Raw genomic sequence first — 70,427 nt, 5'->3', positions numbered from 1 at the left:
GAGGCGCCGGCTCTTATTAAACCACCGATGAGCTTCGACAATGGCGATAACGATTAGGAGGACACTTTTATGCTTCTCTTATACCCTCGTATGCTCCCACAGAAATCACCGCTTTCGAGGGTGAACAGTGGGTATAATATATCTTGCAGACTCGTCAAGATTTCACGATGGAAGCCTTTGACCGCACTTCGAGAAGGAATTCGTACTCGTTCTATAGTCTTCCTCCGTGTATAGCACCTTGCTGGAGCTTCGATCATCAGTTTCCCGATTTTCGTCAAGGAAAAAATGAACGCACAGGGAGGATATTCGACGAATCACCTTTCGCGAACTTTTACGCGAGCACCATTCTCTTGCACTGTTTCGCGAACTGATTGGAAGAAACGTTTGTCCGTTTCGGATAACGCGAAAGCTTTCTCGACATTTGGAGGGTTGTTCTCTGATAAGGAAAAAGACAGTAAGATAGGGAGCAAGACGAGAGAAAGAGAGAGAGAGAGAGAAAGAGAGAGCCGGCCAGCGGTGCTTCCTCGTAACCGCGTCGTTGCAATGGACACGCTTTGCAGGCGTCGCTAACCCGACGACGATGAGCGCCGATCGATTTTCGTAAAGTCAGTCTGATCTCGCTTCGTGTTTCGACGCTCTCGATTCCCGCACGATATATAACCCTGTGTGTAGCCTGTTCCGCGCAACGCACACACGCGACAGCCTGCGAATAGCAACGAACCTTCACGACGAGTCGCAACCCCTTCTTTCTACGTAGAAAACGATACGAGAGCTACGTTCAGGGATGTTCATCGAGTTCGGCTAACAGTTGGACCATCACGTGATCGGAAAGACTCTTTGATCCTCACGACGATCTTCAGAAAACCAAGGGTCTTTTTTGATTGTTGATTTAGCGTTTTTGTGTGTGAACCGAAACAATATGGTTGTTAAGGATATGTTGAATGATCGATATATTTTTGATACTTTTCGATGAGATACGTGAGAGTTTATAGACATTTTGATAATTTTCGTTTAGAAACATTTCGATGTATTGGATAGATTTAAGTAGATATAGTTCTGTTTAGTCAGACGATGAAGTAGATCGATAAATTTAAAAATAAAGTATTTTACCTTCTTTGGATATCCACCTATCTTCGTACTCTTTACCCGAAATCTACTATGTTCTGAAATATAAAAGATTTCGCCCCGTGTTCGAGGAACTCCACGGGTGGTGGGAAGTGAGAAACTCTCTCCTGTTAATAATGACATTATATTTGAAATAGTAATGTTTACAACATACAATTGCGACGTTACTACAGTATTTTTTTGTCATTTTCTTTTTCTTCCTTTAAGATAATTGATAATGTTCTCGCAAAAAGAAAAAAAAAAAGAACGGTCACACGCATTTCGTCTCACGATTCATTCACGGTCGTAACGTGTTTTACAATTGCGTCTATTCTTTCCCTTTCGCTCCCTCTCTCGCACTCGTTCGCCCTTTCTCTCTCTCTCTCTCTCTCTCTCTCGCATCCTTCAACTCTTTCGTCGGGGAATGCACGGATTTTGCGAGCCGGGATCCACGTCTAATCGCATGTACTAACGTGTCGAAAAATAAACGGCGAAATTGTACAGTAAATGGATGTTCGGTGTTTCCTTTTTTCTTTCATTTTTTTTTTTTCGTTTTTCCAAGTTTCCTTCGAAGGGGTAGGAGGTGGAGGCAATGGACAATAGTAACCGAGCAACAGGACCGGAAATTAATTTCATTAGTATATTGTCATATTGGTGTCTGCTTTATGTTCTAAAACGTTCTCCAGAAGATGGGCGAAACCGGCCCATCGGAAATCTTGGGTCACACGGACTACATAACTCTCCTTCTTTTTTTCTCTCTCGCGTGTTTTTAGCTGATTGCTAGCTGCCACTTCACGCTCGTTCACCTTAACAATAAGCAATAAGAACAGGACTTAGCCAGTCGTCAAACGCCACGTGTTCGATCTGCCTTTCCCTTTCCCTCTTTCTTTTATATTCACTCTATATGCGTGTATTTTTTTCGATTTTTCCCTTTTTTATTACGCTTTTTCTTTCCTCTTGCCCCTAGCAACGACTACGAGTAGTCTCTCTCTCTCGCTATATTAAACGTACTGTGACCTATGGACTATGGCACTTGGTGCAACTAGTTCGGATTTCTTGGATACTGCTTATACGTGTAAGGTACTTAATTATTATCATTATTGTTAGTTATTTATATATATTTGTATTTATATATATATAATTTTTATATTTATATATATATATATATTTATATGACACAGGAGAATTCGTGCGTTTCATTATGATACAGGCGTGCGCAAGGCGATACAGTCAATTTACTTTGCGATTTTCTTTTTTTAATCAGACACTTTTACTACAAAGTATTTTTAAATCTTTATAAATCTTATCTTTAACACTTATTATTTCAAACTATCGTTTAAGTTTCCATTTCTTCCGTTTCTTTCAATGAGAAATTGAAAACGATGATTGGAAGAAAGAATAGATCAAGAATAGATCCTGTTCGAGGATGATTTAGCGTTACAATGCACAGACTTTTTTGATTTGGTAAAAATACCTTGGCTGCATCGCCTTGGACAAGAGAGTCGATCGAATTCAATTATCGAATTAATATCTTTTATATCTGCTTACGGGCTAAGGGATCTATTATACAGTTGAATAATACAGTTGTCGTCGCCGCGCGAACATTATAGAACGCAGGAAAAGATCGAGTGCGGGTGCGAGTTTTTATATTTGAAAAGGAAATGATCGTGCGTACGCTGTCTTCCTCTCTCCTCACTTCTAGAATTCGAGTCGACATTTCGATCACTAAATTTATTACGTCTACATGCTATACAGTCCGTCGGTTTCGCCTAGAAGAAAAAGAAAGAACGATTCTCTTCTATATCTATAGGCCATTGCTTGCTTTTCTGTGTTCTTTTTGTTCAAATTAATAATTAAATAATATCATTGTATACCTTCTTTATGTATCCAAAAACAAAATTCATTCTTTCAATTCCTGTGCAGACGTTTCTCTTATGAATTTCCGCATTCCTGTGCATGTATAGTACCTTGAACGTACAAATACATCGTTTAGCACCGGTCCTTACTTTCTTTCTTTAATCTTTTACCGTGTGAAGCGGAAAATAGTCAAGACAAATCCACACACGTTTAATACTTTTACAATACGCATAACGTCGTATTGCTTCCTCCGCTCCAATGCATTGGCACTACGCGCGGAATCGTGTCGCTTTAATTTAATTTCGATTAATATCTTCAGCATAGAGTCGTTTCTAGATACATCGACTTAAATTACCTCTTCTTTCCTCCTTTTGCTATATCCTTTGATCATTTTGTGTGTCGCGGCAACGTATTACATTTGACGATCTTACAACTAGTAAACGCGAATTATGTGAAAAAAATTAGTTTGGTTTATTTGTTCATACAAAAAAGTCTCATTGAATACTCATTTAACATCTTATCCCTTCTACCAGTATTGTTGCCGCATTTACTTTTTCTTCGCGGTATTTCTCTTATGCAACGTTAAAGCGTGGAAATCGAGCTTACTTAGCTAAGAAACAACGAATCGTTTGAACGCGCGTCTCTTCCTCTCTCTTGTCTATTTAGAAAAGTATCTTTAAGGAGCAAAGTTCCTCGTCTTATGGCTCGTATATCGATATAATAATAATAATATCGACAATAATAATAATGATAATAATAATAATAATAATAATGATAATAATAATAATAATAATTGTTATTTGCCGCTTTTTTCGAACGATATTATATATACTTAAGTAAGATAATTACGCGTGACGTATTTACAAATTGAACTTATTGTACATTTTCACGATCGACGTCTCGTGAAAAATAGATGTCCTCTTCTTCTTCGCTTATAAAATCCTTTCTTCTCCCTATCCTGATATCTCGTCTTTCTTCCCTAACTTGCACGCGTGCAACTCTGGGCGTTTGTCATTTCTCTTCTTTCTCGCGCATTACTTTCTGTTGCCTAGATTTAGCCTCATCATCGTTTCAATACGAATCGTGCAAGTCGTAAGACGCTCTCGTCTATAAGACACTATTATTATAATACCAGCCCTACCATGTATCGATATACAGCGAACGTGATCATCGAATCAAGGAATATACAGTTCGTTCGGTTCGGAAGCACTGAACGCTCTATGCATCGAGAACGCGGCGATCCATTTCGACCGCGATCGATAACAAGTAGACCCGAGAATACAAAAACGATTAACTTATCAATTATCATTTCCACGTATCGGCGTGTTGTACTATATGAAAATACAATATAAGGCTGCGCTTATGCGTTTCACCCGCGAAATCGCAACTTAATCTCCTGCTTGCCGCTTCTTAAACCTTCATCGATTTCAATGTACCGAATAACAGCGATAATGATATTAACAATATCGTTTAAATTATCATACACTTCTATTGTATTTCTTATTTTGTTCTTTTTACAGAGATCAAATTTCAAAAATATTCTTATTCCATTATATATTCTTTTTTTTTTTTTACAGAGGATCGCAGCGTTTGATCGAAATAAGATATAACTGATACAGGGAAACGAAAAAAGAAGAGATACATTGGATCCGATGGAGGTTTAATGCAATAAACGATACACATCTGTTAATAAAACTGCGTGTTTTCACCGAAACTTCTCTGAATGATATTTGAGCTGCATGAAAAATTCACCCCGGCACAACTTTCCGTTGTAAGATATCGGTATCGATTATACGTAATATTTGCTAAGGGCATATATCTGTTAGATACCGCTGTATGTATACTATAAGAGCTTTTTTAGGTGTACGTTTCTTTAAGGCCATGGCATCTGTAAATCTTCCTTTGTATTACGTAAAAGTGGGAACTATTTTCAAAAAAGTTCGGGATTATTTTAGTCTCGCAAAATTGTCTGTCTCTGTCACTTATGTACTTACAATTCTAATGTATAGTCTTAATCATAACCGTTTCCATCCGTGAACAAGCATAGCATTACGCAATCGTATACCTACGAACAATACACAGTTTAACAATTTCCTTCCCTCTTTTCATAGTCCGTGAACGAAATTGCACAAAAAGTTAACGGATATAATTTATATTATACGTGACAATGTAATTCTTATATGATTCATTCGAAATTTTAAGGAAAAAAAAATAAAATACGAAAACGTGTTCTTTTTTCCGGTTAGGATATCATTGGACCTGTTCGATCTCGTAAGTTTGAGGCTATTGAAAATTTGCATTCTCCTCGAAAGGTTTCATTTGCGCTTTTACATGATATTGCTGCAAGTGCAACAAAACAAAAAAAGCCAACAATAATTATCAGCATCGATCATAATAAGGATACGAAAAAAAATAAAATAAAAATTACAATTGGTAATAATATATATTTTATAATAGTATAATCAATGGTGTTTATATATTTATATATATATATATATATAATTATATTTATATATATAATGGGCAAATTAATATTTACAGAATACGTTGTGGCATTAGCTTTTGCGGGTTCATGTTCCACTCTGGTTCTCTTTTCTTTTTATTCTTTCATCCCTTCTGCTTTGCACAGTTTCATTTATTTATATCTATATATCTCTACATATAGCTTTTCTCCCTGCCGCAAAAACGAAACCGAGAGAACTATGGCAACTAACGTAATTAATGGCAAGTTTTTTGCTGTTCGAAAGATCAGAGTAAAACGTTTCGGTGGATAGTGTACACATGGAATGAAACGACGAGAAAAGAAATAGAGATATTACGACATAATGCAAAATGAACAAAAAAGGCAAAATAAAAAAAACAAGGAAAACAAGAATTGATAAATAAAATGCGCATTAACGTAAGACGACTTAATAATAAAGAAAAAAAAAACGAGTTAAAAACACTTTACATTCACAATAATTCGACAAACAAACATATCGCATAATATACAATAATAAACGAAACTAAAAAGTAATACAATATAGAACTATCGCAGATTCTCTTTTCATGAATATTCACAGGAAGAATTTTGTATACGCGCCAATTTCTTTTTAAGCTCTAAATGCTTTATCGAATGCATATATGTGTACACATTCAACGTTAAATTTCGTTACTCTTTTCTCCTTTCCCCTCTTTTATCCCTTTTTTAATACCAAAGTTTTACAGTACTTCAATGATGTTCTCAGACAACAGAATAAATAAATTCTTCTTTGGAATTTTTCTCTCTTTCTTTTTATATCCAGTGAAGATCGCCTGTTCTTATATCAAGGAAGTTACAAAAAATTCAAACATAACAGAGATTTCTATTGCTGATCTCAAATCTTAAATTCTAAACATCCAACAACAAGAAACAGAAGAAACATTTGAATCGTGCTGCAGCCGAGTAGTGAATCATTCGATGATTCTTTTTCGCTCTTTTTGTATTTTCCCCCTTTGTTTTGGAAGTTTCACGTTTGTGCAAAGACATTGTGTAATATTCGTTTCTTCCTCTCTTTTCTTTTTTCATTTTTCTTTATAGATTTAATCTCTCGTGTAACTCTGGACGTGCCTGTGAGATTTCAAAAATAGCCGGTATGGAAGCCACAGAATCGTTCCATGAGATTAGCATTTAGGAAAGTAAAATAGTTCGTTGCACGTTCAAAAACGCGTTCCAAACGGCTGCTGCGCAAATCAATGTTCAGAATAAGAATATTATAATTCAACATACTTTGAAACTGTGAGAGGATAGAAAAATCACAGAAAAACGCTCGTTCCCCCCTTGAATAATCGAACAATAATAATATCCATGAGAGTCGATGTTATGAAACGCACAAAAAGGGCACATACATAAAGAGGTCGCCAGTTCTACTTTTATAATCCAATATTCATTTCTTGTAAATACATAAACACATATTTAACATTTTGTAAATAATACTCGAGATAGTACTAAGAAACAATCGACAGATAAATTTTGATAAATATATTACAACATAGAGAGCGTACAAGAAAATTTCGGTTTCCATTTGATGATGTTCAAGTGTTATAGATTTTTTACTTTTTTTCTTTTCTATTCTTTGTCTTTGTTTTGTAAGGAAATTTTCTTTTTTCTGTAGTTCCTCTCCAAGTTTCAAATATCATTACAAAAAGAATTCATATCTTCCAGATAAATGTTTTTTTTAAACAAAACAACTGAGCATAAAGACTATCACTCAAAAAGAAAAAAAGAAAAAAAACCGTAAAAAGTTTGCGTTTTAATGTGCACATATGAAAAATGCCTTTGACATACGTCCTTAATATTTTCAGTGAACATATCATGTTAGACATTATATATAGTTATACTATGTATAGTATGACACTGAGGTGTATAATACTACAGACCTTAGGTCAGTAAGTTCAAAGGCAATTCTCATGTACCATTATCCATTTTCTACCAAATGATATACAAAAGTACTACATAGGACTGACTTGTAAAATTTTGTTTCCGCAACAAAATTTTACCACAATGGTTTTGAATATTTTGCCTACTTATTTTAATATAGTATCATTTGAATAAATGGATGTGGTGGCATCTAAAATTATCGCTAATAGGCGCTTTTTGTTCATTTTCTTCGTACAAGAGCCAGTAGCCCTTGAAATACAATTATAATAATATGATTAGATTTTACCGCTAACATAATATTAAAAAAATCGGATTACTTTAAAAATTCGAGATTACTTTTTTTTTTAAAACTGTTCCTTGGACAGTATATCGCTCTTTTTTTTACTTTTTTCATAAACTTTTCCTTTCCTTTCTTTTCACTGGTATACATCAATGCACATTACGTAAATTTCTTTTAAATTTACTTTTTAAATATAGTATCGTCTTATTATGCACTTTCCCCATCGGGCAACTTAGAGCCATCACTATTCACAATATGGATAGTAGAATTGAAGAATTGTATATGTGTATTATGAGGTACACTTACATTGCAAAAAAGATTCTTAGAATTGTACAGGTCTTTCAGTTCCATTTTGATTATTCCAGTTGTGAATTTTACATATCACATTTTTTAGACATCCGTTTCAGTATGTCATCATTGATCTTCATTTTGCTTGCGCTCGCCTGCCATGCTTCAAAATTTGTACCACAGATTTATCAAAGCCGCACTTGTCCTATCATTTAATTATTGTAACTGCTTCTAATTGTTCTTCCAATTTTTATCTTCAAGCTAGCTGACTTCATTCAGCATGACCAACAATTCCATTGTTATGAATACACAATATGCACTTCTTCATGTGTTTCTCTGTTTTAATGCACTAGTGTGTTAAGTTTCATTCGATCGTAAGTGAGAAATCTTGTAGTGGGCCTTCCTCACAACTTATATGAGGTTAAAGTGTTTTTGTTCAAGTAGCAAGTCATTTATTTAATGCTACTGTCTATTCGCGTTTATTAACGATACGATTATACACAATTTACATCCGCGACACTGTGTTTTATCGTAAGCTTAGAGAATTATTCCCTTTTATCAATGCTGTTGCATTGCACAAACTTTTTCATTGTTTAAACAGTTTTCTTTAAATATCGTCACGATTGTCACGTGTCTTTTTCCTAACGGCGTATACACATACGTTTTTTCTTAATTCCATCTTTTTACACAAATCCACTGCACTTTCTTTGCTTTATATACTCAGTTAAGAATTAAAGAAACTTAATGGAAAGAGTCACATCAAAAGTTTATAGCATGTCTTCGGTTGATTAACGTTTAACCACAGTACTTTTTTTTGTTACACGTTTAAATAAATTTGATGTTATCTAATTAATAGATTTGCTTACATAAGAAATTCATTGTCACTTATTTTTCTTGATCATCGACGTCTTTTTTCTTTTTCGTTGCGGAGTTCTTTATTACGTAATCACAAGAAATATTATTTTTATCTTGTGAAATTGCTTTCAGCAAAGAACAATGAAAAAAAACAAAAGAGAAGAAATCAGTTTCCTAACAATTTTCCTTCTTCCAAATAAAACTTGTGTTGCATCAGATAAAGTGGTTCCTCTATATCTGACCAAACATAAATATCAATTAACGTATATCTGTTTATATTAAGATATACATCAGAATGGAGAGTACTAATTTTTTCATAAAAAATATACTATCTCTCCATAATAATGACGATGACGATAATGATAACAGTATGGTTCAATGAACTTTCACTTATATACTCACGAATATAATATTACAAAATAATGAAAATGAATGTGGTAATTTCAATCACCGCGATGATGGCGAAAATGAAGCGAATAACGATAATGACGATGACAATAATAATAATAATAATGATGATAATGAAATTATCATTAATTGGAATACGTTAACAATAACGATAGCTTTACAAAATAACAATCACAATGAGGGATGCGAAGGAACAAGTGTCATAATAAAGAACTCTGCAACAAATTACTCCTTGTTTGCAATGCATGGGACTTACAGACTCAGTGTTGATTGTTTTATTTAGTTTATGTTAGTTCCTAGTTGACCATAAGTGTATGTGATTCCATTGGTGCCGCACTATCGTATAACGTGTCTGTATCTTGTGTAGGTTCACCCTGAAGTTGACATTGATTACTCAATGTTCCAGCACCACAGTCACAGAAGAATCTGAAAACATAAGTCAATTACCAATCTGTTACATGCAAAAACTTTATGGTACTGCAACATATTTAACATTATAAATTTCTTTTGGTGGATATTAATATTATCAATAATATTTACCGGTCATGTCTAATGAATTCTACATCGTGTCCAGCATGACAGGTTTTTATGCAGTTTACACAAATTGCATTACGATCTGTTGTATTGCATGTTTGGCAACGATAGAAGTCATGCATAGGGAAAGAGGTATATGACGAAATTTTGTATAAACATTGGCCATTCCCGACCGCCTTTTCAACTGCATCTTGATTATTAAATATTTTATTACCTGCAAAAATAAAAATCAATGACCATCTGTTCTTTCCATATGATTTAATACTATACATGTAAAGAGAAATATGTTAACCTCTAGTTGTTGGTTGTACTCCACTTGCTAAACATAGACCGCCGAATCTGTTATTGAAAATTTGATTGAATTCCAACGTAGCAGTTGCATTGTTCGTTATTTCGACACCGGCTGCCAATCCATCAAAAATTCGGTTTCTCCTTAAGACAGGATGGGATTGTGTGGAAATAAGCACTCCTGCTTGAGCGTTACGAAATATATCATTTTCTTCTAGGACACCTACGTCGCAAAATGAAATACATGATTATTTTAATTAGAGAAATTTACTAAAATTAAAAATAAATATAAAATTTACCTTTGCCACCATTAAATATACAAATTCCACCATCTCGCCCATCGAATATTTTGTTTCTTTTTAACGTAGGATTACTATCTGTTTTAATCCAAACTCCAGCCATTGCATTATCAAAAATTTCATTTTGTTCGAGTAAGCCTAATCCGCTATTGTACACAAGAACACCACCATTTTGACCACCCCATATTTTATTCCCGCGTATTACTGGATTACTTCCAGTCCTAACATTACAAGACAATTAATATAGAGAAATAAGAAAACATAATATTTGTTTTGTGATACAATATCTTACCTTATTTGTACTCCTGAATACAAATGATTGAAAATATCATTGTCTTCTAGTTTACCATGTCCGTTATCATAAAAATAAACTCCAACTTGTTTTCCGCTATGAATACGATTTCTTCTTAATACCGGCGTCGATCCTGTAGTTATCCAAACACCTGCTAATGTATTTGCATATACTTCATTCTCTTCGATTAAACCTTGTCCCTTTTCATGCACGTATATACCACCATGTTGACCATGATGTATTTTATTATGTCTAACAATAGGATCCGAATTTGTTCTGATTTGTATACCAGCTAGTGCATTACCATAAATATTATTGTGTTCGATCAAGCCTCTTCCTTCTCCAAATATATATACTCCCCCTTGATGACCATTATAAATTTCATTTCTACGAATAGTGGGATTCGAATTGGAGGTAATCCAAACACCAGCGAAATTATTCGAATGAATTTTGTTATCGATAAATTGCCCTAATCCATTCTCATGAACATAAATTCCACCTGTCTGACCATGGTGTATTTCACAATGTACAACCGTTGGGTTAGCACCAGCTTTTACTTCAAAACCTGCTATTCGATTATTATGGATATCGTTAGCCTCGAAATACCCGAGACCATTATCAAACGTAAAGATTCCGACATCCCTTCCGTGATGAATATGATTTCTTCGCATGATTGGATTTGCATAATTCTTCACCCAGATTCCTGCTAATGCATTTCTAGAAATTTCATTGTCCTCGTAAGTTCCTTGTGCATAATCAGTGACATAGAGTCCAACATTTTCACAATCCGATATGTCACAATTCTTCACTACAGGATTCGCTCCTACCCCTGACACACAAACAGCCGCTCCAACTAAAAAGTCGGAGAACCAATAGTAAATTTAAAAATAAATAAATCTAGAATTCAATAAACAAATTATTTTACAATCTAGACGTGTTGCTTACCAACACTCGAACTCCTAATAATACAATGATCAACCGTGGGACTGCAATTTTCACCAACTTCTAAACAATAATGTTTATGATGCGGCACTGTGCTAGTAACATCTGGGGTAAACTTTAATGTGAGGTGGCCGGCATAAGCTCGTTTTGCTCCTTCTACAAACATAACTGTAGATTCACTTTCTCGTTCTAATATAACAGATTCTGCCACATTTCCAGGTGCTGCTCCGATTAATGCAACGTCGCTGTCGATTACAAGAAATTCGCCTCTATATATTCCAGCATGTAAGAAAACTAGATGTTGAGGTGCTTCTTCTGTTACCTGGGAATTGTTTCCACAACAATTCCCTTGACCACTTGTAGTTGTGCTATTATTTGACGAGGGGCCACTATTGCTTCTATATTCATCTACATAATCTAATGCTCCCTGAACTGTATTAAAGTATGGCAAATTCCGACCTTTAAACTTCAAATCCTGAAATCCTGGCCTAACATGTACTCCTCTATATAGTTGTCTAAAGCTTTCTTTCCATGGGTTTGGATAGTCTGATTCATCCGGTGAAACAAATTCAAATTTACAAGGTGCAGGATTAAATAGTGGTAAATCATATTCATAGACTTGCTGGTAGAGGGACTTCCATAGTTCAGTGTCATTTGCAATTGTTTGAAAACGTTTGCAAACCTGGGAAACTCTACATAGATCTTGTTCCATTAGATAATTAAATATAGTAAGCAGCACTTCATCCGGTAACTCATACTGAAGATAATGCGCTGCAGTATTTGTATTTGTACCTGTAAAATAATGAAAGATTTACAAGATTCTTTCATTAAAGTAACATCTAAGATGACATTTAATTACTAGAAAACATACCATCTGTGGATAATGAACAAGTCCGCCTAGGTCGTTTTCTTGCTGGTAGAGAGGAAGAACCAAGAGTAGCTCCTATACTACTGCCACCTGAAGGAGGTAGGGCAGAACTGGTACCAGGAGCAGGATCCGGATGAGGTGGACTTTTACGTCTCAGATCATATGGGGATGAGTGAGAGTGTGATGGAGAAGGTGATGGTGCTGCAACACCAGAGACGCTGGGTGACGATCCTCTTCCACCACTTCCACCCCCACCTCCACCTCCTCCTCCTCCCCCTCCACCACCAACTCCACCCCCAGGAGGTATCTGATTTGATGCTGAACATGGCAAGTCGCATGGCTCGGCTGGAAACCAACAATGTTACAACTACTAATATTGTTATATTTAATATTTTAATACATATATTACATACCAAGTATTTATCAAATTTATAATTAATTTAAAATAAATGAAAGAATAATTGCATATTTTATATTACATGGATAATAATCACAGTCATATTAATTTGTTCCGCTTTATGGATGCATATTTATTTTGAGTCTTTTAATCATAATTGATTTAAACATGTTTTGACATCCATACACATTGGCAAATTTATATTAAAATCATAATCAATTATTAGAAACATAGAGTGACACTAATATATGAATTACTATTTAATTGACAAGATTGATTACAAAGGATAAATTTAAAGAATGATATGTAGGAGATGAAGTCAGAAATAAAAAACACGGACAATTTATGAAAGATATTGTAAATCTTGGAACATATATCATTTTCTATGTTCAATGTATACATGTAACTAATTTTATTTATTATTTACTATATATAGTCCTTGCCTATTGGCACTATATATAACTAATTAATCAACCATATTTTGGGACAGAAGTATTATTATTATTATTATATTCAGAAAACAATAGCAACATCGGCAATTATGTATTAGGAGTACACAATGTGGTTTGGGAAAGTAGAACATTATACTAATTTAACAGAAAATCTATGGTTAGTATAATATCAGATTGAAAGATGCCTGACCTTATGCCTTGATATTACAGAGAGATTATCGAAATCGAAAGAAGTATCGGTTGTAAGTTTTGTACAGCTGAACGATTAATAAATGAGAATTATAAAAAAAAGGGGAGTGGGGTGAGAGGAATAGACTTTGAGCCGACATTCCAGAGTAAAAATTGACGATCGTGAAGTACGCGATATCATGATCGATGTTAGTAAAAAGAAGGGTGGTGATAAAACTGGCGAGCGTATGTTGATTTTGGGTAAACGTCAATGAGGCATCGGTTCTACGTTTTTCGGCCATCCCGAGTCCGAGAAAATCGTGTGAGAAGACGTGTGGGCAGTGGGTTTGACGGAGTTGTCGTTCGTCCTAATCTCTAAAGTGGGAATAGAATTGATGAGAAGGATTGAAGTTTGAATTCGTAGCATGCAGAATCGTTTGGATGATTAACCAGGGAATATCGAAGTAGGTGAAGGCAAAGAAGTCTTTCGTCGAGACAGGTGAGCAGTGAACCGAGCTCCGGATGCAGAGTTCTCTTACCCGAGGTGGTTCTCGAAGGCAGAGGAATTCTGTTTGCACCTTTTCTTCGGGATCTTCGCACGTAATTGCGCGACGATGTGAACGACGCACTTGGCATTTTTATCGTGCTTCCCGGAAAATTATGCGAGAAACGGTAAAACAACTAAACACTAAACAATGGCGACACTTCCACCGAGCCCAGCGGCCATCTTCTCATTGACGGTAGGACTGCCGACTGGTGCCAGACCGCCAATCGGATGAATTTCTGTTCTCCCCTCTTTCCTCGCCGACCTCCCTCCTACCAAAGCGATCCTTCTCTCTTGCCTTCTACCCCTTACCGATTCCCTCTTCTGCAATGGATCGCGACACAAGCAACCAACATCAGTATGGAGTTATGGAGACCATGGGCCGAAATACCGATTTATCCTGCATAACCGCAATTCTATCATGTTTCGTTTTATCGGTGATGTATGTCGCGAGTCTCTATGTATGGAATTCTCCGTACAGTAGGTATGTATGCCGATTAACAACTGGATAAACGTTAATCTTTAAATGTCCATTTTGTTGAACCGTGTATGCTCTCTCTATCGGTCCTTTAACAGTGAACCACAGGAAACCACGAACAAAGTGTAACTGTATTCACGTCGGCCGAGAACATGAATATGTCTACTCTTTGGTTCTCCCATTCACGCAGTCGCTTTTCTGGACAAGAATCGAATCTACAGCGCCTCTATTGGCGAACTTTTTCTTTCGATTTCTTCTATAATTGGCGCGTCATTTCAAATCGACTGTGTCAAATCACTATATCGATAACTATTTACTGCCAATAATATTGATTTCAAACGTTTAACTATATATTTTTTAAATATTGGAAATTTTATTATAGTTCCGCTTGACATTAAAATCCTACTTCTTTTCGGAGAATTTACTGTTAATCGAAAGTTTTAATTAAAAAGTAATACTTTAAGAAAAAGCGCAAAATCAATAAAACACTAGTGAAACTTTTTTTATTGCAGGGAACATCCTACTGTAATAAAAAAAAGATTTTTTAGCGTTTTTATTATGTCCCTTATATCTCCTGCTTTGTTGTATTTTGGAATAAATGAGAAAGTATTTCAAAAGGTAATTATATATAATGATATAATTAATTATATAGTAAAGTCCATATTGTAATTTACAACTTTTAGGCAACAATTTGGGAGTTATTGGGTCTGCGATGGCCTGGTTTAATTCAAGCAATTGTGATACCATTATTATTAACAATGATACTATTTCTAGGGCCAATATGTGTACAAGGTTTCAATGGACTTTGGAGACTATATACTGGTTAGTATCTTGGAATGATTATAGAAGGGCTCAAATATTTAAATCAAATAACTTGATAATTATGAGACTACTTTATAAATATATATTTAATGATTTTAGAGCCTATGTATTGGCTTGGGAGTGTACGAACAATAATATGGTGGAGAAATCTAGTAGTTGCTCCTTTAGCTGAAGAATGGACATTTAGAGCATGTATGTTACCATTGCTTTTGCAATGTTTTACACCAACTACTGCCATATTTGTATGTCCTTTATTTTTTGGTGTTGCTCATTTTCATCATGTAGTAGACAGGGTGAAAGCAGGCATGAATCTGAAACATGCCCTTTTTATATCTTGTAAGTACTTTCGTTTAATTTCAATTTAACTCAAGTATACTATTAAATTTGTCATAATATATTTTTGATGTAGGTTTCCAATTTGCGTTTACGACACTGTTTGGTGCATATGCTGCCTTTCTTTTTGCTAAAACAGGTGTAGTATTTTTACCAACTATTTTTTATTTAATTTTATATGTCTTTTTATTTAAAGACAATTTATAACTTTTTATAGGACATTTAGCAGCGCCGTTTACGGCACATTCTTTTTGTAATCATATGGGATGTCCTGATCTTTCTGAAGTTGTTGCAGTTAAAGATCCTTTAAAAAGAGCTGGATTGTTTTCTTTGTTTGTAATTGGATTAGTAGCCTGGTGTTTTTTATTGACACCAATGACAAATCCAAGATTATTTTATAATAATTTATTTTGGCATAAAAATTTTATATGAGTGTGATTTATTTGCAACAATGTCACTAATATTATGTAAATTTTTTATAAAAAAACTAGTCTAACTTGAACTGATATCGTTTTAAGAATTTATATTGCATGATATTTTTTAAGAAGTATTTGTTACTTAACAAAATGTATCTCATACAAGTTGACGAGACTGTTTTGCAAATTATATAATAGATATAATTACATATAAGTGCAATTTTATCAAACACAGACGTACTTTTATAAGTTAGAAGCTAATCAAATTTGTGTAATACAAGATTTTTTAGTTCTAATTTTTGTGAACATGTTTTGTATAATGTAATTATTATGCAAAAAGGTTACCATAGGCAACTTAATCATGCAATATAGAACTAATATAAAATCACCGTAGTGCCTCAAATTTAATTCAATTTACATAGTTATAATCATGAATGCCAATAGAACTTTAGGCAAAGTTCTTAAAATAAAGATGTTAATAAAATATTGTAAAGTTAAAAAGATATGACATTGTTACAATAAACAGTGTGTTATTTTGAACTGATAAAAAAATTGTTATTTCCATAAAAATATATCTTTTTGGAAATGTTTTCTGATATAATGTACAAGTATGAAAAAGTTTTTATTTTAAATTTACTTAACTGTTTTCTACTTACATATACAGAAACATATTTACATTAATATAAGAACTAGCAATACATACATTTACTGTTTATTTAAATCACAGAAATAACAGATAACAGTATTACAATATTTGCCATAAATGTGTATAAGTATTTATATAGTAAAGAAATACACGGAAATATATAAAAGATTATATACTGAGATAACATTCTTTTATTCGGAAAAACCATTTTAGAACTCATGTGTATGTCATAAATGTGATCAAAAACAGATATGTATTTGATCTTGTACATTTTGATGCATACACTTTAGTCATAATTTATTGTTGATAAAATTTGATATTTGATATACTTTAAATATATTTAAAGAACTGAATTTATAACATGAATGAATTCATTCTTTTTATAACATAGTAACATAGAATATACAATCGTAAAACCCTTAAATTACTTTAGAACGAAATTATAAATTGTATCTTGTATAATATTAGATCATTTATTGAAGAACAATATGTAATGTAAAATTTCAAGTGATGCAAAGAAAATGCATATTATTGTTCCTTATTTTAAATAATATATTTATTTATAACTATTAAAATTGTTATATTAGGAACTGTAACTGTAAATATTCTTTTGCTAATGATTCGAAATAAAGAAGATCATTTCTAAATATAAAAAATCAGTTCTTAAAATTTCTATAAAATACATTTTTCTGTATTACCTTCATACTTGACTAGGTCCGGGTGTTGCTTCAGTACTTTGTGATTGATTAAGAAATAGTACATTGCTAGTTTTTATACTTGGGCCTGTAGATATAAGTGATGGACATGGACTAATACATGGCGTTGAGGAATGGCTGTTACTTAAATCACATTGATCTAATAATTTCCAAAGTTCTTCTGGCGTGGGACCACCAGAGACATCTACAATCAACATGTTTGGTATTATAATTGATATTATTATATTCATTAAAAAAGAAAAAAATAAGGATATTACTTTGAGTAGAAGAGAAAGATGGTTCTAAAGCTGTTGTAAGGTCCCACATTTGAATGGTACCATTGGAATGACCAGTGAATATAAAACGTCTGGGTCTTGAACCCATACGGCTGGATCCTTCACATTCGTGCACATAAAAGGAGCTTATAATACTACCATCCACTGATTTGATTACACAGACTCTCTTTCCATTTGACGCTAAGCGTACAAACAATTGATCTGTCTCAGGTACAACTTTTTGAACAAAGACTTGTTCATCATCTTGTTCACCAAATGGTCCTAAGTTTTGAGGTGAAGTAATTAACTTTTGCTTGTTAATAACATCATAATAATTTTTCATATAATAACATACCAAAGTCATTTCCAGCATTATAACTAATGCAAGATTCAATTGCTTCTAAAGATACAATTTTAAAACTAGCTTCTGGTGTTGAACCAGGTTGAGTAGAAATCATTCCTCGGAACCTCGTTACTGCCCAACTTCTAACATGGTTATATTCTGAACAAACGGATACTAAATATTTTTCTGACAATGTTACCTACAATATAATTTATTACATACGTAGACAATTTACAAATTCACTTTAATAGAAGTAAATATGATACATACTTTTGTTACACTACTTTGATGTACAGTAAATGTTTGAAACAGTTGTGGGCCATGTCCTACAGTTTCAGGATGTTGGACAATAACTCGAACACTGCCAGATTTTGTACCATATGCAATTTCAATCCAATTACCACAGACAGCTGCATAAAAAAATTATAAAATTACAGTATTCTACACTATTCTACACTATTTCTCTTTAAAATATTAAAATCTTTTAATGTAACTACGTCTTAATATAAAATGTAAATGACACGATACCGACATTACATATATTGAAAACTGTAGTAATGAAAGAAGATACATTTATAATATATTCGTTATATTCGTTAATTGATATGTTCATTTTCGTTAATAATTGACCTATGTACATATTACATGCGTTACAACATGACGATTAAGAAAGAATAAATGTTCATAAACAGTCATTTTGAATGTTTTTTAACTAGGAGGAAATGTATATTATTTATGTTTTAATAAAATTGTATGTATATATACTAGAAAAAACGGTAAGTATACAAATATTTACAATGCATATAACGAAATTATAATTATGATGTATGTAATAAATAAAATAATATTGATATGCATTTGGAATTGTTTAAAACAAAGGATAACTATGCAAGCAGAGGTATATGTTGTTTATTCCCTTTCCTTCCCCTCTCAGATGCTGCTATAAATATATTATTATGTCACTTGACATACGTAATAAAGTAAAGAAAAAGATAAAAGTGTTAATAAGTACAACTGGATGCATAAGGATAGCGGGGTGTGTAGTCTAAGACAAAAATAATTATTAGTGCTTTAAATGTATTTTTGACAGTAGTTGATTGAATATATATTACTATTTTTTTGTATGTTCTAATTTAAAGTTATATAAATAAAAGCTACTTCTTTGATGTATGTAAATATATGCATAAAGGATTTTAATTAAAGGTGCTATTAAAAGCAATATATGAATATGAACTTGTGCATTGATTTGGTACAAAATGATATACTATATCTGGAGAGGAAGGGTATGAATACTAGTACTCAAAGTAATGTGTTATGTTCAATGCAATATAAAATGTAGAGAAATATGTATATGTCAATTTGAACTATGACTTGGATGTGATAATATTGTAGAACATTGTCATATCGACCCATACTTGCCTTGTGCTATTTATCCAGTTGTACGAAATCATGAAGCAAAGAATGTAATAATAAACTCTTATTAATATTCAAATACAGCATTGAACTTTATAATAAAAAGTAAGATACTTGTACTTGAATAAATATGACACTTATTGATGTAACTAAAAAAAAATTAGACTTTCTATTACAAAGAACAAATACATAATGAAATTTGTGATTAGAATTAATGACATATAAATAATAAAAAAAAGTCGCACAATCATTACAGAATGCAAAAAAAATATACTATGAAAGTGACGTTTGTTATTACATTCCTCAATACACAAGCAGATTTAATAATTAAATTTTAGTCCACTTATTTGTACGTCACTGGAAAAGATATTTCTGGAATAGAGATACTGTAATATTCAATGTTACGAACCATAAATTAATTATCATTTGCCTACAACTTTTATATTTAACTATTTATCAGTATAATATTGCAATATGAAAAATGAATATTAAGACTTACATGTTTTTGGTGTTAAATATACAGATATGGCGGTAATGGGATCATAGTTTGGGTCGCGGTATAATTCAGTTACAAGTAAGTCATTGTCCTTCATTCTTAAAGGAAACTTTTCCATATCTGAAAATTAATTGTCTATTCAGTCATAATTATAAAATCTATTTTATTTTAAAGGTATTATAATTTTTTATTACCAATATAATAAATAGATCCATTGTTGCAGCCTAATAGAAGAAACGAACCAGCTGTGTCAAATGACAGAATAGGTACTACATCTTGTATTTGCCAATGATGTGTCATAGCATGCCATACACCGATTTTGTCAGTAGGAGATAGAGCAACTAACTGGCTCCCAATAAAAAATAAATATTCCACACGAACATTTAGATTAAATGTACCAATATTCTTCATTCCATTTGCTGAAATACTCCATAATCTGACCTGATTTCCATAAGAAATTGCAACCATTTTAACATCGCCACTGGTACTTAATTTTGATGTTATTGCCACTCTTTCAATTACTGATTCAATGTGAGGACTAGTAAATGCATGTTGCCAACCAGATGAGTCTTTAAGTCGATAACATGTTATAAAATGAGCATAAGCAATTACAATCCAATTATGATGTGCTTTTATGATCTGAACTCTTAAGGGATCAACCCATGATGAAACTATATAAAAAAATATGTTTTAATACTATTTGTTTTACTAGAATTGCAAATAAAATAATTATATGTTTACCTTGTTGAGGTCCAAATACTAAATTTATATCATTTTTATACAATTTATTTAAATCTGCTGAATTATTCCTAACATGTCTTAAATCTAGAGATGATGTACGTGAATGTGGTAAGCCTTTTTGTTGGATTCTATAATCTAATGAAGAATTTCGCATATGACTATTAAGTACTCCTTTATGGTTTTGTTGTCCTAAAGTAAATGTGTATTAAATGTTTGCAGTAATTAATAAATAAATAAAATTAATGAATATATGTTTTGTACCATTATTATTGTGGCTATTAGAAGTTCCAGGAGTTGTAATTTGGGAGGTAGATGGTACATCCGCTCTGGAATTCGTATTATTAGCAGGACTTCTGCCATGAACAGACACATCTCCTACATTTGATGCAACAGTGGTAGGTTCTTGCAATGGTATACCTTTCCAATTATAATATATAAAATCTAAGTACAATTGCATTTTATATATATTTTTCTTAATTAAAGAGGGTTGATTAATCTTACTTGGTGGTGGTAAATAACCATAAAACAAAACATCTCCACAAGAAGACTGAGTTAAATCTTCGCATAGCATTAATCTCTTAACCAATGGAGTAATACCATAATATTCAGCTTCATGTCTCAATGTTCGAAGATCTACATTTTTTAAATCAATATCCTTTGTACGAAGATAATTTAATATAATAGAAAATAATTTTGGATCTCTATCTATAAATAATGCACCAATTTCATCTCTGTGACTGGCAATTCTGTTACTTAATAAAGCTGTAAAAAATGAATCTGGAACCCATGTTAGCGTCTGCTTTGATGTTGAAAACCTAGATAATGAATAATTTCAGATAATTACAAAAATAGCTTGAAAAGTATCACTTTCTAAATTTTATAATAGCATTTAGTTGTCGATTAACAATTAAAAAAGATTATATATTTATCATACTATGCCTGAAAGAAAGTAAATGCTTTTGTTTGTACCTTGTTCCACCAACGTTCAAATGTACAATATCACTAAGTCCAAAAGAAGGTGGTACAGCCATTATTATAAGTGATTCAAACTTTTATTTTGATGTTGCATGTCTTATTTTAATATTTCTAAAACGAAAAAGAATTACATTCTATTTTCGATAGGTTACGAACAAGAGAATAACTTCAACTTATGGTTAGCTCCACAGTTGCACAGTGAGTGTCGCTTTAATGAAACCCATATAAGCACAGAGAGGTACCTATCTACACATATAGATGTGTGTGTGTGGTATTGGTTTAAATTAAAATCACTGTAACACAAAATAACCTTAGCATGTGTTACAAAATAAAAATGTTATGATTTATACATCAATTAATAGCAAAGTAAACAGTGATAATAAATTGTTCTCAATTAGAAACATTTAATTGATTTATAATTATTATAATTTATAATTATATTTTAAATAATTTTAAAAGTGAACTTTATTTTTAATTAAGACATTCATAAAACAAGATAGAACAAATCTTTCATTTTGTACTTTTTTTGTTAAAATATTTGAATTATTGAAATATAGTTATTAATGATATTATGAATAATGAAATAATGTATCGTAATGGTATTTTTACTAATACGATATTTTATTTAATAATAGTAGCTTTAGTCGTATAACACATAAAAACTTTTCACTAAGAACATAATTTTATTTATAATTATTAACGAATATTATCTTAAATATGTTTTCTTTTTACCAATTCAATTAGACTATTTGAATAGATAACATTTGTGCGCGCTTCTATATAGAAAAATTGGGCGCTCCTATTGGTGCAAAATATTGGGAATTCAAATCGAGCGTTCCTATTGACGCAGAATATTGCAAACTCAAATTGAGCATTTCTATTGGCGTAAAATGTTGCGTCACTCGCAATTCATAGGAGACGTGTGGTGCGGGGTGACATTCGATTGCTGAAATTTGTGGACAAAGATTGCGGCAGTATCCGTCATTATTAGTACTTTCATTTCGACTTTATCATCATTTTTATACTCCCATCTGCTTCATTTAAATAGTACGTTCTTATTTAATTACTTATTAATTATCATTTGAATAAAATTAAGTAGTTTTACGAAACTTTGCCTGTACTTTTATAGTTGACTGCATATCTAACGATTAGAGTCGTCGATAGTTCATATTAGCGGTCTTTGAAATAGAATTTGGGTTCTATTATTGCTTTATTTTATTATAATTTGTTCTATTATTATAAATTTTTGGTTTCATCATACATTTATTTGAAATTGTTGGTTTTCTTTACTGGTTACAGATGGTTATAGATTACTAGTAAATGATAAAGAATAGGGGTTTACGGAAGAGATAATGGACGCCATAGATATTAATTAATTAATAATTCGTCGATTTCTCATGCAAACTTGGTAATGATTGAGCTATTACAATAAGCCAAACGTATGTACACATTTATTTTTCCCTTTTATTGGATCAAAGGTAATCGATATTTGCTACATAATTGCTATATAACTTACAATTGATATATAATGACATTATTTTATAAATAGTTGTATAATTTGTTGAAAATATTAAAACAAAAGAAAAAGAGATTATAGAAATGATTTCTTAAAAATATTTCGGGTATATAGATCGTCATTAATAATCGGATATATCATTAAGTAATTAATGTTTTTATATCAATGTATGGCAAATTATATGAATCATGTAATTATTATTAGAAGATAGTCTATCGTGATGTCATTATGTTTTTATATATTTGTACGAGAAAATCAGTTTATTATTTTCTCGGAAGAGACTGAATAAAATTTGCTCAGACACGTTTCGTTCAATATTATATATATATATTATAACTTCAGTCATGTTTAGTTACGAAAGTTTAATTTATCACAAGCATTGTCTCCATAAAGTACAATGTAATATATTAGTAGAAACCATGTTTCAAACTCTGATAGCGAACATTCACAATTGAATTTTTCTTGTAGAATTAGTTTCATATTTTAGAATAGTAATAAATATTTGGAAATATGTTAGAAAATATTTTACAATGCATAAACAGTATTTGAAATATTGCACGTATATTTCATTTTCTTGTATATGTAATATGTATATGGAATACCTGTTTATTGATAACAAAAATAAATAATCGATATATAGTATATAAGTTTCGAGAAGCAACAGTATTTCGTAAACAAATGTTCAGCCTCCTTCTCTGCCTCCTTGCTAATATAACCTTTTCTCAGAGAATGTTTGTGACCGCGCGCAATGCGGTTGGTAGAGTCAGTGTTAGCTGCATAATAACATTTGTATTTTCTAGAGCACAATAGCTCAATAATTATAAATTCAATTACAATAGTTGTACGCGAGATTAGAGTCAGTGTGTTCGCCGATTGTTACTTAACTACGGACGTGTTAATAGTCCTTTTTTTCTTGTTTTATACATCTTTTTAAATATTCGCTTTCGGTAGTAGAGTCGCAGGTTTCGCAAGAGGATACAGCCTCTCCTGGAACTCAACAATGTAAGTATTCCTGTATACTGTGTTCTAATTAATTTTATTATTCATATTTTGATTGAACTATTATTAATTTCTATTGATATAAAATTTTAAAGTTTCAATATTGAAATACACAATAAAAATGTTTATCATGTTTCAAAAATCATTAGATTCTTATCAGTCCTAGGTTAGAAATTGTTATTTTAGCGTTCCAATTTATGTAATAATTAGATTTTAACAGAATTTCGATTTTTATTATTATTAAAATTTCAAGTTTGAATAGAGTTTTATCTTTCATTACCTTCGAACTCTTTACGGTCACTCGCAATGAACAGTATATTTTTAAGAACAAATTGTAACATTTCATTTGTTTTGTTTCAGGTTTTTCACAATTCCCATTTCTTCCTATGTTTTGAGAAGGATGCGGTGATGCTTCATAAGTAAGCATGTAACAATCTTTGCGTGTCATATTCCAATTAATTTCATTCTTTGTATTTTGCTTCAATTATTATTAATTAAAAAATAAGATCTGACCTTAAATTTTAATATCAGAATTTCAATTGTTATAGTACTTAAAGTTTATTAGCAATTTAACTTTTTTATTATTATTAAAGTTCAAAGTTTTCATAGAGTATTTCATATTTCATATTTCATATTTCATATTTCATTATCTCAAATTTTTTGATCAATCATCACTTAGTTTTCATAATAAATTAGTCATGAAAAGAAATTATTTATACATATGTATCATTTATATATAATAGTTCATATTTTGTTAAAGGTTTATTACTCCTTCCTCTTCTTCCTGTTTCCTGAAAGGAACCTAGTGGGGCTTCAAAAGCCAAGAATGTAAATAATTTTGTAATCTGTACTTAATTTTATTCCTTGTTATTTAAATTTGTTATTTTTGAATTGAATATTGTCATTATAATTTTAATAGAGATTAATATTCCACTATTTCAAATTTTTCAAATAATTAACATTTTCCTTCAGAACAAATTATAATATTCCATGTTTTGTTACAGTTTTCTTCTATGGCATTACGTGGCTCCTCCTTGATGACGATCTACGCCATGACCTACCTACCCTACACCATGGTCTACCATCGATGATTACGTTCTTCGCATCATATCGTAAGTCGCATGCATTTTTGTTCCTCCGGTCACTCAATCATGTCGTAGGACGAAAGGTTCGAATCGACACGGGTGATTGGTTGTAATTTACGTAGAATTTTTTGCGCGTATAGTGACCGCGGATGTTTGTTATATCCGTGAGTAGTAACATTTCTTCTGTGTATTATTTATTAGTTCAGGATAGGTCTTCTTGCATATCGCGTTTTTTTATATCAATTACATGATACTGATAAATTTTATATTAATAATATCGATAATGGTACTAACTGATATAAACGATATTATATTAATAATTAATTTGAATATTTGTGATTGAAGATATATTCACTATAATTATTTTTAAAGTCGGAATGTCTATTTACTGACTCCGACTTCGTTGCATCAAAAATTGCAATTATTGCATATCTAATGGTAATGATAATAATAAGTCATTTTTATTTCACCTTCTGTTTTCTGATGACATTATTTCAAAGGATTTAATTGTTTGCCCTTCATTTTCGAGTTTGGCTATTGATTTAAAATATAAATATAAAGATATTAAAGTTCAATGCTGCCGTCAAAAATGTATTGAATTTTATGTGCAAGAAGAAATTTCGCGACAGGCAAATTTTAGAATCAAAGCAACAAGTTTTGAACACTGCTTTCGTACTTTCGAAGATGTGCTTTGATGAAGGGATTCCCTGAGGTTGTTTGCATTAATATTTAATTTTGAGTCAATTATTAAATAAATTTCTTACTCAGTATCAGTTTGTTTCTTTTGTAATGTAATTTCAATAATTCATAGTGTCAATTATTTGAATGAATCATATTGCATTGATCCTATTTATGCTATTTTCTATAAATAAATTCCATATTAGTATTTCGGTAAATTATTAAATTAATAATCTAGACTATATAGTGATAATAATAGAGATAAAGTTCGAAAATGCAAAATAAAGAAAGATTAGCCCGTTAAATACAAATTAGATGCACTAATACGTTTTTTAGTTAGGATTTTCAGGTTTAACCCCTTCCGTATTTAATGCCAGGATCTCACTCACGTGTCCAGGTTGCTACTTGGGTGAGAGAAAGGCAATGAGTACGATGACCATTGATTTTATAATGATTTGTAAGCGACTGACGACGAGTTAGCGTATCGTGCACGACGTACTTTCTACATAGTGTGTGTGGTTAGGCTGTGGAATTGCGTCGTTTTGGTACTTCTCTCATTTACTATAGATCTAAATAATAAAAAATCACAACCTGTAAAAACAAAGATTCGTTATCGAATACAGGGACTCAGAGATATTAGTATCATTAATTTTATTGTTAAATTATAATAAATGGTATCATATTTCGTACCATCTACAATTTCTTTGAAAAATAAACACACTCTCTGAATTAGGAATATTTGTAATTAAAATTGAGGTTAACTTTTATCGCGTTGTACGCAATGGTCGCTAGCCTTCGTCAGTCGATTTCAGGAAAATGGTACGTAACATTAGAGTGTGCATGTTGTATGCCAAACTCGGGTGTCGGAGGCGTCCCGGGACGTCTCTCTAGTGTAAGCCTTTGCGCCCGGGTTATGTGTGAGAACCGTGGAGTGAATGTGTTGGTGTGCTTGTTTTGCTATTTCTTTAATTTTAAATATAGGTTTCCGGGTAGGATAGGTAGTATATTTTCTGGTATGATTGTTAACTATAAGTAGGTAGGGCCGGGCAGGTTGGCACAGTCTCTCGTCGGGTAGGCGCGTTTTCGCGTGTCCAACCTGTTTCAGGAAATTTCATTCGAAAAGTCGACGGTGAAGCTGGCACGAATGGAACATGCCATCGTCTCTGACTTCGCCCATCGATTTTTTGATTTTCGCGGTCGCGATCGCGATTGGGTTTCGACACGAACGTTAATATTGCTCGAGCATGCACATGCGAACGGATAGCGATCTCTATATGGTCGTTGTTCATCCATGTGTATTTGGATCAGCTTCCGCGATTTATGTTTTTATTTCACCTTTGTACGTTATTTTTTGGTTTGCGATTTAGAAAGTCTCGAGCTTAGATGTAAGTTTCAGCGGGCATCGCGCCCGAAGAAAGAAGAGGCTATGAGCCGAAGAGGCCCGGCAAATTGCCATGCAAGAGGGCAACTACTAATGGCTTTTCATCTTTTGGATCATCCAGAGAATGGAAAGTCATTCTCGTTACTACTTTGTCACTGTACTCGCTTTTAGTATTTTTAGTAGTATTAGTTGTGATTTGTTTATTTGCCGACGTACATGTCGGCCCATCGTCATATTGGGCTAATCGCGGTTTTTCAATTAGCGTTGCGATTGAGTAATTAAGGTTTGAATTAGAGTTGCGAGAAAATACTCACTTCGGTTTGGATTAGCGTTGCGATGAGAAGACGATCGCGTTTGCTTTAGTGTTGCGAGTTATAAGATGTCGCCATTGTACTCAGTATTTTCTATTGTAAATAATTATTAGAATTTATTAAAGAATAAAATTTAAATTTGTTGCGCTTTGTTTTATTTTAAGTTGAATTCAAATGACGTTAGTTTTGAATTAATTTTGTAGCGTTGCGATTTGTGATCATCGCGCATAGTTAAAGTAGTTTTTTTTCATTTATAAATAGTAACTTTACATTAGATTCATTTTAAGAATTAGCGTTGCGATATATTTCATCGAGATTGTTTAATAAATAGCTTTTTCGATTAGTGTTGCGTTGATGAATGATCGCGTTCCTATGCGTAGTGTTGCGTCTATGAAATGCCCAAATTTCTTCCACTTGTGGAAACCTGTTCCTGTTCCTGGATCACCTGATGCAACGAAAACAGTTGCAAAAAGGTGGTCAAGCATCGGCAGCTTTTAATATAGCTGCACTTCGACATTTCGATATTAGCGTTGCGTATGTTGAAGTATGAGTGCATACGTAGTATTTATTAGTGTTGCGTGAATGATTAAAACACCCTACTGCGGTGTATGCTCTCGAGATTTTTCATTTTTTCTTTCTCTTTTCTTTTTTTTGTCACTAACAAATTAAATAGCATTGCAAATATGATAAAGCACTCCGAGAAATTTCTATTTTATGATTATGGATTTAGTAAATTAGTGTTGCGAAATAGAAAAATATTTTCCACTCGTGGTATGTTCGGGATTCTATCGAGTGGATCGCCCTTCTGGCTATTGGATTTATTTCTTTTTCAGCATCCCTCTGGGCGTTCGTTAATGGAAATACTGTTGAAAAATATATCTGTTCGATACCGATGAATATTTTTAATTTATTGTTGCATTATTTAAAATTATTATAAATAATCTTATTTCATAATTATATATATATTGTATATTAAGAAAAATGAGAGTTGATATTATATGATGTAAAAGTTTCACCGGATCAGTAAACAAATTCCTACTCTGACATAATTATAATCGTCGTGACACGACGTTATATATTGCAGAAGGCGTGAAAAACACTGATTTTTTCCGAAGTCGGTATTTCAGAACGCGAAACACGAAGACTTATTTAATATCGCGTTTATGTTGTTTTTAGTCAATGATGGTATACATATCACTACTATACTGGATCGATAACGTCGCATGCGATACGAAAATGGTATAGGGAATTAGGTGATTCCCAAAACATGAGACACGAAAAAGCATTAAACGTCACATCTATTCTGTATCTTATCGATACATATAAATGTGCGTTTATATATTATCCATGGTATTTTTATGGTTATCAATAGAAGTTTATGATGCTTCATATTCAGAAATTTCTAACTTTCTGTGGAAGATGGCGTGATATTCGTATTTTAAAACCGGGAATACAAATCGCAGATTTTTAATAATTTTAAATTATATCACGAGGTGTAAGAAAAATACACTCAGCATTCTTAGTTACATTCTGCATATCATAATTACGATTATGTGTCGTCCTTTATACTATTTCATCGAAATTATAGGTGTGTACTGAAACTTTTGCGAAGACCGGAATTTGACTTGTAAAAGGAGAGAGAGAAAAAAGAAAAGGAAGAACATTACATCGAATATAGAAGGAAAATCATATACAGTAGTTTTAACAAAGTTGCATATTTTCGTAACTACAGTTATTTCTCCACGCGGTAAGCTATTTCGCCAGTCTCAGTGAAAAGAAGTTACACGAAGTACCTAACTATCATAAAGTTTCAATCACTGTGAATTGTCACGATCCTCCCATTGCAGTAGGATAACTATCATTTATGTTTTCGATCGATTTTGCGTTAGACTGTAGCGACATTTTTTGCGATTTTTTGTCGTCGCATTTGTCCAAGCGACTCGTGCTAGAAGTCGTGCTAGAACTCGTGCTAGAATAAATCTGTTTTATCGTAAGTCATACGATTTGGCAAAGAAACAAGTTCGTTTGAAATTCGCATCGAGCCATGGAAATGAGTGATCAACAATTCTCTGGTAAAGAGTACGATGAATTAATTAAACCAATCATGATAACCGCAAAAATAATTTCCATCTGGCCATTGGAGGAGGACAGTGGCAAGGGAACAATATTATTTAGGAGATTCCACTTGTTCTGTATGTTTCTTCTGGTAAGTGCTGCAATACATCGATGTATTATTTAACAAAGGTATTAGGATGCAATAAAATCAAACAGTAAATGTAAGCTCTGATCAAGTAGAATTAACTTCGAGTTAAATGGAAGTCTCGGCGCTATTTATATTCCCGAGATTTAAAGTGGAGAATTGGTTAGTTGATAATTTATTAATTTGTTCGGTATGTTCGTAGCGAAATTTAGAAAAATGTTTAAAAATAATGTTTTTTTTTATAGAATTAGAATTTTATTAAATAATTTATACCTAGCCTGTTTCTTTTATAAGATTGCTTTTCCAAACAATCTTCCAACGGTAAATGGTTTCAAGTGGTTTTTATAGATTCTGTAGTATTTTATTTCTTCTTATTGAAAAAAAAGCTTTTTGCGAGTTAACGTTGGTGAACGTTATGTCGTTAAATACCTTCCACATTGATTAATCTCGAATTCTTCCCGTTCATTACTGTATCTGATGTTCAAGTAGAATTATCGATTAATCTTTACTTTTAATCTTCAAAACGCTACGAACTTTCCGAATAACCCAATGCTTCACCAGAATTAAGAGAATGGTATTGAGAGATTGAATTTTCAGGCGGTAGTGATGTCCATCGCGGTGACAGCCGACGTAGTTCACAATATAGATGACTTGAATGAAGCGACCGAATGCGCACTGATTTGTACAGCATTTTACCTCTGTGTAGTCCGTTTGCTAGTGTATTCGCTCCATCAGAAGGACATGTTCTACGTGGTGAAGACGATGAAAGAGGATTGGATCTTGTCCTCTCACGAAGATCGAACAATTTTAGCGAAGAAAACGATGTTTGCCTTTCGTCTCGCGAAATATTTTATCAGTACCGTGGCTATGACGATTGTACTGTTCATGTGTATCCCGTTTTTAGAGGTATGCGTGAGAATTCAATTGGAGAATTTTAGTTTGAAAATGTCTGAACTCAATGACAGAATTTTAAAGCTTGAAAATGGTTTCACTTAAACTGCTCATGGATAAATTGTATGCTTATGCAAATTCATATTTTTATGAATATAATTAAGGAAATGGAACTTGAGCACAAATTTGTTTCACTTGCTGAATATTATAACGTGTACTGTATATATTATTAATTTCCGCCTGCCGGCTACTAAATGAGGTTGATTTACATAGATAGATTGTTCACACTCTCATTCAATCTAAAAATACACTAGATTTACATCTGTGTAATTTTACATATGATGATAACGTTCGATGAAACATTAGATAATAATAACAAGCACAATTCTGTTGCAGATTTACGCGTTTGGTAGCAACGAAAGGGTACTTCCGTTTCGAGGGTATTTTTTTGTCAATCATACCATATCACCGGTGTTTGAGTGCCTTTATTTCTTTAACGTAACAGCGGGTGGCTTTGGCGGAAGTATGATTGCCGGTGCTACCAGTTTCAATCTGGTGGTAATAATGCACGGTTCGGGCAAGTTTGCAGTTTTGCGGAAAAGGCTGGAGGCTCTCAGTGGAGAAGATCCTAATTCTACCGCTATCCTGAGCAATTACGTGATTCGTCACCAGAAAGCGATAGAGTGGGCGTCACTTGTCCTATCACGAATTTGCACTTTAATTTGTTGGATGTATGATGTTGTTGCACGGTAGATAGAGCAATATCAGTTGCTATTATTCTGAACTATATTAAATTACAATTTATACTAGATTACGAATGTTTATGCAAATGCCCATTTTTATGAATATAATTAATGAAATGAAATCTAAATAAAGATTTGTTTCATATATTAACATTTATTTTCTATATTTTGTATAAATTTGCATATTATGTGTATTTAAATTTCTCATAAATGCATAAACATTTTCAGTCTATATATCTATCTATAATCATCGTTGTAATAATATGTATTGAGTTTTTTTTTAGTAATCCTGTCGCAGACATTTTTCTAGACGATCAATTACCAGTAAGATATACTGCTCTACGTTCGCGTGGAATAATCTGTTCGCAGGTACGCAGATGCACTGGAAAGGATCATAAATGTTCTGGCTTTGGGGCAATTCATCATTAGCACCGGCCTGATCTGCTTCGCGGGATTCCAGATTACCTCGGTGCGTCCGCTCGATGCTCACGAGTCAAGGCATCGTCGATAAAAAGTGACCTTTCTAGATGATGAAGGACAAGGGTCGCCTGATGAAATATTCGACCTTCTTGAACTCGGCCATCCTTGAGCTGTTCATGTTCAGCTTCAGTGGAAATGGCTTGATCGACGAGGTGATTTTAAAAATTATAGTCGCTTTCATGAAAGAAGCTGTTTGAAAAATTTTATTGAAAATTCAGAAGAATTTCAAGAATTTAAATTATAAAGTCGTATTGAAATGATCGCTGACCAATGATAATATAGAGCGGAGCAGTGGGTGACTCCGCTTATGGCAGTGGATGGATCGGCAGCAGATTCAGCCAGAGTCTTCAAATCATGATGATGCGCGCGAGGATCCCCAGCAAAATCACCGCGGCAAAGTTCTATGCCATGTCCTTGGAGAGCTTCTCAGCGGTGAATAAAAATTTTTTGAAGGATCCGCGTTATTTATTATGAGAAAGAGATGGTCGTTTCGTTCGAGCACCTGAAGCTTTTTCTTATGGAATCTTGCCTGTTTTGCAGGTTCTGAGTACGTCGTTCTCATACTTCACGGTCCTTACAGCCACCGAAGGCGATTAATGGTCTCACCAATGAACGTAGATGTTTGTACGACAAGCTTTACGATTGTAGACGGCATCCCATGATGACTCAACTTACAGAGAATATAAGTACTTTAGTCGTTCCACTAGCCTAAAAATATCTGTGTAAAACAAAGTGTCGACGGAAAGTTCGTGTTTTCTTTCTCGTTCTTAAGATCGATGGATATCTTCTGGTGTAGATCGCATCCAAAGACAATTGGAATCGAGATAGAAACTCTTACAATAAACTAGAAAACAGAGGATTTTTAACGATAACTGATTTAATACTAATCGTTGGAATATTTCCTTTCATGATCACTGCCGAAAACGTCTTTTCTTATTTATTACATCTTTCTTCAAGAAGGAGATCTATTTCTGTGTAGTACAACGCGCACAGATTGAACAAATTAGACGCGCCTACTACTCATGCTTATAATTTAACACGATATTTACTTAAGCGTGTTTACCAAACATCCGGCTTATTATGAGTATATATGTACGTATCGCGAGACACGCTACATTTACTAGACCACGCGTGATTCCTTAATTACCTCGAGTAGTACCGATTTATCTCAAGAAGTTTACGAACGCTGAAGATTACGAGGAGATTATTTCAGGAGAGAATAATAGAATTATAATCAAAATAAGCGTTGATCCAGGGTATCTACTGTAGAGGGCAGTAATCCTCCGTTATTTTCAATAACTCGCAACAATTTGCCAGCAAGGATGCGACAAGAAAATGCGGCATCACTTAAACCACAGTAGCGGAGTGTCCGCAGGAGTTTAGGCAAAATGTTACGAGTTCGGCCGAGTTCTCTCTCTGGGTGGGGTAAACCATCGGCGGCGTATGGTCTTGGAAGCGACTCGAGGGTATTTTCATCGCAACAGTACAACACGTGCACCCGGCCAGTGCACGTACAGCTCCTTTCGACTTCTCTTCTCCGTGTGCATCGTCGTTCGGTCGTTTAACGTGACGGTACAAAATGTAACGTGGCAGATCTTTCGACGTTGCGTCGTCTGTTGGACGGTTTCGCTCGATCGCTCCTGCTTGGACGTACCACGGATACAAGCCACTTAACTACGATGGGAGCCAGCTGATGCTAATTATTGTTGTCCACGCGATGGCAATATGGCGAACATCAAGGTGGCAGTTCGCGTAAGACCGATCTCTGCCAGGTGAGTATTAGATCGGATTAAACGCATGATAAAAAGAAATATCAGAAAGTATTTGTAACTGTAATTGAAGTTAATCACAGATTCGAACAGACTGGATCTGCATGCGACAGAGTGAAGCGTTTTTGAAAATCGAACGAAACTGTAAGGTAGGAAGGTGCTTTGACTAATGAAAAGTATTAGTTGAAAATTCTACGTTGCGAGTTGCTTTTGCCATTAAACTCATTTCTGTTGGTAAGTTGTAAATGTATTTTAAGGAATAGGCGAAAAAATCGACGGAAGTCACGTTCTCCTTTTCCCCATGTTCCCGATATACACATGTTTCTTTGGAACTTAAGGTCAAGGTTTACTGCTTCCTTATACACCGCAATTTCATTTTTGTAAATTCAATTTTCTTTCGTTCCACGGTTTTACGAGGAACGTTCCGTAATGGACGGGTGTCTGTTTGGAAGGCAAACAGAAATGCGCGTCTCGGCAATAATTACATATTTCGAGACGGCCGTAGCGAGAAACGAACGGGGACAGAAATCTGGAGGCAGATTTATAGGGATACGCGGTGCGCCTTTGAGTCGCTACTTATGAACTCGTTTCTATACTTAGAAGACGAGGCCAGAGCGCGAAAGTAAGACAAACTAACAATTGCTCTCGGCTAGAAAACGTAATAAACTTGGCCGAAGAGAATGAAATTAGGGTCATTGACAAACTATTGTAAATATACTTTTAAAAGCTTCTGAACTTATGTATTTTTCGACCATCCAGAATAAATAAATTAACATGCTATTATAATGGCAGAGATGTAAAGTTAACGACATTATGATTAACTCTATCATAGTCTTCGAATTTTTATGTCCCAATTCTGTTATCGAATTAAACATTTTTAATGTTTTATAAGAAAAAGCGAGGAATTGTACACGTTAACTAGGACTCTTATGTATTCTTCTTAAATTTATTTAAAACATGATTAAGTCGAAAATGATCGAAAAGATGTAGTTTAAAAAGTATGAAGGATGTAGATCAAAAAGAAGCTCTTCGATAATTCAACATAGAACCGAATAAAGTATAATAAAGCTTCCACCTTTGCAGCGAGTAAGACCACTGCGAAGAGTGTCGTCGCTGGGTTTATTTAAAGCAGCAAATTTCCTAAGGAAGCCCTTGCCGATCCGGGGGATGTTCTCGCGATAAAGGATCGACCGATCCGTGGAGTGACGTACGAGCAGCACGATACGCCGATGACACACGGCCAGACAGTTTAACGACTTGAAACAGGAATAGCGAGAGAGAAAGAGAGGAGCATCCGTTCGAGAATAACACTCGAAGCGGCGCCTTCTCGCAACGGAAGAGGACCAAGAGGATAATAACAAGCGGACTGTTGCTATTCGCGTACGCTGCCTTGGTTCATTCAAGATCTCCTCTCTTCATCGAGGTTTCCTTGGACCCAGCCATATGTGTTCTTGGACGCTTTTTGCGTTGATCAGAACGAGTAACGGTCTTCACTTGAACGTGTATGCTTGTACGCTTCATTCAGAGCTGTTTGGTCGGCCATTTTGTTCGACGATGAAAGGGCTATCCACGAACGGATGGATCGGCGGGTTGGATCTCTGTCACGAGCTTCCTGCGAATCGACGATTGATGGAGTTGATCGATGCGAATGTGAAGTGGCCCTGTATTGAACCGAGTTGAATAGAGTTCCGGAATTATTGACTGGATCGATGATGCGATTGTCGAGGATCGAATATTTTTTATTTGTTTGGAATTGATTTGTTTATTGAGTTTGTGTAGGAAAAAGATATGATTAGGTTCGTTTTAATTGTGGTGAAAGTAGTGAAACAGAAGTTGAAATGTAGAATTCTGCGGAGGTTTCTTATAGAACTGTGCGAAAGCCTTTGATGAAGGTGTTAGTTCACTAATTTTCAATATTTTTGTAAAATTTGTTCACGCTATGTCTTAATTTGTTTAATTTGATGATAATTTAAAATGTGTAGATAATTTAAGTCACATACAGACTTACTGAAAAATAACGACAACAATTCTTACCTACTTCATTCGTAGCTACAAAGATTGCACAGGATCTAGATAGATCAATTTCGGCAGAAAAAACCTGGAAATCATTTCTGATCTTCACAAATAACTCGTACGAGCTAAAGCGTTTTACCGAACAGGTAGTAGGTATTAATTTCGTAAAAACGTGGATACGGGGCACGAAATCGTGACGATTAGAGAGCGAACAGGGCCATGATAGGATCACGCAAGGACCGGGGTTAAAGTACCTTTAACTTTACTGCTTTCTCTGCTCGAATGCGTCACACGCACGCGAGATACCCACGTGTGTACAATCGTCGCTCTTCCAGTAGATTCAAAATTAAGACAGTGTTACACTGTTCAGTGATACATAGGACTGCATACTGCATTCCACGTTGTTAAATAACTTCTTCGACAATTTCCACATGATTGATTATTACGAGGAAAGTTCAGAGGCCATAAAGTCATAAAAAAAATCTCAACCAGGAAAAGATAACAAGGTGTGTATATTAAGGAATGTTCTACTCTAATAAAGAAATCCAAAGAAAGAATAAAATAGAATACAAAAAGAATACTAACGCAAAAACTAAAAATATAGTCGCAGTAATAAATGAAAAAACGGAAGGTTTTCGAAAAACCAATTCTTGCGATGAAAAAGACAATGTATAAAACGTTAAAATAGAGTTTGTGAAATTAAAAACGATAGCGCAGGAACTCTTAAAAAATCATTTCAGAAATAAAAGGAAGTAACGTAAAAAGGTCTAAAAATGGTGCGTTTCAGGAATAAAAACGGTACTGCAAGAACACCAAAGTTATTAATATAACTATCATGGAGGCTACTGTTACTACTTATCCGGCGTTACGTTAAACGTCACACCACAGGACACAAGGGAAACCAAAAACTCATTTGAACGTGGTTGAAATCGGTTGCCCTTGTATCCAGTATACCTTTGGACTGGCTGGAAATCCGCGAACGAAAATCATCGATAACATTACCAGACGCGTTTTTCCGATAGATCTTCCGCAGTAGGATCTGATAATCCCGCGAGGAAGTTACTCGAATGTCTCTGGAAATTCTGAATCTGGCCTGGAAGAACGGAAGTTTGTGACAGTTAACTTGGTGTTATCGGTTTCCCCTTCCAAGATCTTTTTCCACGAATTAGCAATCCCATCTGCTCGACCTACCGAGCGATTCGAATGGAACTACGTCGCCGAATCGAAAAACCATTCGTGGTATAATCGGACGAGGATCGTTGTTTCGTGGCGAGGATTAAATTGCAGGAATTGCCCGATGTTGGTAAGACAGGCTGAACGATCCGTTAATGGACCGTGCCTTGATCGATCGATGACGAAATCGAGCGCCTCAAGGAAACCGGAAACGCTAATGGAAAATAGCGGAAGGATCGGACCACCGATAGGAATTCGAGAGAATTTTGGAACACGTTCGAATACAAAAGCGATTCGTGTAAATGGTATATGCATCGATGAGTCGATTTCGACTCAGGGAACGTGGAAAAATGTTTTTACGAAGCACGCAGGAGAAAGAATCTTTGTGCCTCTCTGTTCGATAAAATGAATAAAAAATGAATTTGTGGCTTTTGTACAGAAGCCTACGAGTTCTTTGTCGTTTTTCATTTCTGTTTTTCGTAGCAAGCGAAGTAAAACGTGACATTTTTTCTTTCATATAGAGAGCTGAATTTAACTGGATCAGAGGTGGTTGTTCATACGGAGTCGAATGGGATTTCCCTAACAAACGTGAAAGTATCTTCAAGCAAAGCTGGAGATAGTCGTGAAAGAACACGGAAATATGGTTTCGATTACTGCTTCGATTCGTCGAATTCAGAGGCACAGAGTTTCGCGGACCAGGCAAGGATTTACCAGACGCTTGGCCAAACCGTCTTGGACGCTCTTTTCACTGGCTATAATTCCTGTTTGGTGGCGTACGGACAAAGCGCGTCAGGAAAAACCTACACCGTGATGGGAACCAAGGTATCCTACTATTTTTTGGTTTTTAAAAGATATCATCCGCGAAGAATTATAGCATGAAAATTTTTGAACTTTATGACTTCTGAATGTGCTACATTATGTATGTATCCTATGATTCTTTTGCAAATCTTTGTGTGATATCATGTACGCCAAATCTCAAAGTCCACAATTATTCGTTATCCATAAAAATTCTCCCTCCTATAATATAGATCAATTGAATTATTTTTGGGATAACCCGCGTCACGGCACGTTTACTCGCTTAGAATCCAAGAGGAAACGGCAAATCGGCAAACGATCAAAGGGTAACGCGCATAATTCGGAACGAGGTAACGATTTCCGTGGTAGGTCAGCCTCTAATTGGCGGGCAACGGAGAGAGGCGTTCTTTTTTCCGGTTTCTCCGGCAAATTTCGACCGGTAAATTGAAACTGTTTTTGCTCGGACGGCGCTTAATTAAATTGCCCTGTGGCTCCGTAGCCGATCGCGGCTACATTATAGGAGGGACGAGGAGAGGGACAACGACCGAGCGATTTTTTTAAAAGCGAAGCACGTGTTGCGGTTATACGTCGAGCACGTTCAGTTTCAATTATGGGAACGGAGTCGTTCGATCGCTCCGGGACATTTCGATGACCGATAGAGTTAACGATACGTAATTTTTCCGTGCGATTTCGGTGCATTCGTTTTTGAGAAACGGAACAAAGAGCACAACGGTTAACGATGTTTCCATTTTATTCGTCCGTAGGAAGATCCTGGACTCACGCCGCGTCTCTGCGAAGGAATTTTCGCTAGGATCGAGGAGGAAAGGAAAAACGAGAGGAACTATGGTGTTTCTGTCAGGTAACCAGAATGGAAGATAACTCGTTTTATCTCTTCCGAGTGATAGGAGGAAAACATGATAAGTACATTTCTGTTGATTTTTTGTTTTTAATATCACTTTATGATTAAATTTGTCAGATTCGAAGATATAAAAGAGTCATCTTCTAAAAATGGCTGGTAGGTTAACAAAGTATCTTATTTCATCTGCCAATTTGAAAAAAAACAATTTTATAATATTCAATATCTTGTTGAAAGCAATGAATCCTATAAATATTCACATTCACATATTCGTTTGTATCACGTTAAATATTCTACGATCCAATTACTCGGCTTACGGAGCAAACACGTGAATTTTACTCGAAGCCAACTGAACGTAGATGCGAAGCAACGTGGCGATAACGCGCATCCGGATTGATAAGTGTGGGAATCTTGCCATTCGCGGCGTCTTTTCGCGAAACGGGGCGCATCGACGAGCTATACGCCAATAGACGATCAAGACATTGGCGGTTGTCGGTCAAGGTCCAGCTGTCGGGTCAATTTTCTTCGTCATTTTCGCACGATAAAGTTGTTTCGTGTCGATGGTCGTCTTAATTTCCATTCGCCTCTTCCCAGTCAAATCAATGATTAGATGGATTGACAAGTTGAAAATGTAATCCTTCTGTTGTGCGTCTTGTCCGCATTCCAACGATTATAGGGTTTCAAGAATCCATTCCTAAATCGTTATCGACGAGCGCTTCTGTCGTACTATGTCGTACTATGTCGTACTATACTGGAATGAAAAGTTTATCGTCCCCTTCGTTATACTTTTTTTCTTTGGCCTCCAGTTTGCCGGAGCAACCGGCGTTGGTTAATTGAAAATGGTAATCGCAGGAAGAGGTAAGGTTGGGAAGAGGAATCTTTGATTTTAAATAACACTAGCCGAGACCTGACTTTATCTTGAACTGTGGAAACGTTTTCTTCGAACACTGTTGCAACAGGATAAGTTCTAGTTCTGAGGAAACTCTTAATAGAATCTGTTCTGGAGATAATAGCTTCCACCTTATGCAATTGATTCTCCTTTTGACCTTTTTGTTAGATACTAACTGTTATCTTGCAATGTATTTTAATGCGTCATTATCAATGTTGTCGCTATCTGTTAATTTCCTTTCGCTTTACAAGATAGATTTTGGTATCAAACATCGAACTGTCAAAGAAATCCTTTTCGATGGTTTTGTATTGTAAAAATGAAACAGTCATCGAATAACTGGAAATTTAGGTGTCGCTAGACAAAATTGTCTTTAATCAGTGAACAGACATCGAAGTAAAGAGGTCGCGTCCAGTAGCTGTGAAAATATTATACGTCGACGGGATGGCTAGGGGTGGTTTGACGCCGTTGGAAGGGGGTAGGTAAACGTGTAAGTCGAGTTTAGGAGTCGTGAGGTTCGCGAGCGCCGTGTTGGCCTGGATGTGTCTTGTAAGCTCAGTGCCCCGTGACTCGCAATCGTAGGCGGACGTATAAGCATTGCTCTACCTGGGTAAGAATCTTTTCCCTTGCAGAGCACCGTTCCAATATTCGTTCGCACTTTCATCCCATGACAACATTTCGCTCGCTGATCAATTTAACTTCTTCAGTTTTGCCCAAGTATCGTACAATAAATAGGAGAAAAACGTAGGAGTTCAATAGTGTTTTGGTTATTGAAATTTGTAGAAGGATTCTTTCGACAATATTCAAATTACTACCCTCTAAAGTTCTATTTCCATCATTTTATTAACTTTCTTTTTATATTAACTTCAGCTCTAGATATTATAGATATCTTATAAAGCTCTTAAGATATTGTAGATTAAAAATTTTATTGTCAATGAATGATTAATTCTCAATGGTAAATAGCGTCTGATAGTAGAATGTAAAACGTGAGATTTTGTTATTTAAATATACTGCATTAATTTAAGGTACCTTAAAGTAAGAAGCGGAAGATTTCTAAAGAAATAGACACGTTCCATGTGTACAAATTTTCCCTCGTTACAGATCCACCCCCGATCTTCGATTCACACTTTCCCTCGTAAACACCGCTTTATTCCTGTATTAAACGTTCGCCGGATTGCCTTGAGCTTGGTGTAAAAATAAAAAGCAGAGGAGCTTCGTTGCGCTGGAACACTCGTAAAAATTGTATTTACCGTTCACGAGAAATATCGATTGCCATTTCCACTGTGTTTCTTTTTTTGTTTCTCTTTTCGTTCTGTTTTTCCTCCTCTCTATCTCTTTTTGGTCGTTTCATCGGTGAACGAAGGAAAACGCACGGTTGCCGCGTACCAGTCGTTCCACGCAAGTTTTATCGGCACTTTGAAATTCGTACGTGTAACCGAAACGAGGATGGATCCGCGGAAAATTGTTCCATTGCTCGTGGTTTTTTGGACCGTGTAAAACCAACTGCAAGACCACCATAAAATTCCCCTTGGAAACACGTTGCTCCGAATTTAACGTGTCTTCGTAAATCACTTTGTCGTTGTCCCATTTCTTGTTTGATACCGAATCTTGTCGATAATATTATTTATTACGAAGTGATAAATAAAAATAATGAACGAATTGCCGTGATATAAAATAATTGTCGTATAATGGAAATCTTTGAAATTATTGACAAATAACTGTCGTCAGACGGTTCTGACATTCTCCGAGGACAACGTCGTGTTCGAATAGATTTGCATTTGTAACTCGAGCACTTTTCAGGGGAAAATCGTCTTTCCGGGGGAATAGAGAACGACGAAGGAAAGCTCCACGACAGCAACGTATCTGTTCGTTGTATTTCTCTGCATGGATTTTTTCGCTTACGTGCACCAAGAATCGCGAGAAAGTTCGCTTGATGTATTGCCGGATAAGCGAATCGGTCAGCTCGAGCGGCGTTTCCTCTTTTGGGCCGCCTCTCTGTCAGTTCGCGACGTAAAATCGTTAAGTGGGTCGACGAAGAAAGTTCCGTATCTACGTGTTCCCTTTTGAACCGTGAATGAAATTCGTGACAACTCTGTGTGCCGACCATTGAAGGATAATTCTACGTCCCTAAAATGTTTTGAATTACATATTCCGAGCTATGTCGTTTTTACATTTCCACCAAACGTTTTAACTATTGTATATTTACTAGTTATTGTATCGTGAGCTACTGTACACAGGTACATAATTACATTGTTACGTAACTATTAAAATTTCCATCCCTAAAAAGTTGATGACAATTCGCCGATTTTGAACAATATTTTAACACTGACACCATTTTATTTTCAAATTAAATAAATATTTTCCTCCGAGGGGTCCTACGTCGATCAACATCGATGGCCGATTCTTTCCCGCGCAGCGCAGGCTAAAAAGGAAGTGCCGTCCCCGGAAGTATTCCAAAGAAACAACGTTTTTATCATTGAGGAGTGTCTTTAAGCTGTTCATCATCTATAACTGGCATCGTGAATCATCCTTTGTTCCGTATTGACCGGTCGGGAAAAAGAAACGACAGATTTACGCACGTCCAGTAGAATCGGCCGACATCCCCGCGACCGAATACTATAAATTTGCGTTTATACGATCACCGGCAGTTATTAAAAGTGCCACGGAAATTCGTTGCTCGCCTAGGCAAAAATATGCGTTGTGTCGCGACTGTTCCGGTTGTTACGATTTGGTACGATAAAGCTTCCGACATCGTCCATTCATGTTTCCTTGCCACGAGTCGAACGAAAAATACAGCCTCGTCATGACGGATTTAGGGATGGAAATTTTTCAAAACGTTAACACAGTCACCGATCCGCCATTCTCATTCGTTGTGTTTATTCTGGTAGTGCTAATGGCGGCGCCTTCTGAAAAATATTTCGCGCACCTTTTAAATTAAAGCGCATCTAAAAGCTCGCAAGGACTGCGTCCGCGTAAAAAATTCGCGCTAATGGACTGACTCATAAAATATAAATTTTTACGGGAGAGTTTTCGAACGTCCTGTGGTTTTAGGGTTCTTTACGATTAAAGGATTTACATTTGGCTATGGTGTTGGGTCTGTACGTGAAGAATTTGATAGACTGAGCCGTGAAAGATTCGTATACATATAAATATTTTCTTTCAAGCTTTTAATCTTTATGGGGCTTCGGTCTTGATTTTCTACATTTATTTCGTTCTCGTGAGATAAAGTAGTAAGAAATAGGAAGTTGGAAGTAAAGGGAGGATTCGTGTCGAATTCGAGGCTGTCCGTGTCATCGAATATTAGCAACGATGTCTTGGTATATCACGGCTTCGTAATCTCGTGAACTCGAACGATAAAACGCGATGGCATTCTATCTTCTGTTCGTTTCTATTCGTGCATCAGGCTCGAAAGTTGGCGTCGTACGCAACGCGTATAACAAAATGGCTGAATTTTTCCATGTAACTTAGCCGCCCAAACGATAAACCAAAAATTTATCTCTAATTTACGATATACAAATCGAAGAAACGTTACCGCGCTTCCAAGTTTTGGCAATATTAATACGTTTTCTGCTAAACTCCACCCTCTTTTGATCCATTTAACGTTCAAGATTCAATATATCCAAGTTCATCGCTTTTAGTTCAAAGTACCATCACTTTGTCTCATAAAAGTCTCTTCTTTTTTTGTCGTCGCTTTTCGCAAGAGGATGGGACGACTTCCCGGTCAAAGCGGTTGCCGTTTTCGAGTCGCGACTGTCCATTAAAACGCGAGCTCCTCTGACGCAATTAAAACCAATCTCGCGTTGCTTAATAACGCGAATAATAGAATGTTGCCGCTTTTACGCTCGAAACTGAGCCATTCGACTGGGAAGGACAGTCGTTCTGCGAGCTTCCTTGGCTCCTTACGTGACTAACTTCTCGCCCAGTGAATCATTTTCAACCGTGCTGCACTTTGAAAACGGGCTTTTTACGATTGCACGCTGCTGCGTGTCGCGAATTACACCGTGAACGTCGAGGACGGTGTATAAACGAATTTACGAGCTTCCTGTGGCTGTCTTAATTCTCTCTTATGCATCTGAAACACAAAAGAACGAGACTTTGTGCGTTACGGTAACGTTTACACGGACTATCGCAATGACGGCTGTAAAAGCTACAAGGAAAAGAATAAATGTCGCTGATAACAACGGTATGACCAAGTTTTGGAAATATTTTTCAGAAGGTGACGACCATGATGAAGCAGAACGTAAAAGTTTATATCGGTAAAGAGATAAAAATGAAAATAATATAGGAAAAAGTTTATGAGAAAGAAGTTCAAAGTGTAGAGGAGTAGAGAACAAGTAAGAAAAATTAGGAAGAAATGGGGAGAAAATAGAGACGATGGAGGAAGAGAGAAAGGAACAGAACGATGGAGGAAAGGAAGTTTGTCGATAGCCTGGTGAACCAGGGAACTAAAATGAATCACAAGCACGGGAAGTGCAGGACGATAGGAAAATAAACTGCATTGGCAGAAAAACTAAAAGGGGAACCACAGTAAGCAGAATTAGCAGCGATCAGATTGTTACCGGGTAGAATCAGGAAAGAGACGTACGCAAGTTCGAATATTCATAACGCGAACATGAATTTTCGCGTATTTCTATTCACGTGTTCTGTTTCTATAGAGAATATAGGAAAATCCCGGAAAAGTAGAAAACTTGTAAAGTTTCTCTAAAGCAGAGGAAGTGACTTTGAGAATCACCTTACACCGTTGCTCAACGCAAAAGGAAAGAAACGAAAGAAACTCCTCAAGTTCCATAAATCTCAGCTTGCATAACAGTTATTTGGTCTATTGACTGGTAAAAAAATGGCTAATAGAGGAAAGTTGGCTATAACAACGGGTTTAAAGAACATCAGCCTTCTGGCAGTCGGGGCAAAGAGGAAAGCACGAAACATTTATTCATTAATCAGCGGACAAAAGCCAGTCGGCGAAAAGGAACGCGTCAGCTGATTAACCGATTTTTCGCGAATATTTCCGCGAATATTTCTGCGGATATCTCCGCGAATATCTCCGCGAATATCTCCGTGAATATCTCCGCGAATATCTCCACGAATATTTCCTCGATTGTTTCGTGCGATCGGCTTCCACGTTGCGCGTCTAATAAACACGCAGGGAATATGCACGCGCCCCCGGATCGATATTCAGGTTTTGTTGTGCAATTAATTATACCTATTAGCGAATCGTACTCTCGTCAATAAACGCGCCAGCACGATCCCGGGCATAATTTAATTTACGATCTAACAACGATCCCACCCTGTTACAATTGACACGTTCCGGTAATAAACGCGGTACTGGCTAATGTCGCGCGAAAATTGTCGCACTTTCACGCACAATCGTTAATTCACGCGTGATTTCCTCGACTCAGGGTGAATTCGCGATGAGGGGAAATTCGGTCGGGCCGTGTCCATAATATTCTTTTTACGCCCTGTATCAACTTCTCCTTCTGGAAATTTTCAAAATGTCGTGAGACGGGTTAAGGTTAATTTGAAACCGACGACGCACTAAGTGCGTCACTTATGTTCCTCTCCGACACGAACTAACGATCGATTTATAATAAAATCAGGGGAGGTGGATGTTTTACTTATAGAAATATAAAATTTAAAGAACTTGAAATGTTTATAGGATATAAACATTTATTAACATAAACTATCGTTTGGTCTTTAATGGTTTAATTTCATTATGAGAAGAAATCGTTGCACTTCTTCAAATAGATTTCATTCACGTTCGAACGTTAAAATATTGGACGAAAAGGTAGAGGTGTAACATATACATAAAGTTCATAGGGCCGAGTCAAAGGGAAGCTGGGGGTCGGAAATCAAAGTATCGGCTACATCGCCGTTTACGCGACATTTTCATTTTCGCCAATTATCAGGCGGCCGGGCAATCAATTTGCACGGTGAACGTTCGTTCGCCGGCCCCATGGTGATGCCGTACAGAAATGTTCCGACGGCCGGTGTGCTGGATGATTCGTTGGCCGTCAATTGATCAGGAACCATCGTCATTAGGCATCGGGCGTTTAACGTGATTAAGTCGCCGAATTCGTACGCGATAGCATGCCGTGCCGCTCTTCCCATCCGCAATGAAACGGTAACCGATCAAAAGCTCCGCATTACTTATGGCTGATTGATCGATAGAACACTCTCCCTCCTCTCTGTTTCGCCCCGCCGCTCGCTACCGCTTCTCTCTCTTTCTCTCTATCTCTCTCTTTCTCACATCCACGTCGTCTGTTCCTTACTCTTTCCCGTTTCAGTCCCCTCTGCAAGCCTCGCAAAAGCTTTAATTCGACTACGACCACACTCTCGATTCCCAGTCATTACGATCTCGGTCTGGATCGCAAATTCAATTCGACCTGCATTTCGCAGTTTCTGTTTGTCGACCGGTTGCGTCGTTTCGCCGTTTTACGCCCACCTGCTGCAGAGTGTTAGTTATGTCCGGTTTAAAAGCTATCGTAAACCGTGTACACATGGAATCTTCTTAGCTCTGAATTGTCGTAGAACCGAGTGGCTGGAGCAGAGTAAACTAGGACTTTGGCGGAGGAGCTGTACTCAAACATTCTACACTGTAACATTTTTCCCTCGGACTGTAGCAAAGTTGCTGAGACGTACCTAATCTCGTTCTTAGAAGATTTGATTTTAAGATACGATGTACAGAGACTATAAAATGTATTTGAGCGTCTTTTTATCAGGCTCCACATTTCATTTCCGTAGTATCAAATTTTGGTAATCGTATGAAAGTATTAACGAATCATTTGAAAATTACACTATTTTTGAAAGTAAAATTCTTCGGTAGATTCAATAGAATCTCAAAATTGTGCATAACCGTGGCATTGCAAAAGTTTTCTACCAGTCTTGAGAAATATTTAGAAAAATATCAAGTTCCCAGTGAACGGTGCTCGGCGAACCTTCTTATCCTCGTTGGGATGGAAAATTGCAACAGCTCGCGGATTTCTGAGCTCTCACGCCGATTCGCGGTCGTGCTCCCAGTGACCCAGTAATCGAGGGTCGATATTCACCGGAGCGGGTGTCTAACGGTGTCTAATGTTACAAGGAATCGCGTGAACGCCGCCGCGTGTGTCTCCGTTTGAATTCGAGGCTTTCGCGCAACCGGGGGTGGTGTGGGTCGACGACTCGTTAAACGTCGCGTGATTACGAAGAATCTGTGGATCCCGGCCGATGAAGCAATCAGTCGGTTGAATTTAAAGAAACGTTATCCAGGGGAATTCCTTCGACCGACTGGATTCTTCCGAATTATTCGTATTTGAAATTCAAAAAAGAACTCGTTGAGCAAGGAGTGCCAGAAGATCGAGTCCAGTATGGCTATCTATGAGATTTAAAAGTCAGAGCTCGGTCTTTGCATCGAGTCGGCATCGAAGAAAGGATCATTTTCTCAATTAGACGGGACTCCCTTCTATATTACGATTAATCAACATATTCATTGTTTTATTAAAATCTTAGAGTCGAGAGATAGTCATAGTCTGGAGAGAAATCTTCCTATATTCTTGACATTGCACGAATAGATAGAAGATGGATCGATTCTTATTTCGACATCATTCGCCAGCGTAATATCCGGCAAACACGAGAGCTAGCTTTCGTTTCCTCTGCACCCGCCGACACCGGTGAAAACGAGAGCCACTCGACAACTTTAAAGCCTCTGACGAACGACTTCCTCAGGTTTTCGCCTGAATTTCGTTAATTAACACAAATCAATTGATCCTTTCTGTTTGCTTCAAGATTTACGATTACCAGAATCGATTTCTTTTAGTAAACATAATTAGATCAATTGTCGTTAATTTATATAATTTATTAGATTAAAAACGTAGGTGTTGTTTGTACATATGTTAATATCGTTTATTGGTATTTTAATTATTGTGAAAGAACGAAAAAGGATAAGCTTCTTAGCGAATTGTTTTTTTAATCAGTTTCGCTCTTTGATTTCGCTTTTTCTCAGTGCAGATTAGAATACTCTCGGACACGAGTAAATTTAGTACGACTAGATCTGAGTCATCCATGCGTAATTCTAAAACAGAAAAGCTGATTCACGATAGATTTGACCTATTGTACCTGGACGAAAGCTTCTAATCTTTCCGGAAGGCCAAAAAGTGGCACAAACTTCTCAGTAGAAAAATCCCCAAATTCTCGTAAAATGTACTTACCGCTTTTCTTTATTTATCTCTGTCGATCTTTCCTCCGACTCAATTTACACGTTTCTCTTCTCTTTCTTTCTTTTTTTTTCTTTTTGATTTTCTGTTAAACATATTGACTCGTCAACAGCGTGTTTAACTAGAGTTATTTCGTAGATAAACGTGTCTGGAGAAAAACAGAATGCAACAGATCACGGGTTAAACGTTGAACGGACAAAGGTAGCCGGTTATCTTGGCGAAACTTTAAATAGCTTTTTCGCTCGGCTCCGCGGGAGTCGACGACGCCGATAAAAACAACCGAGTTTCGCGAAGCTACTGGTTTACTCTTTTAAGGGCCGAGCCAGTTTTCTTCTTATTGGCTCGCTCCTGCGAATTTCGAGATCGTAAATGCAAATAACTTACAATCGGAGCATTCGATCGTTATTCGAAAATCGAATTTACAGCTGTGTTCCTTCGCTACGATAACCTTATTCTACGAAACTTTCTTTCGAGGCATGAAATAAAGGGTCACGAACAAGAAAATTACTCTGTTATTCCGACTACGAAACACAGAACGAATAATTGTCGTGGAAAAATTAGTTTTTAATCGAGTAGTCCTTTAATAAAAATGATTATATCATATTCATCCTTAAAGGTGAAATATTTCTATCCAAAAACACTCAAAGACTGTATCTATTCGAACCAAGAAACGAAACTAAATAGATAACTACACGAGTACACGGTCCGTGTGACCCAAGCACGATCGTGTGAACCGTGAAAGTTAGGAGAAGATCCCGGTAAATTTAGATGCACCTCTTCGTTCTTGTTGCTCCTCGTCGTTTCTCATCTTGCACGCGTGCGAACCAGCGCAAAAGGCTTAGGTGGAACGGTTTTTGAGGTCAAGGAAAGCAGCGTGAACAGGCTGATTCTAGGAGTCCGTTCGATTTTCTAATTTCCGGAAGCGTGTTGGTCAGCCACGCCATGGCGGCTCACGAACTCATTCATACGGTGAACGATGGGCCACGGTTATTCACGGGTATTCCAAGCATTCCTGAATACTTGCAGCGGCTAGAAGTCAGACCACCGACGACCCTATTTACTTGGAGTCCAATTCCACGCCCGGTCCGTGGTCTACGGATGGGATACGTGACGTCAAAAGAGCCGAATCCTTTAGGTCAGCTCAACGATGAGAATTTCAGAGGGTTCCGCAGGAAATTCGAAACAGTTTCAATTTTTCAACGCCTGTTCCGCTGATTTTCCGACCTGCAAGCTTTGATTAGTCGACGAACGATATCGTGATCCTGTGAAACCGTGTTTCAACTCTTTCTAACAGAAATATTTCCATCGGTACTTGTTCTTGCTCTTTGAACAGTGACCGCTTTACACGTGGAACTTTCGTATCGACATTTTACGTTCATTCGATGTGTTAATCACGATGTAGATATTTTCAACAGCCGTGGGAAATAGATGCACGCTTTTCTGCTGTTCAACGATTTGTTGCAAATACAATTAAACTGCATGTGGCCAATTAAAATGCAGATATCCGAGGATAACTTTAGAGATTCAAGATCACGTAGAGCTGTCGGGTTTCGGAGGTTGGATTGTTTGACACGAGAGTTTAAGTGAAATAGTCCAACACCTCGTTACTTTACTTCAACTCTTTCTGTATTATTCGAATCTTGAGAAATTAAGAAAATCAGAAAGCACACACATGCGTACAAAGTATCCTGTCGAAAAACTAAGCAAGAGTGAAAAGATACAAAAGGTGTGGGACGAGATCCAGGAGTGGAAAGTGTTTCTGAAACTCCGATCGCTGTTAAGCGGATTTACGATGGCACGTGCGGACGTTTCACGAGCACAGTGGAGCAGATAATGACGTTAAGAGGATCCGGGAGCTTGCGGTGGCCTGGCTGCGAGCACCGTTCGGACGAAAAGTATGCGTCGTGCTGGCTGTGCACCCGATAAATTTGCCCGACCTTCCCGGGGTTCCCGGCGGATTTTCTTGCGCGCCTACAATTCGATATCGTACTGTTTAGATGGTCGTTGAATATTCACGTGTCCAGTTTAGTGAATCGTATTATCGACCGTGTTACGTGGAGTTTATCTCTTTGATATTCGGCGTGTGTCGCGTGCGGGTCACTCCCGATTACACCAGCTACTGGTTACTTGTTGAATATCTATGGTTAATGCGATACGCCGTTGTCGACGATATGGAATTATTTATTGGTTAACCGCGACAGCTCTTTTCATGGATTTTCGTGTTGGACGGAGTAAGGCAAACGTGACACGTTGTTTGCCATATATCACTGGAATTGTTATTATATATTCTGCTGATAGACGACAAAGTAGATTCCATCAATTTGCTATTGTGATTCTGAATGAAGAGGAGGAAGAAGAAAGAAGGAGAGAAGAGAATGTATGAATGAAGGAGAAGAAAAGGAAGATGTGTTTCGTGCTAGAGCTGCTAGTGGACTCATCAATAAAGTAGCACACCAGGCTCTTAAACGTCGGGTAGTAAAGGTTAGGTTAGAAGAGCTATTTGTATGGAGGGGATTGTTGGACGAGGACTTTGGAAAATTCTCTTGGTGTGAATTGTTTTGGTAGAGAGTTTAGAAGCTATTATTCTGTTGTCTATACGTTTAAAATAGATAGCTGTTAGGCTTAGGTTTACGATAGTGAGAAAGATATTTTTTAAATATGGCGTTGCAGTTGGTATTTTAGAGATGTTTCAGACTAGAATGTTGATTTGGAAGGGTGAATGTGTAAAATCGTCGCAAATCGATCGGATTCAACGTCGAGGGCGAATCCATCAGCGGCGTCCTGAAATGAATGCAATCAATCAAACGCGATAGTTGGAGCGTAACGCTGGCTGAATTCTGTTTCAGTTACTTGGAGATATATAACGAGAAGGTGAGGGATCTTTTGAAGCCGTCCTCGAGCACGAGCGGATTGAGAGTTCGCGAGCATCCTCGACTCGGCCCTTATGTTCAAGGTACCGCCAATCGAACATTCAGTTTGCTTCGAAATCCTACAACTTCGATGATTGTTATCTAAAATAATTGTTGTCACGGAGATTTCCTGCCACTTGACTCGTTTCTTCAGCATTTGACAAGCTTTTCTAAGGATATTTATTACTGTCAATTTTGTATAATTCAAGTTTTCAATTTCTAACATCTTTCTCTTCAAATCTATAAAACTCCTCATCACCTGCTCATCTATCCATTCTTTTGTCTTTCAAGTTTCCAAATTTGTAATTCTTCTGCTCAATGTTTTCCGTAACAGGACTGACCCATCACGCGGTTCGCACGCTGGGGTCGTTGATGTCCTATGTGGACGAGGGAACGAAAGCCCGGAAGACAGCATCGACGTTGCAAAATCCTAGTAGTAGTCGCAGCCACGCTCTGTTGACGATCGCCGTTGCAGAGGAATCGCAGTGTGTCGGTAACAGCGTCTGTTCGAGGAAGAAAGAGATCTCGCCACGCGGTGGTAGCAAATTACGGTTGGTCGATCTGGCGGGCAGCGAGAGCGCGGCCACGTGCAGCGGTGTACATCGACTGAAAGTGAGTCACTTCCTAAAAATAATATCGTTGGCGCGAACGAACGAACCGATCGATAGAGCTTTTTGAGCAGGTAGAAATCGGAAAGCTACATGATCGGGATTTCCCTTTCGGATGATTCGATCGTATAGGATGCTTTTATCTTCGACGAATCGGAATTCGATAAATTGAAATGTGGAAAAAGAATCGAATCGTTGAAATAATCTATTTTTTGTTCAGATGGATTCAGGCAATTTAAAATCACTTTACCAGCGTAAATCTGTTATTTACTTGACTTGAAATATACTCCCGAATTCCTATGCTTATCCTCGTTAATCAAGTCGTGTGAGTTTAAGTACATAAGTCCAATAAATGATCAATCTGAACGAAGCTCTACGTAATCACGATACAGTTCTAGTGGTTTCATCCGACTGATCGTATGAACAAGAACGAAATAAAAAAGCAGTGCGTGACACGTGTCTTTGCAGGAGGGCGCGAATATAAACAAGAGTCTAGTGGCTCTAGGGAACGTAATATCAGCCCTTGCGGAGAGAGGCACGACCGGAAGTGGTTCGGGCAGGAGGTTCATCCCTTATAGAGATTCTTCGCTTACTTGGCTGTTGAAGGACGCACTTGGCGGAAATGCCACTACCATTATGCTCGCCAGTAAGTGTCTTCCCTTTGATCTTCCCTTCTCTTGCTCTCACTTTTCCTCACTCTCCCGATATACATAGCCTTCAAGCTATCCCTCCTTATATCTCTTTTCCTCTTACTTCTGCTTCATTCTTCTCCTCGTTCGCTCGTATTTATTTTTATTAGACGCCTCTTCCGTTGTGTATCCAGTTAAACGATGATTTACACGTTGAACGAACAGCTTTCTTTCCACTTTGATTCGTCGCTAATCCGTTTATACCGTTCGTTCCAGATTCGCTCCTCCAGATTTTGTCCTGTTCTATTCGAAACGCAGTTACTGCTCCATTTCACTCCTGTTCCCGAGGCCCGGTCGTACCAGGATCGCGATATTTAATTTGGGAAGACGACTCAGCTTCCAGGACGCGACAAAAAAAAAAAAGAAATTGGCCGACGCTCTCCATCCTCTCCTTATCTTCTCAGTCTCCGTTACCACCCACTCACCCAGTCCTTTCCCACCCTTGTCACTACTTAACTCCAGCTTTCCATAAATTCCAGTTAATTGCCAGAGGAGAATTATTATCGCGAGCCTCTGATTCATGAAATTATCCCGGCGATACCGGAGTCCGGACTCGGCCCGGATGGTAATTGGTTTAAATGCTTTTCCAGGCGAGCTAAGGCGCGGAGATTAAAATTCGATAACCGGTGCGAAAGCGTACTGACGGGAATCGGTAAATACGAAATCCTTTAAGCTTGTCAAAGTCGCAGTTCCGCACTGCTCTTTGAACGTTTCACTCCTGTTGGTTGACGTTGAAATGTCCACTCGATGGAACGAAATGCAACAATTCTATGCGTAGATTACTCGTAGATAGGCCTGTACTATTAGGCAGTCCCAAAAGTTTCTATCGTTTTACAAGGAAATAACAGATGTATAACATTTTTTGTTCTATATCATTCTATCGAATTATTATATATTATATATTTCTACTCGTAGTAATAGAACAAAATGGATGATGCATAATTCAATAAAGTAATACAAAACAAAAAATATTGTGCACCCATTATTTCCTTGTAAAACGAGAAAGAAACGTTTGGGACAACCTAATACTTGCATACATATTATCACGACACACTTTCACCAGTTTCGATCAGTTTTTCGTTTAAAAGAAGTCAGCGATAAGTCTTTTTCGGTAGTGGCTGGTAGCAACGAAAGTCGGTATTTTTGTTGAAAAACGAAGTTTCGGTAGTAACTCTCGTAAATAGGTCGATCGTAGGTCTTGTAGAATTTTTCTTGTAGTTAAATGTGGCATGTAGAGAAATTACGGTACAGAATGGGAAATTCTTTTTGCGTGGCCATCCGTACAAAGGGTGAGTTGTACATTAGGACAGACCGAGTCCTTCGTAAATCTGACCACAGATCTGGAACGTAGAATAAAATATTCGTTGACCGCGTACAGCCTGAGAAAAGAGCGCAGATCTCTTGATTTATTTTATAACAAAATACTTTACTGATCGAATCGAATCGGAAGAGCGCGACTATTGCCTTGTCACGGATCAACTCTTTATCTCGTCAAACAGTTTCGAGATTCAGTTCCACCCAATTGAAAAATATTTTTGTTTCGCAATTTCCAGTTTATCGACATGGAAAAATTTCTTTTTTTTTTTTGATATTCATACATGACAAGTGCACTGACTGTTGAACCTGAAAAATACCGATCCCCCTGCTTGTCCGGTCATTGTTTCGCTCTACCACGATTTTCGACCCGCCCTTCGCTAAAGCAACATTTTACTCTTTCTCTTTTCGGTTAAACGGGCAAATGAGAATTTATCTGGTGAAACAATAACGGTGATCACCTCTTCTTCGAATTATTCCAATATTTCCGGACGACTGGAAATTCATCTAATGCATCCAACGTGGTATATAATCGCTGGAATCCAGATGGAAAAACGATCGACTAATTAGCACGGCCGGCTCGATACCACCTAAACGGAAGAATCGGCAAATATTCGTAGGCCGGCCGCGATGCGTATAATTAATCGTGGCGAAATATTCCAAACCGATGATCATCGACGTCCAATTGAATTGCTAATAGCATTCGGGGCTTATTATCGTGTCGATGGTGGAGGGGAGAAGGATGTTTAATATTCAGTGTCTGCATTAATGGTTGACCGCGGATATAGTATACGATAGACGTTCGAACGGGCCCTTTTTCTCCCATGACACCTGATCGAATTTAAAATTCCGTTGAAACGTGACGTTTTTCATTTCGCGCAAGACCTGCCTCGAATGATGGAAAACGGAGGAAAATTTGCCTGCCTCTTTTTTCGACGGCGTCGCTTTGCGCTTCAGACCAACGGCTAAAACAAATTTATTCGATCGATTCCACCCTGAAATTCGATTAATCGATGTTGCAGCGGATTGGAAGATAAGGGAAAACAATTTTTGATGACATTTTACACCGTGGGACTAGTCGCTGCGATTAATTATAAGGGAAAAATGGCGAGGGATTATACGGTGGCAAATTAAAAAGCCGACGGTAGATGAATGAACACGCACGCGATGGTGTACAGGTGTTGATTATAGCGAGCTTTATTTTCTGTGCTTGGTTTTTAGCGATCTCGCCAGCAAGCGGAAGTTACAACGAGACCGCGCACACGCTGCGATTCGCGCAGAGAGCGCAAAGCGTGGTCAATCGACCGGTGGTCAACGAGGATCCCGTGGCGAGAATCATCCGCGAGTTGAGAGCTGAGGTGGCCCGATTAAAGTCTTTATTGTTAGAAAAGGCAAGTCGAATTTATAACGTATAATAAATGAAAAATTGCGAAGTGATTTGAAAGATTCGAATACATATTGCTTTTTGACGCGTTTTGCTTGTAATCGTTTTGTTTATATCCATAGAATATTTTGAGAAAAGTTTGATGGAGGAAAGCTTGGACATCCTGACGATGAATTTTCCAAAGTACTCTCACGCATCTCGTAGTTGACCGTACATCTGAAAATTCATCGGAACTGATTTTCTATTTTGATGACATTTGTCCACGTTATATATGTAGATGAGATAATAGAGATAAATGCGAACTATATGAAAGAAATTTCCATTTCCATCGATCATACGAGCGAACAATTTTCCCCAAATTGACTTCGGAATTCAATCGTTTCTCGGTAGATCGACGATGCCGTTTCTCCACATTATACCGGTATGTGTGTTCATAAACAAACGGCAATAACAGTATTTTTCGTGGCATGAATATTAATAGGAACCGGAGTAAATAGAAAAATAAATTCACAGTTACCGAAGACGAGGAGAGGAAGGGGATAAAATCAGTGGAGGGGGCAGGGGGATCGGGGTTTTATTTATAACCGAAATCGATTCGCCATTACGGGAAATCTCGCGTTGCCCAGGAGTCCAGGATCTGGTTCACGAAGCAATGAGGATAAATCGACCAAGTTTATTATCGAACCCCAAAGCGAACATAAACTCGTATCGTCGAATCGTCATTACGCAAATGAAATGCATGAATCGTTTATTTGATACTCATTGACCGGTCGCCCGATCCTTCCTGTGGATTGGTCGAACGATTGCTGATAAAATACAGTTCGCAGGTGCGTGCGTTTAACGAGTGATCCGCATTTCCATTTCACCTATCCGGCATGAGTAGATTTTACAATATCCTTCGATCATGCTATGCGTTATGTAATCGGTCATTAATTAGCCTCATCGAATTTCCCTCGGTCGTTATGATCGCCGTTATTCCTGCCAGTCATCGATTTTCCCCGATTCGTTTCGGACGCGTAATTATCTTAATCAATCCCTCGCGCGTGCTTTCGTGGTAACAGTTTCAAAATGACACCTGCCAATCATATATTATTCTGGGGACAGGAATTTCCTCCGATTGTTTATTGGATCTGATTGAGAGTGATTGCAATTTATTGAATTATACCTATGTATGTGGAAGAACCGAGTGTTTAAGAATAGAATATGTGAATGAAAGGTATTTGGCAATTGTAGATTTTCGATGATACGTTGTTCACTATTACGAGAGCATGAATTTTCTGTGTGCTTGCTTATTGTGAAAAGTTGAGTTTCAAAGATTTATGTGTTTACGCACTTGAGTGTAAGTATGCGTGTTTGAATATAAAAGAGAGAAGCGCATGGGCACTGAAAGATTTGGATGAACGTCGTTGCCTAAGATTCCAACGTTATATTTTCGTCGTAAAAAATCATATTTTACAGAACGCAGAAGCAGCTACGAACGCGTTGTGTTGTTGCCAGAAGAATCGACCAAACTGCAATACGAATACAGATCGATCATCAAAAGAAGCCGAGGCAGAGTCAACTGAACGATCCACCCGGCGAAATTCGGGAGAAAAATCCCAAGAGGAGGAAGCAATAGTAGCTGAATCGAGGATAGAAGAAGAAAAAAGACCGAAGAGCGTCGTTTCAGTTCGAAGATCCAATTCCAGCGACAGCGTTACCACGTACGAGGTCGGTTCGTCCAAAAAGAAATTCGGTTCGCTAGAATTTTTGGCGACGAGCGATCGCTTCAACCGAGCAAAGGTGACAGAGTTGAACGACGAAGAAGACGAAGTGAGCGAGATCCACGAGTCCGTGTTCGTCGACATCCCCACATTGGTTGCGGTTTTGATCAAGCCGGATAACAATCTGCAAGAATCCTCGGTTCAGATCGAGGAGATTTGTTCGGACGAGGTTGTGGAAGAAGAATCGATCGATGTGGATTTCGAGGCGGCTAACGACGATCACGAAGCGTTCGGCGAGTTTGAGAAACTGGACAGTATCGATCACGATGATAGAAGCAGCTCTGTGAACTCGTGTCACACTTTTGGGGACATCGAAGCGGAGGCTTACCAAAATTCTGAAAGTCATCAAGTAAAATCAGCTTCCAAACCTAAGCAAAAGCCAAAATTTCGTAAGCAGGACTCGGTGCACGTGTTTCCAACTTCTGTTCTTTCCAATCTACACACGTTGAAGAAATTTGGTTCGGTGGAGACGATCCAGAAGAATAGAGATCCTGTATTCTCGTTGGAAAGATCTCATACAAATTTAGAGAAACGTTGTACGGTTCCTGATAGAGTGAAGAAGTTAAACAATATCCGGGAGATCGATGATCAGAAGATATCGAATAGAGGTAACTGGTCCAAAGAACAGCTTCAACGAAAAGGTAGCAACGATTCGGATAAGAGTCTAAAAGAATCCAACAACCAACCTGGATCGAAGATAAAAAACTACGCGAGGAAGCCTAGTTTGGAGAACCTGAAGAGAAAGACTAGCAAGGATAGCAGTTCGAGTAGTTCGAAAGACGAACAGATTCTGATTTCGAGTCTGACTCGAGATAAACTATTGCGTAGAAAGAATTCGTTGGACCAAGAGCCTTCCACCAGGAGCCACACGCCTATTCAAAGAGTCAAACGCGCTGAAATCGTGGCGGCAGTTACGGAGAGACTGTACTCGAGTAGAAAAAACGTGGAGGATGTTCCAGGGATGCGGTCTCCTCCAGACACAGGCGAGGTAAAGTCTGTGGCCAAGTTGAGGCTGCAGGAGATCTCGAGGAAGATGCTGGGTAAACGTAGACGAGTCTGCGTGGACACTCAGACGGACTGCTCGAGGACTATTCGCATGAAGGACACTGCGTCTCTTACAGAAACGCCACGGATAGTCTGTCAGGATGTTGCAGTTCTAACAGATTATCACCAAGACTGCGAATACATTTTGGGTCAAAAGACACCTGTTTTGAGAGTGAAAGAGACTGCTACTTCGACGGAGAAACCTAAGACGAACATTGTCAGATGTAAAGACGTGGGAAGTTTGGCGAACGATCTCGAAGAATACGATTACGAAATTCAGTCTCCGCGCAATGACTCTGGAATTCTTTCGGACGACACTCAAAATTACGCGGAGAGCAATTTAAGTAGCACAGAGGTGTCTGATCTATGTCAAGAAGCTGACAGAAGAGTGGCATACGCAGAAAGTTCGACGAATACGAGTATGTTCTCTTCTTGTCGTAGCTTTGCGGTACAGACACCGCGATCGGAAGTCTTTGGTCAATCATTACCGCAGAACAAAGCTCCTGCTTGCTCAAGACGATGTTGCAACTCCATCAAAGATTCTCAAAGTCATTCATCGATTAATAATTCTGAGAAAAGTGTAATTTCTATTTCACTACCGGATACCATCAACATTACCATCGAAACTATAAATACCGTAGATTCTAGGATCGCTGTGCCGGACAACGAGGCATCGCAACAAAATGCGAAACGTTCTACAAAGGACGAGGAAGCTCAAACCAACGAATGGAACGATCTTCGTAACGAGATCTTCTGTTCGAAGGATCAGACCACATCGACGCCTAGCCAAACTGATAGCAGGGTATTTCGAATCGAGAACATCTTTCAGGACCCTAACAACGCGGCCAAGTATTCGAGAACTGATCCGAATCGAATGCAGGGGACGAGGATAAGGAATTCCATTACTTTCAGGAATTCCCTAGGGACATCGTACGTGCCCCAGTCGAAGAAGCACGAGCCCTCTCCGAGAGAAGTTCACGCTGAAGGATTTATCAGGGATGGATTAATCACGGAGGCGTTTATCAACCGGAAGCGCAGTTTTAATTTGGAAAGAACACCTAGTTCGGCCGTTTACCAGGATCCTTGGAGGAACTGGCAAGTTCCTGTGTCATTGGTTAACACGATCCATCCGATAGATTCTTCGAAGGGTTTGGGAGTTATCCCATCTTCTTGGCAACCGGAAGTCAGCGAAATTCCGCTGGTCGAACAAAGTTTGTCGCATAGAAACTACGTTGAGGAATCACAGGTGGATTTTGAGATGAATAATATCGAAGAGATCTCGAAAATGAAGTCTTCTTCTTCTAATATTAAATTAAATAATAATATGGATCATGAATATGGGTTCTCAGATGATAGTTTGGACTATAACGATAGTAACGTATGTAGCGAGTCGATGATACTAAAAAACGAACAGATGGTTGAACAGCGTGAGAATTTTTGTCCACCTGACGTAGTAGCGCATACTAAGAAAGATTGTTCAAAATCTATCGAAGAGAAGAACGAATCTATTAACGATTTCGAAGACAATCAAGTGGAATTCCCTAAGAAGAATCTTACAGAGACAACAGAAGCTATTAATATACACGATTATAAATTTTTGATCTTGGGTAGGCCTTGTTATAACTACGAAGAAACCAATGACGAATCTAATATTTACTTGAATCATGCGAAAAGTTTGGGGAAGAAGAAAGTATCCTTCTCTAACTCCAACGTCCTCGAGAAGAAGTTAACTTGTGAACCATCAGGAACCTTGAAGTCTATCATTAAAAAGAGGATGAAGAAAAACATGTCCGAAATTCTAAACTCGGTACATTCTTCCAACGATGAAACTGACGATTCTCAGCAAGAGGAAAGGATCAATTTAACCTTGGAAAGCGAACGGAAAGGTGAGTCTGCGAGTTCAGAAGAAGACAAAGAAGATCAGGATTCGGTGAAATTCGAGCGAAATTTGAAGCAGAATCGCAAGAAGGTCAAGTTCTCCGTGGAAGAATCATCGGAGAACACGTGCAGTGAGTCGGACAGCTACGAGAATGTAGAGGAGGAGGAGGAGGAGGAGGAGGAGGACGATGACGACGACGACAACGACGAGACAGAAAAGATCCTGCTCGATCGTGCGGGCAGGAACGTTTTCGAAGAGTATCTGAGCGAGGCGGTGACCTTCATGCGAAATCTGAACTCTATCAGCGAGTACGTGAACGGGACGAGCATGCTCGAAAGGTGAGGAACAATCGCGAAGGGAAACATTCTCGGCCCCTGAGTCTTTGATAGGTCGAGAGTCTTCTCGAGAACTTCTGACGGTGCTTTAGATCCTCTCTTGACTCTGCTGGTTTCGATTTTTAGATTAAAGAATCTGCAGCGATTGTTTTTGTAGGATTGAGTGCGTAGATTATTTATAAAATATATTTTTATTTCATTAAGTTTATTAATTAGATATCCGTGATACAGCTCTGATTTAATAAAGAAACATTGTATTTTTATCTACATTTAGATCGAACTCTATTTAGTTTCAGTTCTTTAGATGGCATATTATAAAATGCAAATTATGTATCATATTTCAATATTATTGTATAATTTGACATTAATGGAAATATTATTTAATTATGGAAATATGGAAGTATTATTAATATAAATTATACATGATATTTCAATGTTATATTATACCGTCTAAAGTTAATTGAAATATTCTAAATAAATAAATTGATCAATTTTTTTCAAGAAATCCCTTGTCATGGACATCTGTGGGTTGTGGGCGAGGTGGACAACGAGGTGGTCGTCGACGGGGCTGTCTCTCCTCCTGGAATCGTGATTACTCAGAATTCGTAAGTCGTAAGGTCAATCCAAAGAACGACGATGACTATCTAAGAGAGGACGATGATACAATGATGTGCACGGATTCTTACGAGAGGTGTATGAAGGGCATCCAGAGGTTGGAGGACTGCATTCGGAGAGTCGACAAGCACAACGAGCTGCTTAGGAAAAAATATGGCATTAATTGCGAATCTGCTGGCGCTAGACTGGATCTAGCGAGTCCTAGCACAGAGCCTCGCGCGTCGAAGACCAACGATGACTTCGAGATTCTTCGTGAAACGGAAAGTCCTTTGGGAAGGAGTCCCAGTGTTGTAGAGCAGAAAGAAGAAGACGAGTTGGAGAAGAAAATCTTTAATCAGTTGATGAATGTCGCCAATTCCATCCGTTACGGAAATTCTAATAAACTTCAATCTCGTTTACTCGCTTCATCCGAATCTAACTCGAAGAGTCCTAGCTGTGGCTCGAAATTTCGTGAGAAATATCGTTACGCTATGAAAGAACCATTCTGCGGGGATGTTAAAGGAAATTTCAGTTTGGAAGAGACTTCGGACGATCGCAAAGATCTCACCACGTACGAAATAACAGGGAATCTATCCGTTGAAAAGACTTGTTCCGCCGAACAGAAGAACGATGACTTGGACTCTATTATGGAAGAAGATTTCTTACCTCTGAGAAGATTTAATCGTTCCTCTTGGTCAACTGATTTAGATCGTCCAACATTTAGAACAGATAGACAGGACGACTCGAGCAAGTACAGTTTTCTTTCGAAATACAAAGTAAACGATTCAAGGACCTCTGATACCACTGATTCTTTGGGGAAAATGTACAATATAAGGGGAAGCTTCCCCAAGCAACGAGTGTTGACCGACAGCGCGCGGAAAAGATTTCAAGAAACGGACGATTATTCGCGAAGAACCAGGGACGGATGTTGCAGGGTGTGCGCGTGTTCGAAAGATCACTCGGATATCGAGAGTACGCCCGGCGAAATCATGCATCTCAGGGATAAATTGAAATATCCCGGAAGTCCCAGGGCAAGATTTCTGGAGCTTCTTCGGGAGAGGCGACGAATAGTCGAGTGCAGCCGTGGCACGAGTGCCTCTTGAACGTGCCTTCCCTAGTCGTCCCTTTTCAACTGTAAAATGTATTTTTCTATTGTAACGCGTCGTCACAATGTCGACGACGACGTCCTCTTTGTAAATAATAGATTTCAGAACCTTTTGTAACGTTTGTCACCGCACCCACGACGAAATTTAACTTATTTATCTTCTGAGTATTCTATTAAGATCGTGTAATTCGCCCCTGTTCGTAATATTAAATTACTTTCTTTATGATTCTTCTTCTCTTCTCCTGTGGTAAGCCAAAGATTAAGATGGTGATTCATACGTGCATGACAGGCTCATATGTATGAAAATCATAGTGGCATAAATCAAGATTTTGAGAATTTTAATTTAATTTCTTCAGATTTATAATTTATCAAGTTACAATCCGATTCTACGCCGTGATTCGTTCTTATAATTCGAAAAGATAAAATAAATTTTTTATAACGATAATCCTAGATAATTACGTAGTGAACTGATTTACAGCCATTATGATCCTACACTTTCTATATGTGGCAGAGTTCACGAATTTTGGTTAAGATGGGGTGTTAAGGAATAATCTCTCTGGAAACGTTCCCTTTAGCTTCTAGCATAATTCGAGGGTATTACGAAATACTGATGCGATTAAATGCTGATACGTGTGGAACTCGAAATTAGGGGATAATTACTCTGAAACTCGTGAACTTTGCGATAATCGAACAAAGTTTTCGAATGAATCCATTATTTTATCTTAATATCCTTCGTTTTTTCTTTTTCCACGTTGAATCACAGAACAACAATATTTTTATTTTCGTTTCACCGATCAATCTGGCAGAAATCGACGCGCGTTCGTCAACGTTTTAACGACGATTTCGCGGTCCAGAAGGTTCGCGACACGAGCTGTGAGTGAATTACAGCTGACACAAACCGTGTTTCGCGCTTTGTTTGGTCAAAGAGCTGACGCACGTGTCGCCTCGATCCCAAGGAACATGGAAGCGGATATCGATGGCATAATCGCGACAGTAATGATCACGCTTTTCCATCGAGATTTTCCATCGAGAAATACCAGCATCGACGACAAATTTTGCATTTTTTCTTCGATATTGTTACAAGATTGACGCACGGCACGATTTTCGCTGGCGAAGCTACAATAGGCGGGAAAAGAAAACGTAAACTTATAAGAATCGACGAGGATAGAATTTTGATGCAGTTACACCGGGGCCGTGCCTTTTTGTCGAATATCCTCTCGTGTATGTTCGCAAACAGGCATCGTTACGCTTGCATCAGCACTGTAGAGAAATACGACGCACCAAACGCGGAACACGTGCCAATTTTCACTCTTTTTCTTGTTCGGTGCTTCTGTATATACCGTTTCAGACAGGGCAAAGAGGCAGGAAAGGCAATATTAACTAGGGATGAAAAGGGGTAATTTGTTCGTGGATCGTTTGAACGATCATTGCTATACATATTCTACTCTTCATGATGTAATTCAGCAATTCTGAATTAAGATATTAACCCTCGTTGAGCGAGCGTTGAACAACTGTCGTGATATTTTATCAAATACGATGAACTTGTTCTAAAGTATTCTCCAGCGGAAGCGAATTTCATATTCATTAGGAATTCCTTGGAACTTTTATAAGGCGAATGGTATTAGAACTCTGAAAATAATACATTTAAATGATGTGGAGTCGAACTACAAATTTACCGATGTGAGAATGTAACACGATACACGCGAGTTATATACCCACCACCGGTAGGTACAATTATTAGTGCAGATAAGGGAAATTAGGTTAGTATATCAATTCTAGTAACAGTTTGAGTGCATGTCGCAAAGAGGTGGTGACTCTGTTATCTGAGCTCTTCTAGGTCGCTAGAATTTCAATATCCAACCACCGTTTTGCAAACGGTGTCGCATTCTAGCGATCCAAAGTTATTAGGCTGACGTGATCATCGTGAAACGAAAGAGGCTTCGTTATTGCAGTGGTAACTCGAAAAGACTTTGCTCCGCTTACTAATGTTTGTAAACTGAAATTATCGCGTAAAAGGTTTCACGATTAGACAATAGATAGCGACGTGTCAGTGAGCGCAGCCGAGTTCGTTTCAACACGTGACGAGATTCGAGAGAAGCAATAAGGCTGCCGTCTGTAAGAATCGTCTATGACAAACATCATTATATACATAGCCAAATTCCATTTGTTTCGCATAATCACTTAATTCGTTACCTTTGACAATTATGGAACTGTTACATTTTATAAACAGTTCGATTTCTTTTTTTTGAAATAAATTATTCGTCGTATAGTTATACATATAAATTATTAGATTAACTGAAAAGATAAGCAAAGTACCTTTTGTAGAAATTTTAACGTTATCTTGAGAAGAGTATCGCGAGAAATAGATGAAATATTTAATAAAGAAAACTCGAAGACGAAATAATTTCATTCGTTATCTGTCTCGTTGAGTATTATCGGTTCAGTCGGGGTTATCTGTAAATTGAGGGCTAGTTACCATCACGATTCATGATCACCAGTTGATTTTGGTACGTCGAGGAGTACGTTTCTCCCTGAACTTAACAAAAATTGCAACAAGAGTTTCGAGACGTTAATCATGGTTCGTTACTATTTCTTCACTGGAAACCGGAGTCAAAGTTCGTCGATTTATCCGTGCACATTTGTTCTCACGCGTTTCATTACGCGACTCGTGCAATTTATTTCTTCGAAACGACAACAAACGATCGATTGGTTGGCGTTTGATCGTGGTGGTATCGCGAGTGGAATATTAATAACGAGCTGTATTATCGACAAAAAAGAAAAGGGAAATTACCGCGGAATTATGACAATCACGAGACTTTCAGCTCTCTTCTCGTGGAAAAGAGGTCGAAGGTTGCGACGATAAAGCACATTACCGCGATTACACGACGTTTCCCGATCGAATAAATAACTCGAACGATCGGTGAACGTGCAGTTGATTTTTGGCACATGTCAGTCCGCTTTCAATCTGACGATCATGAGGGATTTGAACCGAAAGTCTAACGGAGAGGACCATAGCAACGGTCAAGATTTCGATTTGATCGCGGAAAGTAGAAACAACGATATCAACTCATCGACGCTTTACGTAATTATCGTTATAATATCATGATCACTTGGCAATAATCGTGATAAGAATCGTCGAATGTCGTATTAGCTTTATTCGAGTCGACACGGCTCGAAACACGAGATGGAATTCGGATACCATCGGGATGAAAACGTGATGTCACCAAACGATCATCTCGGTGATCTTGTCTCTTTAAAAGACAAGACAAGATCGCGCTTTCCCGCGATATCTATTCTTTTGGTGCACGGTTTCAATCGATTCGAATGGGTTAGCTCCAAAAAGAACCGAAAGGTCTCGAATCATGTGCGTTTCTGTCTACAGAACAACGAGGACATACTTGATCCATACTGCGTCGAGGAAAATCCCCAAAAGATTACTTTCGAGGACATCACTTCCGCTGCGTTCAAAATCAAATGTGGAATCATTAACACTCCTTGCGTGGTATGATCTGAAATTTGCAAATTTGTTATTTCCATAGAAAATGTTTACTAGTTCTACCACCATACTCGAATCTTTATGTCACAATCTCAAATGAATTCTTCTTTTCCTATTATTTCGTAATTCATACTCACATGACAAATAGCTTCAACTCAAATTATATTCAATTTTCAGTATAATGACAATTGAGAAGCTTTCTGAAAAAGGGCTTCTATGTCTATATAATAATTATGAATTCTCTGTAGATTATTTATAAACTATTTATAGATCATTTATAATTACTATAAATTATCTTTCAGAACTATTAAAATTATCAATCGGAATGTAGCTAATATTACGAAAGTGGAACCAAATTTTCCAACGCAATTTGTTCAATTCATCATTTCGTCAGATGGATACTTTGCCAGAAAGTTTCTCGATTTAACACGAAAAAAGGAAAAAATTAAAATATGTCCCATTTGTTGTCAGAAATCGCGCCTGTCAGATGCGATGGGTATCGATTTGTATCTGAAGAAAGACTTCCTCCAAACAACTGGAAGTTTCAAGGAACGTGGCGCGAGGTATGCTCTAGTGATGCTGACCGAGGAACAGAAGAAGATCGGCGTGATCTCGGCCTCGCTGGGAAATCACGCACTCGCTCTCTCTTATCACGGGTACAAGCTTAATATACCAGTGACCGTAGTGATGCCGGTGGTGGCACCGATCATGAAGATCGCCGCTTGTCGACAATACGGTGCGAATGTAATCGTCGATGGTCTGGATATGGGTGAGGCAAAGCGTATCGCGCTGGGACAGGCGAAAGAGAATGGGTTGACGTATATAAATGGGTAAAGGCATATTCTACTTGCGATGATAACAGTTTGCTGCTGGTTTCATTCGCGGATAACGTAAAATAAAAAGAATATTCGACACGTGTTATTGATGAATCTATAGTGAATGGAAAATGTCTTTTGCTTGTTTCTTTTTTACGCGAAAGCGACGTATAACATCTTTCTCTTACGATATTAAAAAATTTATTTTGCAAGATTAACATGTATTCAGAGACTTTTATTTGTTAAATTTTGAAAATAAGAAAATCGTCTATTACAAGAGCTGGCCATGCAAAAGAGCACCTCGTTTATATTATTTCAGGTACGATCACCCAGATATTATGGCAGGACAAGGAACTCTAGGTCTTGAGATCGTGGAGCAGGTACCCGACATAGATGCAGTGGTCGTTCCCATCGGAGGAGGTGGTTTGATCGCGGGGGTAGCTCTGGCCGTGAAAACTCTCCAACCAAATGTACAGATCATCGTGAGTTATCATGGGAATTAAACGAACGTTCAAGCTCGTTCATCCTCTTTTTAACACTTCTTTTTCCACATCGACGAGTATGAAACGTATTTTCGATGTAAACCAATATCGTTTTTCTGTCGGGTTCCAGGGCGTTGAGTCGGAACGATGTCCCAGTTTCTATAAGGCCCGAAAGGCAGATCGACCTACCTACACTCGTATAGATTCGACTTTGGCCGATGGCCTTGCTGTTCCTAAGGTTGGATACAACGCTTTTGCCACCGCGAATCCGTTGATCGACAAATTGGTCGTGGTGAAGGAAGAGTGGATAGCAATCGCGATCCTGAAGCTGGTCGAGAACGAGAAATGTATCGTCGAGGGTGCTGGAGCGACCGGCCTCGCCGCCATTTTGGCTGGTCAGCTGGAAGAACTGAAAGGCAAAAGGTCGTTTGATGTTGCACATAGTTAATTCAAGAACGAGAGCGTTTCCACCTTTCTGTCGCGTTTTCTGTATCTCCTCGATTTCCTTCCTTCAATTAATTTCAAGCTATAATTCTTTAACATTTCTTGTCAATTTATCAGTGAAAAAGATAATTGATTAAACTAAAAAAAAATCTCTCGCAAATTCGATAATTCTAACAATAACTTTTCTCTTCTTTTCTAGAGTGGTGTTGCTTCTATGCGGAGGAAATATCGACACAACGATCCTAGGTAGGTGTTTGGAGCGTGGACTAGCAGCGGAAGGCCGGCTTTTGAAGTTTACAGTGACTGTGTCCGATCGACCGGGCGGAATCGCAGAGCTCTGTAGAATGCTGGCCAGCATCGGTGTCTCGATAAAGGACATCATGCACGAGCGGGCTTGGATTATGTCGGACATCTTCAGCGTGGACGTGAAAGTGGTCTGCGAGACTAGAGACCGAGATCACGCGGAACAATTGAAAAACATGTTGCATCAAAATTATCAGCGGGTTGTGTTCGGCACTAGTGACATGTCCGCTCTGAACTTACCTTTGAGCATGTAACATGTCGTTCTAAATTCGAACTTTCTGCGATCGTCGAATGACGCCAAAGAAAAGGATTCAACACGATTTTGAGTATTACTTAATGAAGCTTCTTAATTTCTGTGAGCGAAATAATCTTTTTTTTTATAGGACAGAGAGACGCACTATTTATACGAATATCGTATAACTATCTCATTGTTTGAAGTTCAGATACAGTTCGAATCCATGTATATGTCATACTGAACTAGGTCCTGGCCACGAAACAGAGAAACCGCGAACGTTCCGCATCGATTTCCATTCTACGCTCGAATTATTGTCCCATATTCCTGACTGAGGGAAGTTTCTATGCATCGATAAAGACACGACAGCTATGGTTGTTCCAAAAAGCGAGCTGCTCGCGTTACAAACGAGCAACCCCTCTGCGTAATTTGCATCTGAAGAAGGGTGGTTCGATGGCTCGAAATTTGAGAGCAGCCTCTACGCAACGCGCGTCACACCGAGGCGTAAACGTACACTCGCGAAATTTATTACTGTTGCCATGCTTTCGCGTTGGTTTGAGAGAGAGAGAGAGAGAGAGAGAGAGAGAGAGAAGTGATGAAAAGGAACAAAATTTCACCCTTCTGCTCATACGCTGCTTTCGTCGCGTTTTATGTCGGGCATACGTGTTGCTACCGCCACCGTACGGATACGATTGGATTTTTGCGTAAGAGGAGGATCGTAAAGCGTTCGTTTACGAGCTCAATAACGACGCAACCCCTTATTGCGAGATGACTGGCTGTTTGACAACTTGCAGCTGCTCGTTTTCGACGAACTGCGCATTATTCTAATCGTAAGGAACGTGGAGTGCAAAAATTGGATGGAGGTGGTGGTTGAGAAGATCATTTGTACTATAAAAAATATAATATTCGAAATACTACATGGTGTATTACTGTGATTAATAATAAAATGCGTAAATTACGTATTCATTATCTTCGAAGCCAAATAGAAAATGAAATATTTCTGTATGCAAAGTTTTCCACGCACGCTTCGTTGAAAAATGCGTATAAATTATTAAAAGTGAGCAATGAACAATTTACAAGTAAATTTCCAATAAGTTTGTTTCAGGCATTCGCTGATAACATTTTGGACTCCAGTATATTGATCGTAATGTAGCTCGAACCAGGGATTATACAACCACTATCTTTTATCGACTGAATATACACATTTCCACCTTTAAATAAAGTTGTATTCCGTTTCCTAACGATGACTCGCTTGGAATTCTTGTCTCTCAAGCTTACAAGCTCCGACTTTCTCTTAAAGCAACCAATTTCATTATTTCTTCTTATCCTAAGTCAATTTCAGTCTGTTCACGAGAGAAGGGAGAATGAATTCTTCGAAGGAAGTTCACGATGTCACGATAATATTACTCTACTCTGATGATATTACGGTACTCTGCTGCTTAAAAATGGGAATGTTAATATTTTCCGCCGAATCGGGTCAATTTTAAGAAGCAGAAAGATGAATTTTTCGAAGAAAAAAGATGTTAAGATAATTTATGACGATCTTAACATTTTTCAGCCAGTGGAGTCAATTTTAAGAAGCAGAAAGAGGGACGAATTTTTGATAAAATATTCACAATATTGCAATAAATATTACTGTACTCTAACGATATTACACCATTCTTCTTCTTACAGGGAGGGAATGTTAATATTTTTTCTGGAAGTCGGGTCAATTTCAACGCGGTCGCGTCGAATAAAAAATGAGTCGGGGCAGACTGGCAAAATAAATTTCGTGCGGACCGCGTGTTTTCGCGTTTCTGCTGGAAGTATTTCCATGAGGCACGCGGCTGTCAGGGGATTAATGCATCTTTACGCCGGGGCGACTGCTCGGTTTCGTCGCGTTACACGCTCGAATAATATATCGCACGCGTTACATTGGAGGTCTTCCCGTGTCTGGTTTCAAAAGACTCGACTTCTTCTCCCCTTCTGAAGCTTCTTTTCAATGACGGTTGACAATACACGACGATGTGTCACCTTTCTAATATCGGACTGCTCCGGATGAGTTATGATATGTGAACCAGCCAAAGAGGAAAGTAGCGAACAGCCTTCGCCGGCAATGAAAGATCCGCGGATCCGCTTTTTTTCTTCATCTTTTCGCGCATCTCGTTTCAGACGGTGGAAAAAAGGAAGAAAGGAAAAGAGGGAAAACTGGAACATCATTGTGCTACCGGGAATGCTGGTTTCGTGGCTACTGAAGCATTGTGAGATTGTTGGAAAGGAAATGAAGAGACGCGAATTTTTTGAATTCGCTAGCGAACTCATTACTTTGATTAGTCAATTTTTCAAGTAGATTAATGACATACGTACATTTGATACTAACTACTTTTGTTTTTGTTTCAGGTTAATGTTGAAATAAGAAATACACGTATATGTAAAGAAGTGAGGATAGTGGAGAAAGAACAGTTCTAAGGCGGTATAAACTACTTGAAAGTGGAAGTTGAAGTTGCCTGTCAGACGCTCGACTCTACGCTTCCCTTATGGACACTAAACATACTTCCAGCTAGCCAATATCGCAACAGAGTTACCGTGATAGTTTATAACTCGAGACATCTACAGACCATCCAACAGCCTTGGTGAAACTTATACTCTCGTCTTTCACGTTGGTTCAATCCCTCCCAGGTAAACAATATTTTCAACTCATAAATCTATATTCTACAAATACAACTACCTTTCCAGGGGAGTTGAAGAAGTTCAATCACGCGATTCTACTGACACCAATTCTTATCCTTTTGCTGCTGCTCCGTCCGTGAACCTTAAAGCATTGACCAAGCGGAACTTCCCTCATTTCTTGGTTCAGTCTGGCACCTTCCGACCGAGATTGAATTTACATCGAGCGGGGGAGCGCGGATTAAGCGTGGGTAAAGTTTCGCCGAATTTTTTTTCTAACCCACCCACGTTCGTTGCTCGCGCTCTTTTTCCCAGTTTTTTCAACGCCGAGGAGGGGAGAAGCTACGAATGAAACGAAAATGAGAAAGAGAGGAAAGGGTCGTGGGCAAGGGAGAAAGAGATAGTGAAAGTGGCGGCGACCTGAATTTACAGCATTTAATATCGGCAAAATGAAGTACGAGCACGACGGAGAGCGGGCAAGGAGCCGCCATTTTGTGGCATCGATAAATCCATTTTATTGCTCTGGCTTGTAGGTAGGCGGTCTGACTACGGTTACCGGTAGCCTGCCTACTCTTATGTCTTCTCAGTGTATAACAAACATCGAATAAAAACCAATGCGAGGGCCAGCAACCCGCGCAGTCGACCCCTCTTTTCGCGGTGCACCGAGAGGACCAACTTTTTTGCTATTTATTCGCTACCCTCGCGCTCGTCCCCCCTCGTACATACCCGTGTTTTGTGGCCATGGCGTCCCCAATCGAGTACTAGCACCTCTTTTTTGCGCTTCATGCAGTGTAACCGGAAGCTTTTTGTTT

The 70,427-nt window shown here is 37.5% G+C and overlaps 6 protein-coding genes across 14 annotated transcripts; 4 read left to right on the top strand and 2 right to left on the bottom strand.

Annotated features, from left to right (window-relative positions):
* Positions 1-1,232: 1,232 nt before the first annotated feature.
* LOC117231086 (F-box only protein 11) lies at positions 1,233-14,102 on the bottom strand. Of its 4 annotated transcripts, XR_004492906.1 has the most exons (10): positions 13,971-14,102; positions 12,418-12,759; positions 11,550-12,338; positions 10,605-11,457; positions 10,313-10,533; positions 10,018-10,236; positions 9,732-9,939; positions 9,448-9,617; positions 2,979-9,094; positions 1,234-2,873 (listed from the first exon to the last, which is right to left on the bottom strand). XR_004492906.1 is itself a non-coding variant. In XM_033489175.1 (9 exons), the coding sequence occupies exons 1-8, from the start codon at positions 14,065-14,067 to the stop codon at positions 9,488-9,490; spliced, it is 2,859 nt and encodes a 952-aa protein (XP_033345066.1). In that variant the 5' UTR covers positions 14,068-14,102; the 3' UTR covers positions 1,233-5,026; positions 9,448-9,487. The 4 variants fall into 4 exon arrangements, 3 of the variants coding, with proteins under 3 accessions (XP_033345066.1, XP_033345064.1, XP_033345065.1); XM_033489175.1 differs by having other exon boundaries at positions 1,233-5,026; XM_033489173.1 differs by having other exon boundaries at positions 1,234-9,094.
* Positions 14,103-14,269: 167 nt separating this feature from the next.
* On the top strand, positions 14,270-16,576 carry LOC117231089 (CAAX prenyl protease 2). The gene is made up of 6 exons (XM_033489179.1): positions 14,270-14,459; positions 14,966-15,071; positions 15,137-15,275; positions 15,375-15,611; positions 15,685-15,747; positions 15,826-16,576. Exons 1-6 carry the CDS (start codon positions 14,305-14,307, stop codon positions 16,038-16,040), a joined length of 915 nt encoding a protein of 304 aa, XP_033345070.1. The 5' UTR covers positions 14,270-14,304; the 3' UTR covers positions 16,041-16,576.
* Positions 16,577-16,848: 272 nt separating this feature from the next.
* On the bottom strand, positions 16,849-21,828 carry LOC117231088 (SH3KBP1-binding protein 1). Of its 2 annotated transcripts, XM_033489177.1 has the most exons (11): positions 21,603-21,828; positions 21,135-21,448; positions 20,895-21,050; positions 20,634-20,822; positions 20,087-20,563; positions 19,896-20,012; positions 19,403-19,408; positions 18,254-18,393; positions 17,996-18,182; positions 17,644-17,922; positions 16,849-17,570 (listed from the first exon to the last, which is right to left on the bottom strand). In XM_033489177.1, the coding sequence occupies exons 1-11, from the start codon at positions 21,662-21,664 to the stop codon at positions 17,371-17,373; spliced, it is 2,127 nt and encodes a 708-aa protein (XP_033345068.1). In that variant the 5' UTR covers positions 21,665-21,828; the 3' UTR covers positions 16,849-17,370. The 2 variants fall into 2 exon arrangements, with proteins under 2 accessions (XP_033345068.1, XP_033345069.1); XM_033489178.1 differs by lacking the exon at positions 19,403-19,408.
* A 7,269-nt stretch (positions 21,829-29,097) lies between these two features.
* Positions 29,098-32,755, top strand: LOC117231057 (odorant receptor 13a-like). 2 transcript variants are annotated; one of them, XM_033489109.1, is made up of 7 exons: positions 29,098-29,784; positions 30,376-30,684; positions 31,066-31,418; positions 31,782-31,881; positions 31,940-32,044; positions 32,175-32,324; positions 32,433-32,755. In XM_033489109.1, the coding sequence occupies exons 1-7, from the start codon at positions 29,623-29,625 to the stop codon at positions 32,487-32,489; spliced, it is 1,236 nt and encodes a 411-aa protein (XP_033345000.1). In that variant the 5' UTR covers positions 29,098-29,622; the 3' UTR covers positions 32,490-32,755. The 2 variants fall into 2 exon arrangements, with proteins under 2 accessions (XP_033345000.1, XP_033345001.1); XM_033489110.1 differs by having other exon boundaries at positions 29,623-29,784; positions 31,066-31,352; positions 32,433-32,522.
* A 455-nt stretch (positions 32,756-33,210) lies between these two features.
* On the top strand, positions 33,211-61,423 carry LOC117231001 (kinesin-related protein 4-like). 3 transcript variants are annotated; one of them, XM_033489013.1, is made up of 9 exons: positions 33,211-33,664; positions 37,369-37,669; positions 38,407-38,501; positions 50,420-50,526; positions 50,817-51,094; positions 51,559-51,736; positions 54,315-54,484; positions 55,936-59,501; positions 60,001-61,423. In XM_033489013.1, exons 1-9 carry the CDS (start codon positions 33,618-33,620, stop codon positions 61,193-61,195), a joined length of 5,937 nt encoding a protein of 1,978 aa, XP_033344904.1. In that variant the 5' UTR covers positions 33,211-33,617; the 3' UTR covers positions 61,196-61,423. The 3 variants fall into 3 exon arrangements, with proteins under 3 accessions (XP_033344904.1, XP_033344905.1, XP_033344906.1); XM_033489014.1 differs by lacking the exons at positions 33,211-33,664; positions 37,369-37,669; positions 38,407-38,501 and adding an exon at positions 39,860-39,994; XM_033489015.1 differs by lacking the exons at positions 33,211-33,664; positions 37,369-37,669; positions 38,407-38,501; positions 50,420-50,526 and adding an exon at positions 39,911-39,994.
* A 2,254-nt stretch (positions 61,424-63,677) lies between these two features.
* Positions 63,678-67,946, top strand: LOC117231002 (L-threonine ammonia-lyase). 2 transcript variants are annotated; one of them, XM_033489017.1, is made up of 6 exons: positions 63,678-63,775; positions 64,580-64,699; positions 65,165-65,523; positions 65,828-65,990; positions 66,121-66,413; positions 66,634-67,946. In XM_033489017.1, exons 1-6 carry the CDS (start codon positions 63,773-63,775, stop codon positions 66,989-66,991), a joined length of 1,296 nt encoding a protein of 431 aa, XP_033344908.1. In that variant the 5' UTR covers positions 63,678-63,772; the 3' UTR covers positions 66,992-67,946. The 2 variants fall into 2 exon arrangements, with proteins under 2 accessions (XP_033344908.1, XP_033344907.1); XM_033489016.1 differs by lacking the exon at positions 63,678-63,775 and adding an exon at positions 64,069-64,279.
* Positions 67,947-70,427: the final 2,481 nt, after the last annotated feature.

This window comes from Bombus vosnesenskii, unplaced genomic scaffold (genome assembly GCF_011952255.1).
Source record: "Bombus vosnesenskii isolate JDL3184/JDL3185 unplaced genomic scaffold, Bvos_JDL3184-5_v1.1 scf7180000013270, whole genome shotgun sequence".
Lineage (NCBI taxonomy): Eukaryota > Metazoa > Arthropoda > Insecta > Hymenoptera > Apidae > Bombus > Bombus vosnesenskii.
This window is presented reverse-complemented; position numbering and strand designations above follow the sequence as displayed.

Bases quoted from the DNA above. Each gene is read 5' to 3' on its own strand.
- LOC117231086 (XM_033489175.1), bottom strand. From the start codon at position 14,067: ATGCCAAGTGCGTCGTTCACATCGTCGCGCAATTACGTGCGAAGATCC. The intron at 12,339-12,417 runs GTATGTTTTCTA...ATTATTTTACAG, and splicing joins TTGTTCATTATCCACAGATG to GTACAAATACAAATACTGCA. The intron at 10,237-10,312 runs GTAAATTTTATA...TTTGCGACGTAG, and splicing joins TATATTTAATGGTGGCAAAG to GTGTCCTAGAAGAAAATGAT.
- LOC117231089 (XM_033489179.1), top strand. From the start codon at position 14,305: ATGGATCGCGACACAAGCAACCAACATCAGTATGGAGTTATGGAGACC. The intron at 15,276-15,374 runs GTTAGTATCTTG...TAATGATTTTAG, and splicing joins ACTTTGGAGACTATATACTG to AGCCTATGTATTGGCTTGGG. The intron at 15,612-15,684 runs GTAAGTACTTTC...TTTTTGATGTAG, and splicing joins ACATGCCCTTTTTATATCTT to GTTTCCAATTTGCGTTTACG.
- LOC117231088 (XM_033489177.1), bottom strand. From the start codon at position 21,664: ATGGCTGTACCACCTTCTTTTGGACTTAGTGATATTGTACATTTGAAC. The intron at 20,013-20,086 runs GTAATAAAAAAT...ATTAATTTTCAG, and splicing joins TGGATCTATTTATTATATTG to ATATGGAAAAGTTTCCTTTA. The intron at 18,183-18,253 runs GTATGTATCATA...ATTATATTGTAG, and splicing joins ATCAAAGTAGTGTAACAAAA to GTAACATTGTCAGAAAAATA.
- LOC117231057 (XM_033489109.1), top strand. From the start codon at position 29,623: ATGGAAATGAGTGATCAACAATTCTCTGGTAAAGAGTACGATGAATTA. The intron at 29,785-30,375 runs GTAAGTGCTGCA...TTGAATTTTCAG, and splicing joins TGTTCTGTATGTTTCTTCTG to GCGGTAGTGATGTCCATCGC. The intron at 32,325-32,432 runs GTGAATAAAAAT...CCTGTTTTGCAG, and splicing joins CCTTGGAGAGCTTCTCAGCG to GTTCTGAGTACGTCGTTCTC.
- LOC117231001 (XM_033489013.1), top strand. From the start codon at position 33,618: ATGGCGAACATCAAGGTGGCAGTTCGCGTAAGACCGATCTCTGCCAG. The intron at 50,527-50,816 runs GTACCGCCAATC...TTTCCGTAACAG, and splicing joins ACTCGGCCCTTATGTTCAAG to GACTGACCCATCACGCGGTT. The intron at 51,095-51,558 runs GTGAGTCACTTC...GTGTCTTTGCAG, and splicing joins GCGGTGTACATCGACTGAAA to GAGGGCGCGAATATAAACAA.
- LOC117231002 (XM_033489016.1), top strand. From the start codon at position 64,172: ATGAGGGATTTGAACCGAAAGTCTAACGGAGAGGACCATAGCAACGGT. The intron at 64,700-65,164 runs GTATGATCTGAA...ATTTGTTGTCAG, and splicing joins TCATTAACACTCCTTGCGTG to AAATCGCGCCTGTCAGATGC. The intron at 66,414-66,633 runs GTCGTTTGATGT...CTTCTTTTCTAG, and splicing joins GAAGAACTGAAAGGCAAAAG to AGTGGTGTTGCTTCTATGCG.